At 42.0% G+C, this 72,089-nt stretch overlaps 2 protein-coding genes across 2 annotated transcripts; one reads left to right on the forward strand and one right to left on the reverse strand.

Annotated features, from left to right (window-relative positions):
• The first annotated feature begins 26,823 nt into the window (after window positions 1-26,823).
• On the forward strand, window positions 26,824-38,235 carry PROK2 (prokineticin 2). Its single transcript, XM_044451699.1, has 3 exons — window positions 26,824-26,895; window positions 34,888-35,013; window positions 38,101-38,235. The coding sequence occupies exons 1-3, from the start codon at window positions 26,824-26,826 to the stop codon at window positions 38,233-38,235; spliced, it is 333 nt and encodes a 110-aa protein (XP_044307634.1).
• An 18,074-nt stretch (window positions 38,236-56,309) lies between these two features.
• On the reverse strand, window positions 56,310-57,512 carry GPR27 (G protein-coupled receptor 27). The gene has a single exon (XM_044451700.1). The coding sequence runs from the start codon at window positions 57,510-57,512 to the stop codon at window positions 56,361-56,363; it is 1,152 nt and encodes a 383-aa protein (XP_044307635.1). The 3' UTR covers window positions 56,310-56,360.
• Window positions 57,513-72,089: the final 14,577 nt, after the last annotated feature.

A 72,089-nucleotide genomic window follows, 5' to 3' on the forward strand; every position in this document is an offset into this window, starting at 1 on the left:
CAAGTTAAAGAAATAATGATAACATGGGCACAAAACTTTGGGTATAACATTGAATTGCAGAGGTGGCAAAAGTTGTGGGAAAGAAATGTTAAGATAACTTTGGCAACTTCCTATAAAGAAAACTTGTATAAAATGTTTCATAGATGGTATTTATCATCCAACAGATTATCTAAAATGTTTCCAAATATGTCAAATAAGTGTTGGAAATGTACACAAAATCATGGTACCTTTTATCACATGTGGTGAACCTGTGATAAAGCAAAAAAAAAAAAATTGGGTTAAAATACATAGATGGCTGGGGGAAATGTTACAAAGATCTGTAATGTTTAAGCCAGAAATATTTTTGTTAGGCATTCTCCCCGATGATCTTGATAAACAAAGTATATATTTGACTTTGCATGTAATAACAGCAGCAAGGATCACATATGCGCAATGTTGGAGAAATGAAGAGTTACTGGCTGAAGATTTGATCTTGAACAAGATATTGGACTGTGCAGAAACGGATAGACTGACTTTATCTCTCAAGAAAAAAGAAGATATAGTTTACTACCAAACATGGGACTTTTTCTATCAATGGCTACAGAATTGAAACTCTAATATGGGTAAAATACATAGCATTTGTAGAGAGAAATAAGACTTTGTACACAGTATGTTTGAAGTCTTCAGAATAATTATTTGTTTAGTGAGTAGAAAACAATAGAACATTAGAACTTGAGAATGACACGAAAAAGAAGCTACAGGGAAGTGGTTCCTGAAGAAAGAGAACTCTGAAGTCCAGTTGATACCATCTGACTCCATGGGGGTCTCTTCTCCCTGATTTCTGTCATTCCTGTAACCACTGGATCTTAGAACCACGTGATCTGAATCCTACTCTTCACAGGAAAACAGGTCTCTACTCACCTCTGTGTGACACCCCCTCACATACCTATATGTCACCGACAGATCCCCTCAGAGTCGCCTCTTCTCCAGGCTGAAAAGGCCCAGTTCCTTCAGTCTCGTCTCATATGGCTTTCCCTGAAATCTGGCCACCATCCTTGTGACCCTATGCTACACTGATTCCAACCTGGCTATATCCTTCCTGTAACATGGGGCCCAGAAATGAACACAATACTTCAGTTGCAGGTGCACCAGAGTTGTATAGAGTGGCAGCAATACCTCTCTCAGTCTAGAAGCCACACTTCTCACTATACATCCAAGCATGGCATTCGCCCTCTTGACCACCATGTCACACTGCTGATTCATGTTTAGCCTGCAGTCGACCAGTACCCCGAGATCCCTTTCACAAGTTCTGCTTTTCAGCCACTTGTCTTCTAACCTGTGCTTATGGCACCCATTCCTACGCCCCAAGTGCAAGACCTTGCAGTTATTCGCATTGAATGCCATTCTGTTGTGCCCTGCCCACTTGCATAGTCTGTCCAGATCTTTCTGAATACAGAGTACTGGCTCCTCAGTTGTGGCCACTGCCCCCATTTTAGTATTGTCTGCAAATTTGATCAGCAGACTGGTCACCCCCTGATTAAAAGACCAAACAGGATCGGTCCCAGGACAGAGTCCTGTGTGAAATAAATTGTTATTTGATTTTCACACAAGTGCCTCTTGTTTTGGAACAGCTTGCACCAGTCTTTTGGTCCCTGATTTGGCAAGATAAGTTTGGGGATGACATTAACATGTGTTTCTGTTCTTTTCCTATTTTATCACCAAGTTATTACCACAGACTAGATACTAGAAAGGGAGATTATACTGCAGAACAATTGGTACCAAATTATATTCTCCATAATGTAAGGAATGTGGTGTGTGTGATTCTCATAAAACAGATTCATTCTGAAATAAAGAGTGCAGCAAATGTATGTTTTCTGCTGATAAATTGAACAGACCTGACAGGAAAGTCAGAACAGTGTATATATACTTTGTGCATTCCTGGTCTACATTTTTTTCTGCAACTATATGTAGTCCTCAAAAGGTGTAAAGCATGAACAGAAAGTCCTTAGAGTTATTTTCCCTTCCAGGAGCTAAAATGTTTCAGAGGCTGCAACTAGGTATAGTTGCCTTCGCATAATAGAGCAATGAAGATGGTGTGCTGTTTTCTTTGTAGTGCTTGCTTTATTTACAAATCTATAAGCAGAACCTACAGGGAACAACAGACTCCTAAAATAGGGAGCCAATTTCCAGAGAGCAACTTGTGCAATCCCTCACCCCAGAGCTGCCCTCCCAGCACTTAGCTAATCTGTCTTTTCAGGGGAGTCCAGATTTGTCCCCTCACACACTGAAATAACTCAGTTATGATAAAGGTTATTGGAGTTTATGGTTTTACATTTGTCTTGTAAACCTCCCAGAATGCTTCAGATAATGGGCAATATAGAAACATCATTAATCAATATAACAGGTAAATAAATCTTCTGCATATATTGATAGTGGAGAATGTAACCATTGGGTGCAGCAGATGGGGGTATAGGTTCCATGCTTTCCCCACACATTCTTTCAAAGCATGGGGGGGGGCAGTCATCTGGGGCCCCTCCCTCTTGCTCACTCAGCTCTAAATGGCCAATTGCTTTTTCTGTCTCTGCTTCACAGGGTCACCTTTTCCAAGCTCTGATAGGTACCTCATTCCAGACACTAGAGAGAGATCCTCAGCTGTGAAAAGAACATTGCCTAACTATTAGCTCCCACAGATGAAACAGCGCGCAAACAACTTTGTTAAATTCGCTTAACAAAACCGATCAGCTAGTAACTATAATATTACTATACAAGACAAAAAACGAAGGAAAATGAGTAACACTGATAGTTTATGCCATTATGAGTAAGATGCATAATGGCACTGCATGCATTTAATTATGAAATTATATGATCGGTGTGGTTAAGGGTAAAATGGAAATGTTCAATATAATTTACACTGATTTCATTTTGCATCAAAGATCAGTTTACGGAACCATTGTTTTAATGTTATATTTTACATTTTAGAGTTTATCTAAATATTGACTTAAGGAACTACAGTATAAGAATGACATCAGAGAGAATTATAACAAGATCTATATGCTGCAAACCTGCCCAAGTGTCCATACACTTCATTCCCAGGGGGGCTATACCTGTGATTTCACATGGAATCTAGCTGGAATTGGCCAAAATACATTGGTCCAAAATGAAATCCTTCCAAAATACATTCATGGAAGCTTCCACCTTTCCTAGGTTTTCACCTGTCCTCTATTCCCAACTGCCAAAGAAAAAAGGAAGGGGAAATAGTAGGTGGGGTCCCAATCAGACATCCCCACACACTCTCTCAAAAAATGTTTGGCATTTTGAGCATTTGTTGTATTGCTATGGTCAAGCACAACTGGGTATGTTACACTGGCCATGGTAACAGATCTTTTGCCTTCTGTAAAGAAGCTTCCACTCCGAGGTGCTCCAAGGAAGGCAGTGTACACGGTTCTCTCTTGTCTATTTGCTCCTCATAGGGTGAGGATAGTGCTTGAACACGTTTCACCCAAGGAGTTTCTTGGCTGAGTGAGGATTTGAACCTGCGTCTCCCCAGCCCTTCCCCAGTGTTCTAACCAGCATCCAGTGCTGCCTCTTCTCTTTTCCTGATTTGTATACATGCAGTTCTTATTCATTGGAGGTCCATGAATGAAGTTGTGTCTGTGTTCTACAAAAGCGGAGCCAGCCAGAACCAGAGGTCAGACTAGATGTATTCAGATCTCTTTATTGCATTCAGACAATGTGTAAGCAGAGGTACTTAATCTGAAATGCTATATAATCATAGAGGTTACTAATATCTGGACCAGCTAGATGGGAAAGAAGTGGTTTCCTCCTACATTAACTGGAGAGCCAGTGCAGCACGATGGCTCAAGTGCCAGAAGAGGACTTGAGAGACTCTGCTTCTAGTTCCTACTTAGGCCATGAGGTTCACTGCGTGATTTTGGGTCAGTCATTGACTCAGCCTAACGTACTTCACAGGACTGTTGTGCAAATAACATGTAGAGGAGGAAAGGGATTATGAACACTACCTTGGGTTTCTCTCAGATGGAAACAAGTTAGGACAAATGGAAAAAAGATAGACAGATTAAAGAGAGAGAGAGAGGAATTGTAGTAAACTTCATAGGACAGCAGCTGTATCTTGAGAGCAGGCATATTGCAAATCGTGGACTATTTCCAAGAAATAATTAAATCATTTTACTGTCATATGTGAAACTAAGAACATGTTTTGCCATTCTGTTTTTAGTCATTTCAGTGGAAGTTTTTTTAAATGTTTCTAGTTCTCTTGAAAAGTTTTTTACCCACAGCATGATTTGAAGGATGGTCCCTCTCAATACACATTAGCAGAATGTGTCAACTATGCATCTTGATCCCTTGAACAGAATCCTGGATACATGTGGCATCTCACATATTCCCACCTAATTTAACCAATCCAGCTTTAGATTCTTGGATTCTTCGTACCTTTCTTCTAGGAACTAAGAGAAGAGAGAATACAAAAAATGGATACATTTGATTGGGGTTATTTCTCTGTTGCATCCTCTCTTAAGGTTACTTCTTGTTTTTAAATAAGCTATCTGGAACCTGGCCTGGAAAATCACAGAATGCTGCGGGGAATGACACAGAAGATAGCAATGGACTCAAGGCCAAGTCACAGCAAGTCAGCAAGACAGGGAGTTCCTGACCTTGAAATTGCCCACACTCTCAGGTACCTCACAACAGGCTTAACCAAATAGAACTCATTGTGTAGAACAAAACAACTGCTTTGAAAGCTTTGTTTCAGTTTTAATTCACTGAGACAGATCAAAAGCCACTTCTGGAAAAATTTTAAAGATCATGATAGAACTCTTTAAAATAAAATAAATACAGCTTCCCCTCATCATGAATCTTCTAATAGAACTCTTTTGTGAATTAAAGGAGTCCTTCTTTCAGAGGAAGCCTATTTTATTTCACAGAAAGGAACCTGTCAACCTATTTACGGATCATGTAAACATATAAGATCCCTGGTAGATCTGATAAAAGAATAAATGGCAAATTTTCCCAATTGATTGATATGAACAGTGGGATCCCACAGAAGTCTGTATTGGAACCTGTGCTTTTCAACACTTCCATAAATGATCTACATACATTTAAGAATGAGCAGTAAAGTGCCAAGTTTGCTGATGGCAGCAAATTATTTAGGATGGTTAAAACAAAAAGGAACTGTAAAATGTTCTGAAAAGGTCTCTGCACATTGGAAGAACGAGTACCAATATGACAAATAAAGTTCAACATAAGACAACAAAAAATGTGTGAAGCAAAAAATTCTAACTTCATGTATATATATACTGATGGGATCCAAACTGCATGTGACTTAGCCAGAAAAAATCTTGGGGTTGTGGTGGACAGCATGGTGAAAATGCTGATTCAGTATATACTTGCTGTGTCAGGATCAGCTGAGGAACATGGCTATGGAATGTGCTCCCCAGAGAGGTCTGCCTGGCACCGTCGTTATTTGTTTTTTGGCGCCAGGCCAAGACCTTTTTATTTAAACAATATTTGAATTGTTAATTGGTTGTTTTATTTAGTGGTTTTAAATTATGGCCGAGATCCTCCAAATTTTTAATGTTATTCTGTTCTTTGTTTATTCTCTTTGTAAGCCGCCCCGAGGCTTCTGCGATGGGTGCAGTATAAAAATGTTATAAATAAATAAATAGCTCTCCCGGTGGCTTCTTAGAGCAGGGGGCCTGCTTTACCTTGAAGTGCGCAGGACTGGTATTATGCTTGTAGGGATTATTGCTGCGTAAATCATGGAACCAACTGGAAATCACAGGAGATGCTATCAAAGGCCTCTCAGCCCTTTTTGTCACAGCAAAACATGAGACTTCGGGGTGGTTCCTTTGTGTTCCTGATCTAGAGTCTGCCTTCAGTCTTAAGATGTTTTCATCCATACCTTGACTTCTGCCTGTTCCTTGTCTCTGGTCCTGCCAAACGTTTTTCAGGTATCTGCTTTTTACCTGCTCCTGACCTTGCCTTCTCCTCTGGTCCTGCCATGCCTTGTTGGTATCTGATGCTTTCCTTCGCCCCAGTGCCTGCCATTCCTTGCTGAATATTGAGCCACTGTCTGTCCCTGACTCTCTCATTGTTTCTGTTCTGATCACAATTTTCTAGGAACTGTTCCTTGCTTGCACCTGACCTTGTCTTTGACTCTGGCCCTACTGCATCTTGCCAAAACTTCCATCAACCACCATCTTCTGTGGTCCTGGAATCCACTCATAGACACCAGCTACTTACATCCTGCAGCTGACATGCTCTAAAATATAAATTCCATGTTAAATTAGAAAAAATGAAAATAAAAGAGCCTATAACATGTTGCCCTTATACAAATCCATGGTACAACTACATGTGGAATACTGTCTGCAGTCCTGGAGAATGTTGATTGTGTCAACATTGTGCTTCTTCTCCAGACTAAAGACACCCAGCTCCTTCAAACTTTCCTAATATCTAGTGCCTCACCATCTTCATCATCCTCTTTTACTACAGTTTGCCATGACTTACTTAGCCATGATGGGCTGCAGAGTGTGCCAGCCACCTTTGAAATTTTCAGCACCCATTGTGCCATGCCAACCCAGGGAGCAGGAGTTGTGTAAACATTAAATAATCCCCATCACCCAGACTGGCACAACCTGACAAGATACAGCCAGGCAATAAATATTAAAATCCTGCTCTACGCACATTGGCAACACTACAGCCCTTGAAATAAGCCATGGTTAGTTTTTAATCCTTTTAGCTATGTTAGCCATTTTAATCCTGTTAGCCATGTTGATATGGCAGCCTTCTTCAGATATTACAATGGCAATCAGATAGATGATGGCGCAAACTTGTTTTCTATGGTTTCAGAGAGCAACACCTGAATCAAGTTCAAATTACAGGAAAAGGGGGAGGAAGTCACTAAATATTGGAAAGAGCTTCCTGATGCTAGAGGCTGTTCAACAACAGAACTGGCCACTGCCTCAGAAAGTGAACCACAGTCCTTTGTGGGAAGTTTTTAAAGCAAGGGTGTGTGGCAACCTCTGATGGATTTCCTATATTGGCAAACAGTGGGAGTAATGGACTTCTGAGCTCCCTTCCAACTTAGTGATTTTGAGATTTGGCTAGAATCATAAATTCTGCTGCACAGTTCCTTAAAACGTAGTTGAGCTTGAGTTGAAGGATAAATGAAACTGTATTTTTTGGAACCTGTCCTGAAATCCAATAAGGTAGAAGCAAACACAAACTAACTTCCGATCCTTTAATCTGTTTGTTCATGGTAAAGGCAGACTAATTGCTATCATAATAAAAAGGTTCCATTTTAATGACCTCACTTCAAAACAGCTCCCACCAAGCCCTGTTATGACTTGAAAGCATCACCATGCATGAAACTGAAGTTGGCTTAGAAATATAATTCAAGGACCTTCAATGATTCCCTCACTGTTGGATTACAGCTGTCACTCAGAGGGAACATGGTACATTGGCTGGGCATTCCTTCCTCCTGAGGCAAAAACCCTATGGCAGGCCGCCAGCAACAGAAAGAGAGAAAGATGAAGATGCAGTTATTATTAGCAGAAGGTTGCAGACTTCACTGGTTATCTAGGCCAAGCTCATGGCTTAGAAACAACGAGGCTAAAGCAAAGGGCAATAGTTAGCTTCTATAACAGCCTTCCTTTACATACTGCTCAACTGACTTCTTCAGAGTCACAAAGTTCTCTTCTTGCTAGGATTGCTACCTTGGTTGTATTCCCATGTATTAGCAATAGGGAAAGAGCAACTGGAGGCTGGCATGCTGATTTTCATTTGGAAAATGACAAGAGGAAGAGTTTAAAATCCCTCTGTTCAACCAATGTGCTCCCGATTTGGTGAGAAAGAGCTCCACGGTTCCTATTTTTTAAAAGATTAAGAGGTGCAATCCAACTGGTGTTTGATGACATAAGATGGAGCTTGACCCTTACTGACCCACAGCCCATCTGAGTAATCATTCTCTACTTGCTTCCTCATTTATATTTCTCACTCCTCATAGAAGAAAACTGAAATAGCAGAAGAAGCTCCTGGTATATTTTATGATGCAGAATAAATTATTAATTATAAGGCATGGAGCTCAGAGGAGTGCTGCTCTAGTTCCCACTGAAGATGTTACAATTTTCACCCAGAGGATCATTTCTGTGGGTGATTCTCCATGCCCAAACATGAAAGTATTCCACTCAGCTTGATTCTCTTCAGGTTCTGCATTTGGTTGTAAACCACATATTGTTGTGGGGCGGAGGGAGGGTTACATTTTCAGTATTTTCCTTCTCAAACTGCCTTTCCTATACACTACACTTGTCAATCCATTTCTCATATTAATAAGCAAAAAATGATTAACTCACACCCATCCAATGTCACTATGCAGTTAACTTTAAATAATTGTTCTTGCATATAATGCACAGTTCAGCTTCTTCTGTATATATTGCACACTGTTCGGCAGTGAATAAGCTAACTATTCCATGCAAACTTACAATAAAACCCTGAATGCATGCATCTGGCTGTCTTTTTTACAGTTGCATGCAATTATTTGTCGGTCTCATATATGTCATTCTGAACCCTAATCAGCGGGAGAAGAGTACTGGGGTAGTTTCAGCTAATCAGCATCAATTCATGCTGTAAGTAACACAGCCCCAGGCATACAGATTAGACCACTAAACTCATCCCTATATCCACATCTGGGTAATTATCCTAATTATATAGACAAGCTCTTTTTCAGAATGCTGATTAGATGGACATGCTAAGCTTCATTAACTATCAGAGGTAACAGTCACTTGACATTAGGTTAGCAAAATGCCAACCACATTGTTTAAAATTTTGTCACCAGCAAGTGGCTCAAGCTTTAAAACAGTGCAAACTTTATCACTGCTGGGTTGTGATGAATAATGGATGCCAAAGAATTGATGCAGTATCCAACTATAGGCTGAAAAAAATTGAATGACATTTTTATGTGTCTTCTATCTATGAGACATAACTTCCCAACCTCTAACCCATCCTCCAATTATTTCTGTTAATACTATATGTTAAGTTGCACCCTGAATGTTGTGTTCATATGAAGGAAAAATATCACCTGCTTTTACATGCACATACAGGTATTTTAAAAGAACATGGGAAGGTTATTGGACTTATATTTAACAATTCATAATTTTGGAAAAACATTTCCACAGTAAAATGTAAGGAATAAATCAAGAACAACTTGTACTTGAGGCATGAATGGGCCAGAATGACATGCAATTGTATTTAATTTTCAAAAGGAAAGAGTTCATCAGAAAAGCTTAATTTAATGAACTGAAAGGTGCATTTAGGAAGACCAGATCTCTGTATAAAAAACAAGCAGATTACTTTTGGTAGGTGTCTTATTCAAATAAAGGACATACATAGGTACAATGACTACTCTGGCAAACCAAATCTAAATTTATAACATGGCAAGCCAAGCAGAATTGAAGGGAAGATTGTAAAGATGATAGTGATAATCTACCTCATAGGATGGTTGTGAGGATAAAATGGAGAGGAGGAGGACCATATATATCACCTGGGATTCTTTTCTAGAGAAAAGGGGGTGGGATAGAAATAAATGTTTTAAGTACACCATGTTGGTCTATTAGACAACTCAGAATAAAACAGCAGGGCACCATGATCACAGGATCTTAGAATAGTACGGTTGAAAGGGGCCGGCTCAGTGCAAGACTCCAAGTTGAAGTATGTGTAACAGATGGCTCTCCAACTGCCACTGTGGGAGAGCCCACAACCTCCCTAGGTAGTTAGTTCCATTGTCATGGAATCCTCCAACAGTCAGGATTTTTTTTCTGATGTCCAGCCAGAATCTGGCTTCCTGTAACTTGAGTCCATTATTCTGTGCCCTGCACTCTGGGATGACTGAGAAGAGATCCTCGCCCTCCTCTGTGTGACAGCCTTTCAAATATTTGAAAAGTGACAAGGATGATCAGAGTCTGGAAAAAGTCCCTTTGAGAACAGATTGAAAGCACTGGGCATGTTTAGCCTGTAGAAGAGAAGATTGAGGGGAGATAGGATAGCCAGTCGTCCCCCAAATTGTTGCCCACTTAGCTCCAGTACAGCAATTCAGCCCACATTGCCTTCATACAGTGCTTTTTTTGTAAAAAAAAAATGGTTCCGGAACTCATGTCTTGGAGTCACACTTTTACACTAAAATAGATTTTCAATTCACCAACTTTTTTGAAATAAAGAACTTATTTATCTTTTGCATGTAGCCAGTCACTCTACACACACATAAACATAATGGTCGCCGCCAGCAGTAAGCACTCAGCGCGCGACCACACGACCGATCCCAAGACGAGCAGCATCCCAAGCTGAGCAGTGCCCTCACAATCAGCACAGACACACAAGCAGCCCGCAGGCAATTCAAAATCACTCCATTGGAAAAATCCGTCAAAAAACGGTGCCGGAACGCCATTCTGGTGCATTCTATGACAAAAAAAGCCCTGCCTTTATATATTGTGATAGTATTGGGATAAAGGGGTTAGTCTGATTCCCCCCAACCCTATGAGATTCTTGTTGTGAAAAGAATGGATCAAATCAGCTTTGATATATTAGTCTCCCTACTGTTAGAGAAGAGATGGATGGCTTTGCTCAGAGACTGCCACAGACCAGGTATTCTGCACAGGGGCTTACCTTCCTTATCCCCACCCAAGGAGCATTCTCCACAATGACAATGACATACATTTTCTTTCTCATCAGATCTAGCTGAGGCAGCAGAAGTGCTTCACCGGTACGTGGCTCAGGCAATAGCTTGGATGAAGGCAAGCAAGCTGGAGCTCCATCCAGGCAAGGTGGAAGTAGTGCTGCTGGATGGGTTGGCCATCCAGGTGAATGGGGTCCATGTTCTGGCAAAGGCTACATTCCCCCCACCCCCGCAAAAGCATGGGGTTCCAACACTGCCACTGGAAGTACAAGTGTCTTCTGAGGCTTGAAATGTCTTTTACCAGGTTAGCTATTAGCCTACCTGAATAGTGAAAATCTGGGTTCAATCTGATGTGTGCCCTGGAAGTCTCCTGCTTGGGTAATTACATGCACTGCATGTGGGGCAGCCCCTGAAGACAATCCAGAAACATCCACTGGTATAAAATATAGCATCTTATATAGTGACTGCAACTGGGTGTTACAACCATATTATGCCAGTATTGTACCATCATCAGTGGTTCCCAGTTCATTTCCAGGGCAAACTTAAGGTGCTAGTGTAATCTCCAAAGCTTGGAGACACATTATCTGAAGAATCATATCTTTCCATATGTTCCTGCCCAAACCTTAAAATAAACATTTGAGGTACTAATCTCCAAATGCCTCACACACTGAGATTTGATGGATGACTACTCATGAGCAGACCCCAGAGATGGTCCCCAAATTGTGGCATGACTTCCACAAAGAGGTGAATTTGGCACTTCATTGTTGATTTTTCAGCATCGTTGGACATGCCCAGCTGGCCAGCGTTAGGAAGATGGCTAGTCCCATCCCAAGCATAAACACAACAACAGAGGACCTACAGAGCAGCCACACAACAGAGAATCACCAACAGCCAGAAACTGAGCAATCTCCCGCCAAAAGCCTTCGCCACAGCCTTAAGGAAGACCAGCCTCTTAGGGGTGTGTGGAGATCACATGGATTCAGATGTACCAACCAGGAATCCTGGTGGAAATTTCAACTCATTGAGCAACTGTGCTTGCTACCTGGTCATACAGGATATAAAAAGGGGCTCCACCATGCTTCCGGGGTTGATTGCCATTTTGCTGTGATCAAACTTATCCTCAGGAATAAAGATACTTTTCAATCTTTGAAACAATTGAAACAATCACCCTTGTTGTGCTTAATTGGGCCAAGCATGGCAAAGTCCGGACCCCTTGAGTCCAGCAGCCCCAAGCAAATGCCATTTTATTCTTCCAACCCTTTTAACCTGCTGCCTGCTTTATTTTTCACACATACATTTTTTTTAAATCTCTGTTTTTAGTTCTATTTTAAATATGGTTTTTGTTGCTGCTTGTCAAATAAAATTTGTTAATATGTTTTATTTATCAGACTGTCATGTGATGGAAGGGGGCAAATTCACCCTGGAAAGAGTTTTCCCTGACCATAATATTTCAGAGAAATTTTTGTTCAAGTAGGGCTTATTCCCTAAATGCAAATGAGTAGTTTGCAGATTTGTCTGAGGACGCATGTTGTCACTATCTTCATACTTCTGAGTCTTAAAAAGAAGTGTTTCTAAATGGCCTTCTGTGTTTCTTTCCCTCATGTACATGCAAAAATATGCAAACTTTGGAAGTCAGGTAAATGTAAAAACAGTGTGTTGGCCACAATCTTCAAACACACGCACACAGTTTTGTTCCCCACCTGTTTATGAACAGTAAAACACATTTTGTCACACACAAAAGTCCTTCAGGTGGATTCAAGGACAAGGTTGCATAGAAAAAAACTGTGTAAACAATTTTGTGCATTGTGAGTAAATGTCCCTCATATCATACTGCAACATTACAGGTTTGGGCCACTGCTTTGCAACTTAACTTGCACTGCAACACTGACTGGAACGTTTATCTTCCCTACCCTAGCCTTGATCAGCTTGAACCTACAAAGAAAAAGCCATGTCATGGTCAAAGTGATTTTCAGGAGGAAAAAAAAAATGTGTATTTTCTTTTATTGTTTTATAATAAACACATGTTGATGGGGAAAGCTCATGGCCATTTACAAAACAAAGGAAAGCTACATTAAATAAACTGAAACCAGGACAGCCAAGCCACACATGATGTGGTTTTGGGATTTCAAGGGTAGAACCAGATGAGAGGCATGAGGCAAGTGCCCGTCCAGACAAGTAGCTGGACCTAATTCCATATTGTCTTTGCCCCCCACCCCCATTTAACATGAGGGGCAAAGCTTCTCTGTCCCCAGGAATGAACTTTGCCTCTTTTACCCCTGTCCCAACATAATATTGGTGCCACAAATGTGGGGTTCCAAGTTTTGATTGAGGCATCAAGACAGTGCATCACAGACACACCCAGGTCGCCCAGCAACCTGTTTTTTAATCCACTGAGTTGGTTCGGATGATAATTTAAGCCCAGAGTGGCAATATATAAGCACACTGGAAGAACTGAGGGAAGTAGGGATGACAGATGTCCAAAGGGGGTACTTTGGCAACTGTCATCTGCTTCCCCACCCCACACTCCTGCCGAAAACAGGAGATTGGGGTTGCTCACCAGAAGCAGAAGCCAAGCAACCCACAGCAGGCAGGGGCAGGACTGTGCAACTGGATGGGAAACCTAGCAGGCATGAGCCACCTTGTGCTGGGCTCGGAAGCCTGGCAGGAGGTGGCCCATCCTGCTGCTCAGCAGTGGTACTGTGAGCTGAACAGCCCCACAGCTGAGCAGTCCCCCCCCCCCCCGCCCACATGCACTAAACCAGCAGGTGGGTAAGCTGCTATCTGCTGAGCACCCCTCAAGTCCTGAGTGGGGCAGGCAGTAATAGGCTAGTGCCAAGGTGAAGTAGGCAGGTGAGGCAGGGCAGAATGCCAAGGAGGAGGCACACAGGCCAGCAGCCATGGGAATGAGGCACTTGCTCCCCAGACAAGGGAGAGCACGGTCCATGTGGGCAGCCAAGGCCAGAGCTGGGCAGCTGAGTGTGTTATGCAGCTCCTGTCATTATGGGCCAATAGCAACTTTGAAGGACAATTTAGAATTTGAAAATGCTGCTGGCAACCACCTTCTCTCCAGTATCATTGCTCCAACTAAAATCAGAGTTCACTCCTTTCCATTGACTAAGTTAAAGTTTAATAAAAGCTAGAAGATCCCAAATGTCACATCACATTTGGTTTGTATATCAATAGAAGACAAAACATGTGCAAGATGTTGCACAACACATCTGTAGGCCCAAGTTGCAGAAGGCGGTGCTATGCTCTGGCAGCATTTACTATTGTTCTTCAACTTTCAGTTAGTGTTTTGAGTCATTCTATTTCCTACTGTATTTATGGATGGATAAAGAAATCTTTGGAGCCACATTCAGACAGTGATCCAGCCAGCCACCTCTGTTCATCAACAAGTCATAGACCCTTTTCTCGTGTTACACTGCTGGCTAGTGCACTTCCTGCTGAGAATGCCAACTGTGCCTCAAGTGGCTTTCTTGTGGTTCAAGCTGATTTTATTAGTGCCAAGAAATTCTTTTAATACCATTCATGGTATAGTAGTTAAAATCTTTACTATCTCCCATTTTTCTATCCACTAGACCAAATCCCTATCTGAGCTGACAGAGACCGACTCGGATCTGGTGTTGAGGACCCCCAGGATGTTGGTCCTGGGGGACTTCAATCTCCATGCCGAGTCTGGACTGACCGGGGCGGCTCAGGACTTCATGGCCTCTATGACGGCCATGGGCCTGTCTCAACACGTCACTGGCCCTACCCATGAACGTGGACACACTCTGGACCTGGTATTCACGACGGGGCAGGTAGAGGATGACCTGAGGGTGAAGAACTTATGTTTGACTCCCCTGTCATGGTCAGATCACCTCCTGGTGAGGTTTGTGCTCGAGAGCGGCCTCTCCCTCTATAAGAGTGCGGACCCGATTGTATGGGCCCGCCCCCGGAGCCGGATGGATCCGGATGGATTCCTGGGGGCCCTGGGGGAGTTTCCGGCTGACAAGACTGGTGCTCCTGTCGAGGCTCTGGTCGAACTGTGGAACGGAGAGATGACCAGGGCTGTGGACACGATCACTCCTAAGCGTCCTCTCCCACCGGGCAGAGTCCGCTCTTCCCCTTGGTATACACCTGAATTACGGGCGATGAAGCGAGCTGGGAGACGGCTAGAGCGTAGGTGGAGGAAATCACGGGATGAATCTGACCGAACACACTTGAGAGCCCACTATCGGGCCTATGCTGTGGCGGTGAAGGCGGCGAAAAAGAAGTTTTTTTCCGTTTCCATTGCCTCCTCACAATGCCGTCCAGCGGAGCTTTTTTGAGTGGTGCAAGGCCTGGTTCGCCTGGGTCCTAAGGAAGATCCGATGCCACCCTCAAAGGCCCGCTGTGACGACTTTGCCAGGCATTTCAGGGAGAAAATCGCTCAGATTCGTCACGAGCTGGACTCCACTAATGAATCAGAGGTCTCTGAGGAGTCGCCAATGCCACCGTCTGGTCCAAAATTACTGGAGGAATTTCAATTATTGCGGCCCAATGATGTGGACAAGGTGCTTGGAAGAGTACGTCCCACCACTTGCCTATTGGATCCTTGCCCGTCTTGGTTAATAAATAACTCCAAGCACGGGATTGGGACCTGGATCTTGGAAGTGGTTAACGCTTCTCTGAGGGAGGGTCGAGTGCCTGCCCCTTTAAAGGAGGCGGTAATACGACCGGTCCTGAAGAAAGCGTCACTGGATCCAGAGATGGCCACTAACTATAGACCTGTGGCCAACATCCCGTTTCTGGGCAAGGTGTTGGAGCGAGTGGTGGCGGGACAACTCCAAGCACTCTTGGATGAAACTGATTATCTGGATCCTTTTCAGTCTGGCTTCAGACCCAGGTTCAGTACTGAATCTGCCTTGGTCGCCCTGTACGACGACCTGTGCAGGGAGAAGGACAGGGGGAGTGCATCCCTGTTGGTTCTTCTGGACCTCTCGGCGGCTTTCGATACCATCGACCATGGTATCCTTCTGGATAGGCTAGCGGGATTGGGGGTTGGAGGCACTGCTTTGCAATGGTTCCGCTCCTATCTCAACGGTCGATTCCAGAAGGAAATGCTGGGGGACCATGTCTCTGCATCATGGCAGCTATGCCATGGAGTACCACAGGGCTCCATTCTATCCCCTCTGCTATTTAACATCTATATGAAACCGCTGGGAGAGGTCATCAGGAGGTGTGGGCTGCGGAATCATCAATACGCTGATGATACCCAGCTTTACCTCTCATTCTCCACTAATCCAGGTGAGGCAGTGGCTGTGCTGAACCGGTGCTTGGCCGAGGTAAGGGAATGGATGAGGGCCAATAAACTGAAACTCAACCCAGACAAGACGGAGGTCCTGTTGGTTGGCGGATCGGGTTTCGGAGAGGGTGGATTGGACCTGGTCCTGAATGGTGCAACACTCCCTCTTAGGGATAAGGTCCGCAGCTTAGGAGTACTCCTCGACCCGGAGCTCTCTTTGGAAGCTCAGGTGACAGCGGTAGCGAGGAGCGCCTTCCTTCAGCTTCGGCTGATTAATCAGCTGCGCCCCTACCTGGAGTACGACTGCCTGGCGACGGTGACACACGCGCTGGTGACTTCCCGCCTAGACTTCTGCTACGCGCTTTACGTGGGGCTTCCCCTGAAGACAGTTCGAACACTTCAATTGGTGCAAAATAGAGCTGCCAGGTTGCTGACGGGGACGGGGCGTTATGCTCACATGACTCCAGCCCTCCATCAGCTTCACTGGCTTCCCATTGAAGCCCGGGCCCAATTCAAGGTGTTGATTATGACCTACAAAGCCCTAAACGGCTTGGGTCCTGGCTACCTGAACGAGCGCTTACGTCCGTATATGCCCGACCGCCCTTTGAGATCTGCGGGAGAGTCCCTTCTCCGGGAACCCTCCATGAAAGAAATTAGGAGAGTAAGTACCCGGAGGAGGGCTTTCTCTGTGGTGGCGCCCAACCTATGGAATTCACTCCCCAAAGAGGTCCGCCTGGCACCGTCGTTACTGGTTTTTCGGCGCCAGGTAAAGACCTTTTTATTTAAACATCATTTCAATTGTTAAAACATATGATCTGGCCTGGGCAACTTCTTCTTCCTTCTCTTTCTCCTCCTATATTTTTATTTTATACTGATAATTTTAATTTTGTATTTGTAAATCAATGTATTTTTTTGTATTTTTATATTTAATGGTAATTTATTATGTACTATTGTATTTCAATGTATTTTATCATGTTGTAAGCCGCCCCGAGGTTTCGGCAAGGGGCGGCATAGAAATGTTATAATAATAATAATAATAATAATAATAATAATAATAATAATAATATCCTCTCATTTCTGCAAAGTATTTTCTATAGCATACACACTCGCATATTTCACATTGTCTGCTACAATTTTTCATCCCGGCTACTTTATCAACTTTATCAGCATTGGTTCTTTTACTTAATTCTGCCCTGTGGATGCTAACTTCTCACAGAACAAACTAGATACAGTCTCTCTAGCCTGGTGTATCTTGCAGAGCATCTACTATGCCAAGACCACCCTGATTAAGCCAGAAGTAGTTCTCCAGCCATATCTTGCTGTCTGCCAGCTGCTTAAACCTTATTTTTAGGCAGCAGGAAGAAACAGGTTTCCAGAGACCTCATAGGCTACCATGCATAGCCCATGAACTGACAGGTTCACATATTATGACAAGCAACCCTTTGGGAAGACCATGGTTCTGTTTTTAACCTCGGTTTGCCTGACAAATGATCAGGCTTATTGTAGTAACATAGAAACATAGAAACAGAGTGAGTCAGAAGGGGCCTCCTGGGTGATCTAGTCTGACCTCTGGCACCAGCCGGCTCCGCTCACGACATGCCCACCATGTGCATGTCCAGCCTATCTTTGAACATCCGCACCGATGGGGCCTCAACGACCTCTCGTGGAAGCCCATTCCACACCCTCGGGGTCCTAACTGTTGGGAAGTGCTTCCTGGCATCTAAATGGAGCCTTGGTTCCCTGAACTTTGCTTTGTTGGAGCGCGTCCTGCCTTCCTCTGCAGGGGAGAACAGGTCTCTACCCATCTCCATGTGACATCCCCTCACATACCTGTATGTCGCCAACATATCCCCTCTGAGTCTCTTCTCCAAGCTGAAGAGACCCAGTTCCCTCAGTCTCGCCTCATATACCCCATCCCCTGCAAACCTGCCACCAACCTTGTGGCCCTACGCTGTACTGACTCCAACCTGGCTATATCCTTTCTGTAATGAGGGGCCCAAAACTGAGCACGATACTCCAGTTGCAGGCGCACTAGAGTCGTGTACAGTGGTAGTAATACCTCTCTTGATCTAGAAGCCACACTTCTGGCTATGCAACCAAGGGTGGCATTTGCGCTCTTGACCACCGCATCACACTGCTGACTCATGTTTAGCCTGCAGTCAACCAGTACCCTGAAGTCCCTTTCACGAGTGCTGCTCTCCAGCCACTTGTCCTCTAACCTGTACTTATGACAGCCATTCCTATGCCCCAAGTGCAAGACCTTGCACTTATCCACATTGAACACCATCCTGTTGTCTCCTGCCCACTTTCATTGTCTGTCCAGATCCTTTTGGATCTGGAGTACCTGCTCCTCAGTTGTGGTCACTGCTCCAGTTTTAGTGTCATCTGCGAATTTGATCAGCAGACTGTTCCCCTCTTCTTCCATGTCATTTATGAAAAGATTGAACAGGATTGGCCCCAGGACAGAGCCCTGAGGGACCCCGCTTGTCACTGGCCGCCATCCCGATGATTCCCCACTAATGGTTACCCTCTGCTTTTGGTCAGTCAACCATACCCTAATCCACCGGGCAGTGCTTTGGTGTATTCCAAAACTCCTCAGTTTCTCCACCAGGATATCATGGGGCACTTTGTCAAAGGCCCCCTCCCTCTTGCCACCTCCTTTCCTCTCAGTCCTCCAAGTGGTATCCTGGAAGACACCACTGGGAGGAATGAGGCTCCTCACTTTGAGATGCAATTGCAAACTGAGTTCAACTCACTGCAGCTGCCAAGCAGTCTCTGCTGCACGAACAGGGCTCATGCCTTGAAGCGCTGCATAGAGGATGAGGTACCCTCTCCTTTTCTCTGAAGGGACTGCTGGCACAAAAGGGGAAGGAGTGTCAGATTCACGCTCAGGTGAAAGAGGAGAAAATCAGTGCCACTCAGCTAATTCCTCTGCTGCTCTCACCCTGCATGCATACTTGAGTTAAGCCTCCAGTACATGAGCTGGAAGAATAAGAATCAATTGGATTGAGGTGCCTGGGCTGCTCACCCGATTTCCCCTGGGCACACACCAGCCTCCCAACTGAGGCTGCCTCATTCACCCGATTCCCTCACAAAGTGGGCACTGGGTTGAGAATGCCTCCCTGGCAAACAGGAGAGAGAAGGGGGTGGATGCTTCCTCCTACCCATCTCTGCCACTTCTCAGAAAGGTTCTCAGGTGGGTGCCAGGCTGGGAAAGCCTCTCTCAAAAGAAGGTTCTAGAAAGGGGGATGAGCAGGGAATCAACTGAGCAGTGCAGCACCAAACCAGGCACCATCACCCAGATTCTCACCCATCCCACTCACATGAGAGCAGCTTCCCTCACATAGGGGTCTCTGCCTAGCAGGCTCCCGCTATTTTAGCACTTCAGCCAGAAATCTATGTGATTTATATGTGAGGTAAGTTAATCTTTCCATCACAAATATAAATATTAGAAGCTGAAGTGCTATTCTAAATAACTGTACCTTATATGTAACAAAATAAGGTACTGATGGTTTTTAAAACCTCAGGCTCTTTTATATACCCGTGTGCTTCCTATTTTTAGCTTTTCAATGCAGTTCCTTTATATATATATAATGTTAACCTTCAATTTTACTGAAAGTTAATTGTGTGTGAGTAGGCTTTTAAAAATTAATTGGCCTGTCTAAGTGATGGTGCACAACAAAGGGTATAGATTATTGAGGAATACTTACGTGAGTACATTAGTTCTCAGGAAGGAGAACCCTAATTTCTTATAAAAGGATTGACTAAATGCAACTGCTAAATGCATGAATGTTTTGTTCAGAATTTCTGTTTATTAACCAATCATTAAATTTGTTCTTTTTTGTTAGAATTAAAGGAAAGGTTTTAAGTGCAATCCACTTCTGGCTGGAGAATGCTGGGAGCTGTAGGCCTTTCTTCCATCTAAACATGCACACTTAAATTTGCTGAGGATTAATATATTTTGGCTTGCAGAAAGTAGGAAGATTACTATTCTAATTCAGCTGCCTGTATAAGTTAGAATTAGATTGGTAGGGCCTGATACCTAATCTTGTCTGGTATTCTATGTGCTTGTAAAATGAAACATCAATTGAATATTGAAATAGCAGGAAAAAAAATTGTACATGTGCTGAGGGCAAACCTTGACATTTCATCCTCAGATCTTATCACCTTGTCCTTTGAAATCATTTTTAAAGGATATCTTCTGTCTTGAAGACTGAAATGTTCGAAAGAACATGGATGAGTAGTTTTCCAGACAGACGTCTTTCCGTGGGTTTCCAGTATGACAGCCTCATAACCAAAGAGATAAAATATACTCTAACTCGTATCTCAGTTTACTGCTGATATATCAAAATGATTTGCAATAGAAAAGGAGATACCCAAAATTAATTGTGCTGTGATTTACAAAATTATGCCTCATGCTTTGCATACTTGAGCACCGATTATACCAAACAGCCCTAAACATGTTACACACTAGGTCTGAAGACAGTTGGTGACTTTGCTTGACCATTTTTGGTCCATCCTGTTTTCTGAACCCCATTGTGGTATTTCGGCTTGGTGTAGTAAAGTAATTCTGTGCAGTGTGGCCTCCTTTGGGGTATCTGTAGGACAGTCCATTTTGTCTGTAGCTGAATCTCAGCCCAGGACTGTGTGGCCAGGGGCAGGTCTAAGAAACCAATCACCTACTTGTGGATCATTGAATTATTGGACTTTATCCCCTGTAACTTGAACTGTACATCATTCTAAGCTCCATTCTCCTAAGCTGCAGAACTGTCCACCCTCTTTTTCCCCATCAACAGGATAGATGGATGGATGGATAGATAAATAAATAAATAAATCATATATCTTGTTTTTCTTATGAACTAATTATTTCCTTTACCCTGAGGTTGGGAGCTGGGATCCCAGCACTGTCATTTGAGGTTCCTTCCCTATCACCCGAACTGTTTGAGCCCAGGTTTCCTTCACAACAAGGAATTGCTGAGATGCAAACCAGAGTTACAGTACACTGATGGTTCCAGAAAATTAAGAAATCAATGCTGAACATATTCATATGAGAAATATTGCCATCATTAGAAGAGATTGCAATCTCTGGCTGAACTTCCAGTGCTGGTTATAGCCTGAAAATTAAGGAAGTAGGATAAACTGTTATTATACCTTCCTGGACATGTGCTGTTGTCTTTGCATCAGGTGTTCTTTACATTGTGCCTAAGGCTTAATTTGTGCCCAGGGTTCTGTCCAAGTGTAAAATGCTTTGTTTGTTTTTGTCACTGATGAGTAATTAATGGAGGGAAAAGCCCCTCTGGTTACACACATTCTTGTTGGAGTTGGCCAGCAAGAATACACTGAAGGGGAGGACGCAGATATTGGCTAGTGGCCTATAGTACTTATCATCATCTTTGTCCAAGCTAGGCTTGTTTAGAAGTGACTTAACTGCCATCTCCTTTAAAGATATTGACACAACTCCCTCTCTCAATTAGAAGTTTAGGACCTCTTGAACCCAGCCTGATATTCCCTCCTTATTCAAGTGATAAGCCATGAAGAAAAAGGGTCCAGTTCTCTGGTGGTCAACTGGACTTAGCCAAGTAAGTTATCCTCACCAATGGACCTCAGTAACTGAAATCCCTCCAATAAAACTGGACCAGATAGTGCTTTGGACAGCTCTACTAACAGAACTGCATTAATTGTGCTGTCCAATGTGTGATGGATCTGAGTAACCTTACCTTCCAAATGCCACACAAACTTGCCACAACATAATATCAAGGATTTCAGTTTTTCTCCCTTATTTGTGTCAACAATACAGAATTACTACAGAAACATGAATTATTTATTTCAGTGTAGCAAGCAATTGTATATGCTCAATGGAGACTTACAGTCTTCAAGTGGTGCTGTCTTCAACAGCAAAACAAACATGGAAACCTCTGTTTTTGCAGGATCTGCCCTTTCTCTTCAGAACCCCACAGTCAGGTGATATAAGCTAAGTCAGAAAATTAAGAAATCAGTGCTGAACATATTCATATGAGTAGTATTGCCATGGTAAGAAGAGATTGCAATCTCTCACGGAATATCCAGTGCTGGTTATAGCCTGAAAATTAAGGAAGTAGGATAAACTGTTATATCTTCCTGCACATGTGCTGTTGTCTTTGCATCAGTTTTTCTTTACCTCATGCCTAAGACTTACCATATTTTTCGCTCTATAAGACGCACTTTTTTCCCCCTCAAAAGGAAAGGGAAATGTCTGTGCATCTTATAGAGCGAATGTGTGTGTGCCCGATGCCCGGGACGCTGCCGGCCGCCTGCACCACGTGGCACCACCTGGCCGGCATGCACTCGGTGCGCCCTGCTCCGCCCTCCTCCTCCGGCGCAGGTGAGAGCTGTTAATCACAGGTCGGTGTGTGTTTTCAAATGGCAGCCCGTCTTTTAATGAAGCCCATGGGGAAGTGATGGGGAATGTGCCTGTGATTATCAGAAAGCTTTCCATGGATCAGTTATCTGTTAGTTGATCAGACACATTTTTTTTAGGATCAGTGGATATTTGAACAGCATTACCTTCGTGTATGAAGTTTATTCTTCAAAGGCTACTTAGTCCGCTGTGTGTTTGATTTACCGCACAATATCTCATTTTTTGTCAGAAGTTTTTTTCTATTATTTACTAGTAGGGCAGTGTGGACATTACTGGCTTTTTTAGATTTGTTATTGAATTGTCTGCAGCAGCTCTTGTATAACTGGTGTAGATTGTGGTTTCCTTCAATAATTCCACTACTGACTAAGAAAGTGTCAGTGATTGTGAGCAACAGAGCTTCATAAATTCTGACTCTAGTGATGATGAGTTCTATGGGTTCAACGAAAACTAGAAGAGTACTCGAACTTTAAAGTCTCTCTTTTGTTAATGACAGTGATGATGGTTCTTAATGCCACTGTTGACTGCTGTTCACTTTACAAGGTTGAAATACAGTATTACTGTATTCTGTTATAGTTTATTAAATAGTTTAGTAAACCATTTGATTCAGAATATTTTTTTTCTTGTTTTCCTCCTCTAAAAACTAGGTGCGTCTTATGGTCAGGTGCATCTTATAGAGCGAAAAATACGGTAATTAGTAAGCTAGTAAGTTCTTCTGTTATGATAGTCCTCACTGAGATTAATTTCATTGAATAGCAAGAGTTCCACCTATTAAAGATTAAATGTCTGTAACAGCAGAAGGTACACTCATCAAATAACTTCTCATACCATCTTGGAAGTGAAATGCCACTTACAAAGATGAATGCTTCAGAATTTGGCCCAATATGAAAAACTAAAAATATAACCAAATGAAATATTGCATATTCTTAGTGAAACACAGAATTATTAATCAGGATTTAGACCTATGTAAACATTACATGCAACATGTGGCTGAACCTGTACTCTCAGTGAAGGAAATAAAATATTTTATTGGTGTATTGTTACTCTGAGGGAGTATCGTTTCCTCTAATCATATTTTTTTAAAAACAGATACCACTCATATCATTATTTTCCAAAATTACATTGGGCAGATGGTCTAGCTTTGAGTCCAAACCTGAAGTTTTTAAAAATTATTTTAATGGAAGAGTATGCCAGATGCAAGAGATACCAGAAATCCACTTGAGAGAGAAATATTATGTTGCATCAACACAATTTCAAAGAGCTTTGCTTGTCTTAGTTTTTATCTCTTTAGTTATTCCTATTATTTAGGGTGATCCACACAAAAATTCCTAACTGGAAGATGCACATAAATGACTTCTCCTCCATCTAGTTTGGTATCACAAAGAAGGAAATATACTTACAGCTGTGGCCCATAGAAGCAGGTAGGATGAGAGAGGCAGTATGAGCCAATGGGCCAATGGGCCTTCAGATGAGAGAGGAAACTGCCATTATATATAAAAGCTGAAAGCATAACTGCTTTAAGTATTGTCTTCATTCTTCATTTTCAAAAGCATACAGACTTCCTATGTGCTTATTTTAAAAAGAAAGAGAAAGAAATTTAAATTTGCATGCTCAGGCAAGATCTGCTACAGGGGATTTACAATAAGCAACTAATTCTGTGACACTAGTTCAAATCTATCTCAAGTGGACAGGGACTGAACTTCCAAGTCACATAATTGTCCTTTTGCTCTAGTTTTCTTCAGGGGTTCATGTCTTTATTCAAAGATGTCATTTTTACCACTTTCAGCCATTATCAGCTTGAAGGCCAAACAATGGTTTAGTATAAACTCTAGAACCTGGTTGAAAAAAAATTGCAAAAGCAGAAATACTTGAATTATGATTCCACACTTGTTTTGACAGATAATATTATCTCTTTAGCCTTGGCTGTCTTGAACAGTTTAGGTTTAAAAACTACAAACCAATTATTAGTGAGACCCAGTGTGGTGTAGTGAGACTGTGTCTCAGACGATTGGAGTTCTAGTCCCCGCTCACAGCCATGGAGCCAACTGCGTGACTTTGGGCCAGTCACAGACTCTCAGCCCAGCCTACCTCACAGGGTTGTTGTGGGGATAAGATGGAGGAGGAGAATGATGTAAGCTGCCTTGAGCCCTTTGTAGGAAAAAGGCAGGATATAAATCGGAAAATAAATATATATATATATTACAAATATTTTTAAAGGATTGAATTATATTATATAGGACAATTGTGTATTTATCCTATTTTTTGAGACTAGTTTTTTCTTTCCCCACTAAGTATATTTTGCCTTCAAATAAGCTAATTTGAATGAAAATTAAGCTATTTTTGATTCCTAAGGAATGAAAAACCACTTTAAAAAAATATAATGGACACATGGAGGTGCCTATGCAGTTGTGAAAAACTGATAATAAACAATTTAGGACCACTACATCTCTTTTTAAGAGCAACCTTCATGCACTGCAGGTGAGTTGGACTGCAAATCTGATAGCTGGCACACAGCATGGCCATGGCCATTCCCTTTTCTGGAATTAGGATAGTTATTCACCAGGGAACTCCAAAAAAGGTGTAACTGTTAAAATAGATTATTTTAAACCAAATGAGAAAACAACTAATGGATCTTGAATTCCTAATCAAGGCATTTCTAAGACTGTTTATTTTCTATACTGCCCAACAGCCAAAGTTCTCAACAGTTCACAACAACACATTAAAATACAATATAAAATACACCTTATTAAACATATTTTTGTTGTTAGTTGCGAAGTTGCATCTGACCCATCGCGACCCCATGAACAACATTCCTCCAGGCCTTCCTGTCCTCCACCATCCCCTGGAGTCCACTTAAGCTCACACCGCCTGCTTCAGTGACTCCATCAAGCCACCTCATCCTCTGCTGCCCCTTCTTCTTTTGCCATCTATTGTTCCCAGCATTAGGCTCTTCTCCAGGGAGTCCTTTCTTCTCATTAGGTGGCCAAAGTATTTGAGTTTCATCTTCAGTATCTGGCCTTCTAAAGAGCAGTCAGGGTTGATCTCCTCCAAGACTGATTAGTTTGATCGCCTTGCTGTCCAAGGGACTCGCAGGAGTCTCCACCAGCACCACAATTCAAAGGCCTCAATCCTTTGGCGCTCAGCCTTCCTTATGGTCCAGCTTTCACAGCCATACATTGCAACTGGGAAAACCATAGCCTTGACTATATGCACTTTTGTCAGCAGGGTGATGGCTCTGCTTTTTAGTATGCTGTCTAGATTTGCCATAGCTTTCCTCCCAGGGAGCAAGCGTCTTTTAATTTTTTGGCTGCAGTCCCCATCTGTGGTGATCTTGGAGCCCAGGAAAATAAAATCTGTCGGTACCTCCATTTCTTCCCCTTCTATTTGACAGGAATTAAACATATTTAAACATTATAACATTACAGTACAAATTTAAAATCAAATTATAACATTAAAAAATTATAATTAGAAAAAATCTTAGCATCTATTCAGTCAATTAGAAGTTGACTAATTGAATAACCTGCAATAGAGAAGTTTTTACCTGGTGCCAAAAAGATAGCAAAGTGGGCACCAGGCAGTGAGGAGTCAGCCTCAGTGAGTTAATTCCATAACTGAGGAACCACCACTAAAAAGTCCCCTCTCCTTGTTGCCACCATCCAAGCCTCCTTCAGAAGTAGGCCCTAGAACTTGATCATAGTGTCCAGGTAGATGAAGGTTAGGAGACATGTCCCATCAGGTATCATGGTCCCAAACCATGTGGGGCTTTATAGGCTAAGACCAGTATCCTGAATTTGGCTTGGGACCATATAGGCAGCCAGTACAAGTGGGTCAGATTGGTGTTATATGTTCAGACCATTTAATCCCTGTTATTACTCTGGCTACTGCATTTTGCACAAGCTGAAACACTGAACAGTCTTCAAGGGCTGCCCAACACACACTGCATTGCAGTAGTCTTTCTTAGAGATTACTAGAGCATAGATCACTGATAGCAGGCAATTTCTGTCCAGATAGGAGCGTAGCTGAGCCACCAGCTAAGCCGATAGAAGGCACTCCAAGCCACTGAAGCCACCTCAGCCTCAAGTGACAAAGACAGCTCAAGGAGTACCCCCAAGGTACAAACCTGCTCCTTCAAAAGGAATGCAACCTCATCTAGAACATGTTGAATCCTTTCCTTCTCCACTAATAGCATCACAGTCTTGTCTGAATTGAGTTTCAGTCTGTTAGCCCTCATCCAGTTGTTAGCCTTCATTGTCATGGCCAGGCACAGTTCCACAACGAGGAGGGGTGTGTGCGCGTGTGCCTGCCCCTCTCCCACGACGGCCGCGTTGCCGGGGTAGCTGGGTGGGTGACTCATCTTGCCTCTGAATGGCAGCCCGGAGCTTTAAAACGGCTGGAGCAGCCCCGGCTCCTCCTCGCCGTCGCTGCTGCCCTGAGGGAAACCCCAACCGAGGCTTGCAGCTCAGCGAACTGCCGTCGCAGCCCGGGGGAGAAAAAGCGGTCGCCATGCGGAGCCTGCTCTGTGTCCCCCTCCTCCTCCTGCTGCTCTCCGCGGGAGAGTCCGCGGTCATCACCGGGGTGAGCGAGGCAGCCTCTCGAGGCAGGGCAGCACTTGCAAATATGCTTGCATTGCATATTGCAATGGCGGGATGCTAGTAATTTCCGACGGTGCCAGCGGGTGGGACGCGTGCGTAGTGCGTGCGTGTGTATGTCTCTCCTCGGAGGCTGCGGCTCTTTTGGCGGGAAACTCGTGAGCAGGCAAAGCACCCGCGGCTTGCCCAGGACAGGGTTCAAAGCGGGGCGGTGTATAGCTTGCAAAGCCTCAATGACCACACGCATCGCGGGTATCGGTAGGGAAAGTCACTGAGGAGAGGTTGTCTGGTGGAGGGTCGTGTGAATGTGTCAATGTGAGAGCGCGCGTTGTGAGTCGAAAGTGGGGAGCTAGGACATGTTGTTGGTTTTCTCCTGTAAAAAGAAACGCCGTCAGCGTCCAGGAGTTGTTCCTTCGATTCTCTGTTGGACGTGGTCTGCCGTTGGCGAGTTTCCCTTCGGAACCCGCCAAATAGGACATTTATGCATGGCTAGATCTAGCTGTGTCGGAGTCGACCGCCTTCCTTGCGGACGGGGATGGGATGGTAGGGACGTGCTGAGTTGTCAAGGCGGGCTTAGAGGGCGGGGATGCGAGAGGAGTGGCGGGCGTTTTGACCTGCGGGAGAGGGCGGGCGACGCAGGCAATGGCGGGCCAGGCGCGGGGGTGGAGGTATGAGTTTGCCCGGCTCCGATTTGCAGAAGTTTATGGTGGCAAAGCAGTTGTCTGATCTTGTGAGACTACACCCTCTCCGTGTGTCTGCCCGGAACTGTCCTGGAAGGAAGAATTTGTCCCCAGGATTGTGTTATCAGGCGCCAACGCTCTGGTGAGGTGCGCTCACGGTGCGGTAACGTGCAGTGCTGTCCTGTCTACTCAGAAGTACCTTCCACTGCGCTCCGTAGACCTTACTCCCAGGTAAACAGGCATAGGACTGTAGCCTTGGGAATCGCTGCGGCAGTTTACACCCTTGCTGGGAAGGACGCCTGCTCATCCTAGCTTGGCAGCAGCACAGCTATTATATTTAGACGACTAGAATAGCATACTGTCTCCAAGGGCTTCGGTGAGTAGGGGGGGTGGAGTTCGGGAGAAGTTGCCCCCTATACTGGCCTTACCTGGAACTGAGGTTCATTTGCACCCAGTTGTACTCTGTGCGCGAGGATGGGTGAATGATCCGAGCTGGGAGCTTCAGGCTGGAACAGACTGTAAAGACTTAATAGGGTAATAGATAAGTCCCAATGATCATAATCAAACGTCTGAGCTTCGACAAGACTGGACTTAATTTCTTGACACCCCCCCCCCCCGTGTATGAAGGAATTCCTTTCTGAGATAAAATCCCTCTTGGATTTGATTTTACTTCCTTGGTTTCCCACATCTACCTTCTATGCCAGATTTAATTCCTGAGACAGGCTGGGGAACGGTTCACCGAGCTTTGGGAGAGTTTCTAATACTGCACTATTTCTCTGCTTCCTTCTCTACTCCAGCTTTTCAAACAACCGTTTAAAAGGATTTTCACCTGTTTTGTCCATACTTTATGCAATCGATTCAGTGCAATATTGGGGAACAACAAGGAAAGCCTTCTGAAAGTTTCCTTTTTCTTTTCAAAGTTCTAAGCATGTATTTATCTGGGTACACAGAAACTGGAAATCAAACTGTGATTGTATAAATAAATCATAGTTTTCTGCAGATAGATAAATAGGCGACAATACTTTAACTTTTAAACATGGCCCTACTCCTTCTTCTAAAGACTTAGTCTCAAAAAAGAAAGAAGAATAGGAACAGCTCAAAGTCTCCCTGAACTTATGTTAAAACTACTTCATTAAATAATTATCTTGGTTATATTTAGCACTTTTTCTAGATCGGCTGGCTGTTCTACTGTGCCTTTGATCTTTAATCTTAAGCCTTTTTGGAATTTCACCATACTTTCTCCCTTGCAATGTGCTTTTATTGTTTAGTTTGGTGTTCATTTTCAAGGTCAAGCTGGTGGCAGGAAAATGGGGAGAAGAAAGAAAATGAAAACTAACCATTTGGACAATGTACACTGCAGCCAGTGTCTCTGATGGGCAAGTGCATGATGGGAAGGGAAGTAATGGAATGAATGAAGGGAAGTAAGTAGCACAACCTATATCACATGGTTTCTGTCTCACTATCATACTGCCTTTTGACATGTCTCTTCAAAAGTACTTAATAGAACATCAACTCTCTCTACTGCCTGGCAGTTGGCTGGCACTGGTGGTCAGTCTCAGTAAACACAAAGGATTGCACTGACAATCACAGACCTGGCTCTGCCGACCAACATTATATTGTTGAGGTCATCTCAAGAAAATTTGTTAAATTTGCACCTCTATATTTATTTGGGGAGGACACAACCCAGTCCAAGTTCTCCTGCCCAAGAGGGGATCCAGGTTGTCAGGTGTTGACAGGAGAAATGCTGCACATGAAAGTAGCATGTGCACAAGGCAGGAATTTGATAGGAACTTAGATTGTGTCCTAGAGTGGTGTTTTCCTTCCTCCCCCCATCCATGCATATTAATGAAAGAATAGAAGAAATGCCAGTAACTAATATAGTGTTCAGAGTAAATTGCCTTTACTCCCTAGTGTCACCTGTAGAAATGTTAACTCTTTAAATAGCCATAGTCCAATAGCAACAGATGTTGAACATTTAATCAAGCAAGACAGCAGTGCTAATTTCTATGTGTAGTATTCCTGATTATTTGATTAATCTGTGGCCTAAGCAGGGAAAATTATTGGTGATCCTACTATATTTTCTGGTAAAATACTGATATTAAATATTTTAATTGATAAAATTGTTTTTTGAAGCCCACAAGTGTATAATCCCAGTTTTGAGATTGCCTTGCATGGGGACAGGAGGGCTAACCCAGCCCTGCCACAAACCTGATAAAATTGCCTCGCCTACTATAATCCTCAAAAGAAAAACAAAGTCCACACTGGTACCAGTGGGAGCATTTTTTCTTTTGTCTTCCAGAAAAAGAAGAGACCACTTTAGGAAGTCAAAAGAGTAAGATGAAGAAATGGGTAGCATCAAGAGAAGGGCTTTTGATCCACTGCTTTTGATCTTCTCAAAGTAACTTAGCTGGCCACTATTTCAAAGCAAAAATAAAAATAAAAAAAAAATAAAAAGCCGCACCAATCCATTGAGCCTGGGCTTTTGTTAACAAAAACAATGTACAGTGCAGTAATTCCTGTATGTACAGAACAGTATAGACTGTGCTGCAACTTGAGTTAATAAGTAAATTGAAATTTCTGCACAAGTAAGATGAAATCTAAAATGGAGAAATAGTAAGTTAAACTTAAACACAATTAATAGTCTATTATCCAGCAATTTATTTATTTATTTATTTATTTATTTATTTATTTATTTGTGGCACTGTTCTGAGGAATTAGTGTTGCCTTTCCTTGTTATATAAACCAAAGTAAACTTACACTTTATCTATCTGAATTTAATAGAAAGTTATATTACTGAGTATTGGTATTACTGTATAGCCTATTTTGAAAAGGTTTCCCCCCTCAAGCTACAGATATTTGGTACTATTAGCTTGTTATTCAAATTATATAATTACACAGTCGAGTATAGTACCTTTTTTCTTCTAAACTGAACATTTGTTTCAGTGGACAGTAATGCTCCCATGACAGCTCATAAATTCATCCCTGTGAATCTGCCTATTTTTAAATTATTATTATATTACGTAATTCCATTTTATCCTCACAACAACAACCCTATGAGATAGGTTGGGCTGGGAGTGAGTAACTGGCCAAAGTCATCCAAGGATCTTCATGGCTAAGTAGGGACTAGAATGCAGATCTCTCAGTTTGGAAGAATCTTTTGGTATTTAGTAATCTTTGAACATGAACTAAATCAGTGCCCAAAATATCCTGATCTCCTAGTAATCTGACAGTGCAATCCTCTGCAAGCTTACTCTGAATTAAGCCACACTGACTTCAGTAGAGCATACAGCCCAATAGGGGTATATATCAGGGGGTGGCCAAACTGTGGCTCTTTGAAATTATTTTGTGGCTTGAGGCGGCCGTGAGCACACCTGGGGACCTGCATATTGCCCCCTGCAGGCGCCTCCTTGCTGGCTGCACTTGCAGCTCTCACACTCCAGATGTTTACTGTAAGTGGCTCTTCCATTGAGCAAGTCTGGCCACCTCCGGTATATAGGATTGCCTCTTGACTCTATTTCTTGATTTCACTGAGGAATTGATATCCACAGGGATTGATATCCACGAAAGTTTATGCTGGTGCCATAAGACCTTTTGGTTTTGCGGCAACATATTTATTCCTCTGGGGTGGGGGAAAACCCGTACTTTGACATCCTAACTATTTAGTCACATTACTTCTGTTTTCATATGAAGTTTTCCCCTGCTTTAAAGTTTGGGTTTAGATATATTTTGAAGCTTCAGAGGTTCAGAGGACCAAGACATCCTAAATGGGCTCCTTCTTATCACCATTGTCACCAATGGTTTTTACTCCTCATCCTCTTTCTAATTATCAGTACTGCTTGTTTTGCTTGAAAGGAGGAACTAGTGAAGCAAGTAAGTAATGGCATCTACTGGTAGTCCTTCCCACTTCCCCTGGCCACAGAGCAAGAGACAGGTGAACAACAAGGTTACAGAGGTGAAGACAAGGAGCAATTCCAAGTACTTCTTGTTAGTGGGCCTCTGTGAGATGTGATAAATCACCAAGTACCTGGCCATGCCTACCCTTGATAGTGGTCTTATTTCACTTAGTATTTGGTATAGATACGTGCCATCAAGTTGTTTCCAACTTACGGTGACACTGTGCATGAATGCTCTCCAAAGTGTCCTTTCCTTGCCCACCCTGCTCAGGTCTTATTAACTCAAGATTGCTCCTTCCTTCCTGGAGTCAAAACATATCCTGTTTTTTCTCCTTCTGCTTCTGCCTTTGACTTTCCCTAGCATTATTGTATTTTATTCTCATTCTATGTCCAAAGTACAACAGTTTAATTTTTCTCTTTTTTGCTACAACTTTATCTTGGCAGTCTCTGGTTGAAGTGGGCCAAGGGATGTACAATCTTTCACAATTTTAGTTCCTTCATCATTAATAGTAAAGTTGTGTAATTCCTCTGTAAGTCATGATTTTTGTTTTCTTAATAGTCAGCTACAGTCCTGCTTTTGCACTTTCTTCTTTCACTTTCATCAGGAGTAATTTCTACTTATTACTGCTTTCTGCCAGGGGTATCATACTATCTATCTATCTATCTATCTATCTATCTATCTATTTATTTATTTAAAATATTTATACCCTAGCCTATATGCAAAAGCATCTCAGGATGGCTTACAGAATAACAATTAATTAAAATATACATAAAATCAACAATAACATATCATAAATAAAGACAAAATCAAAACAGAATCAAAAACAGGAACAAAATCAAAATGCAACTGTAAATAGTTAACACCAGATTAAAATTCCTAGCACTTAAAATGGTGGACAGATAAAAAGGTTTTCACCTGGCGCCAAAAAGAATATATAGTCAGCACCAGGCAAACCTCTCTGTGGAGCACATTCCATAGTCTGTATGCATATCTTAGAATATTGAAGTGTCTTCAATCCAACCATTTCAATCCAACTCCTTCTTCTGATTCTGTCCCAGCTTTTTGTATATGTTCTGTGTACAGATGTAACCGATGGCAAGATAAAATATACCCTTGTCTGACATATTTGCCTACAGGAAACCATACTGTTTTTCCATATTCAGTCCCAATGGTAGCTTCTTGTCCATGATACAGGTTACATATTAGGACAATCAAGTTCTTTCAGAGCCATCCATAATGGCTTCTGGTGATCCACAAAGTCAAAGGCTTTGCTTTCTAATAAAGCATACTGATTTTCTGAATTTCCTGATTCACTCTAGTAGCCAACATAGATTTGCAATATGATGTTAATAAAAAAGGCGAAAGATTTACACGATCTGAAAAGAAACCAGAGTATGATCTTGCGTGCCTCTTCCTTTTCAGAATCCAGGTTGAATGTCAAGCATCTCCTTTCATAGGGATTATTAAAGGATTATTAAAGGTCTTCAGTCTGTGGGCCATTGTTTTATGTTCCTTTTTTTTAGGATTTGGACTGATTCTCTGCAGCTTGGGATAGTTCTACTGGTACCCTATCTACTCTGGGTATGTTGCCCTTTCAGGGTGTTTTCAGAGTGTCTTTCATTTCACTTTTAATATTGCAGGTACCTCATCACAGGATTCCTCTTCAAAGGAGTCAGTCGTCTATCTCTTCTGTTTCATTCTTTCCTATATTGTTTCTACCTTCTCTTTAGTCTGATCATACATTCCCCTGTTGGTCTTTCAGCATTCTAATCTAGGTATGGTTTCTCTTTGATGTCTTGGATCTAGAAGAAGTCTCTTGTTTTTCCTCTTTGTTGTTCTCTTCTATTTCTTTGTGCTGGTCATTTGAATAGTTCTTTTTGTCTTTACATGATAATTGCTGAAAAGTTACATTCAGCATTTTGACCCTATTTATTACTTTTTGCTTTTGCTTCATGCCTGTCCTAAAGAATTGTTTCCTCTGTCATCCATACAGGCTTTTTCCTCTTTTTCAAAGGAATTATCTTTTGGCATTCTTCTCTGGTTTTAGTCCACAATTCTTCTAGTTCACCATCAATTGATTTCAGTAATGGAAATCTGACCTTAAATTCCTCAGAAATGTTATTTAATTGCATTTTGGCACTATGATGCTGTTAGTGATTTTTTTTAGTTTGATTCTGATTTTTGATATTAAGAATTGATATTCACTAACACAATCTGTTAATGGAGTGTAGGTTATGTTGCTAGGTTTTCCAGGAATTCTGACTGATAGTATTTGGTTTGACTTTTAATTATATCCCCTTACTGCCTGTGTTACATCTTGCTTCAGTATTAGTCACACTGTTTCCACTGAGTTTGTCATTTCCAGACAAACACTTGGTGAAAATGCCCCATTCCAGTCCATTTTAGTTTGCTTACATCAAGTACTGCAATGTTTAGTTGTTTCTTTTCTTGTTTTACAGTTTCCAGTGAACATTCCAGTCATTTAGTATACAGAGAAACAAAATCCAATAACTGGTTATATCCATACCTGCAGAAAGTAAAGGTTTATATAACAATATTATAATAATATTAAACATTTAAAGAGCTTTCTGTCTGTTAAAAAGAAGAGAGTATGCCTTTGGTTGGTAGGCCCAACTGAGTGAGTTTTTTCACAGGAATCTTATATCCATAAGTGATCAGAGGCCTTCTGGTAGCAGTATCTTACTTGTACCCTAACAAGGAGACCTTTTATAGGTTAAATACAAACAGCTGGCCGATTGTCACATACCATAATATTTTTTTCAATCTGCACTATTGGTTTAGATCAGCAGTGTTGTTTACTTAACACTAAACTTGTTTCATGAAAATGCCATCTGCTATGCCTTTTTTATGACATAAGGGCTCACTGACAACCTGTTACCATTACCATGGCTTTTTTTTTTTTTTTTGGAAAAGGAAAATAGTGACTGACCCATCATGTCATTCTACTGGGCCTTGATACTAATACAAAATAATAATGTTTCGTGGATCCATATGAAGGATTACTAAATAATCTCTGCTTGACTTGAGCTGGACTCAAGTCAGAGGTTAACTTTGCTTAAACTAAGAAAACAAGTATTTGAACTGACAGCATAAGACAATTGATATATCATTTGCACTTGTCAAAAAGAAGAATTAAAGAATTAAAAGATTGCGAAACTAGACTAGATCACTGTGTTTTAGGAACGTTATATGAATTACCCAAAGTATAATTTAAGATCCAGGCAGCTGCTCAGATTTTTTTCTCTAACATTGCTGTTTCCTTGTGTAAGCAAAGTCTTTTAAAAATACAAGCTTTTAGATATATGAGACAGTAATGGAACAACCTAGGATATTTTTAGAAATTTTGTTTATCTAATACTGTGTGTTGTTTTATTATATTTAAGGCTTGTGACAAAGATCTGCAGTGTGGTGAAGGCATGTGCTGTGCTGTTAGTCTCTGGATTCGAAGCATACGAATATGTACACCACTGGGCAGCTCGGGAGAAGATTGTCATCCTTTGAGTCATAAAGTTAGTATGCTATCCTGGTACTGTGTGTGATACTGTAACTGACAGGGTAGAAGGAAATAAGAATATATTTTGTTGTAAGTCAAACTGCATAAAATATTATCCATTGCAAAAGTGCAGGAAAATTATACATTACCCAGGAACTTGTCTTTTTATGGAAATAGCATCGTAAGAACTTACGTAAATAAATAAATTACTGTCAGTACTATTCTGTAAAATATCTATGAGTTCAAAAGGTGCAGTGTTGTTTTCTTGCATAATCAGTATTTTACATTTAAAGTATATTCTTGTATCCTTTAAATGACTTATGATAACTCAGGTTTATGCTATTGATTTCTAGAGCCATTACTCGTTTCAGTAGACAAACTTCAGATAATCAAACCTCTTCTTTTCTTTCTTCCAGACAGATGAGACAGTTTTTCTTATTTTTTATATATTAACTACATAAAATGAATTTGAACCACCACACTGCTTAGATACTGAAGTCATTCTAAGCTCAATGACCTTCCTATTCATCCTGCTCCTAATCACCACTGTTCTAAGTCATGTTTTCAAAATCTATCATTACTGTGTAACATAAACATGACAAAAGTTCCTCTTCTAGTACCAGAAGGTATAGATGGTTAGGTAAATGGCTGTTGCTTAGCTCTGAAACTGCTACAACCTGTTGAACAAGTCCCTTTTAATTTTTTTGTTAATTTCAAGAAATTCTATTAACATTTTAGGTTGTTAGTTGTATTTAATTGGACTGAAGCCACCTGCAACCTACACCATTGATTTCATTGAAACATATTGTCAGTTTAAGCCACAAAGCTAAGCAATTTAAATGAAAGCCTTGGACTTCGTAGGCCTTATATCTCTTTAAATTGACATAGGACTGTGCCCTTACCTTGTATACAGGCACACTTCATACAAGCTTTTAAGGGTGCAATCTTGTGCTGGTTTAGAGAGAAAAAGTTCCCATTATATCCAGCATTTCCCCAGCCAGATATTTTAGGGTTGTATCTAAAATGTTATTTTTAACATTCATGGTGTAGTGACAACATTGTCTACAATGCGGCTTCTTTAAGAATACCATGAAACACCATTATTTAGTTCTTTGTTTAAATGTTTGCAATAGATAGATCTTTTGGGAATATCCATAGGACTATGAAGCACATCCTTTATTGTACTGAGCATATATACCATGGGAGACAAATCAGTCCAAAATATAGAATATGAAGTAGAAATATTTAACACACCACAACTGGAAAAGGAAGGTCCACAGATCTGATTGCCTTTCCGACAGTGTTCCTGCTACATACCAAATCAGTCTAGAAGAAAAAAAACATAATAAAGAATTTGTAATGTGCTGTAAATGACATTATCCCATTCTCTGGATTCACTTTGTCATATGCTAAGAAATGTGGTCACTGGGTTCAAATAATCAGGGAAGGAAAATAAGCCAGTGTAGCTTTTTTTCTACCCCATACATGCATTTTGTGTACCACAGAATTACTATAATTACTCTCTCCAGACAGTTTGTCATGTTATTAAAACTAAGTGAAGGTTGGGGCCAGGTGACATGATTAACTATGCATTATGGTAATTTGGTGGTGTGTAGCCAGCACACACAGGGCAGAAAAATAAGCTACAGTGGCTTATTTTCCTTCCCCAGTCTGAACTCTGTATTTTAAATACTAAACTCCTGATGTGTTTCATACAGAAAATGTTCTGAATGCTTGACAAAGTAATGTTGGAGATGATTTAAGTAAAATGAATTCTGCTTGGACAAGTAGGTTAGTGCCCAGTTCCCAAGGTGATCCTGTTGAATGTTTTCATTTTGTATAGCCAAATATTGAATACTGTATTCATTAAAGCAAAGGAAATTATTATTCTCCCAAAATATGACAAACACAGCTGCCCCTGTTAGAAGGTGCAATTTGAAGCAAGATGTCATCTGTAGGAAAACAACTGCCAACTACATTAGACCAGGGTGAATTTGATTTAAATCATTATTTAAATCTCAATTTAAATCACTAGTCAGCAAGACTATATTAAAATAATGGTTTTCTACATAATTTACACACATGCCTGTCTTACTTGTAAGAACTTCTTTAAAATGTTCACAAATTCGGGCTCTTTTACAGCCTGCTGCCATTATAGGTTATCTCCTCCAGGGGAAGAATAATATGGTAAACCTCAGGCTTCACACAAAAAGATCCAAAGACCTGTGGAGGGTTGCGCAAAAAGTTTCATTTTCATTTTTACTGCTTGCCCCTCCCTCCTCACACTTAGCTTCTTGTGCAGATCTATTCCATTCCCAACAATCTTCTTCTGTTCACTGAATTTTTTGAAATTTCACAGTTAAGAGGTAAGGGTTGATTCTGTGTGCACGAATTTGCAAAAGAAAATGGGATTAAGGTCTTTTTCCCAACTCTGTAGGTTTATTTTGTAACTTTTTTGCTGTGAAGAAGAGGCAGTGTTCTCTGCAGACACTAATTCACAGCTTTGAGAACGGTAAAATGAAGCATCAGTGATATCTTCTAGACAGAAAAATTGCCCAGTAATCCTACAGAAACCTCTGTAAGAGCATGTAATTCTGAATGGATTAATGGAATTCATTTGCCAAAAAATTAAAATGTTGCATCAATATACAGCCTCATGCTACATCATTAAAAACTAATCCTTATTTCATGATGAATAACCTTTGGACTATAATGTATCTTAAATAGCAAACTATCTTTAGACATTTTTTCTTCAAAATGCATTTTATTTTAAAATCCAATTTAAATCAAAACATCTGATTTAAATTTTTAAAATCTGATTTTTTATTTAAAAATCATTGAATTTTATCCACCCTGATTAGAACTTTTTAAAAAGTGGAGCCTCCTTAATCAACTATTTTGTGGTGGAAATTTAGTGCAGAGAAGATCAGTATGCAGTATGCAGTTAACAATTTTAATATGGAAAATAGTGCAGGATGTTGTTTTGCCTCCCCATGTGCCATTTGATATTAGTGTAGAAATTTTAGCATTAACAATTGGTGCTGAAACTACTTATTGCTCAGTGTTCTCCTTAGTTTCTTTAACTTTAAATATTTTTTTCTAGGTTCCATTTGACGGACAAAGAAAACATCACACCTGTCCATGCCTACCCAACTTGGCTTGTGTTCAGACTTCTCCTGGCAAATACAAATGTTCACCTGAGTTCAAAAATGTGTTTTTTTTAGCAAGACCATGGTGAAAGGATCTGCTATCATTGCTTATTTCACATGCGAAGTCCCTTATTTGTTATTGTGATGAAGTTGTTTGTCAGAGCAAATTTTCTACTACTGTATTTCCCCAAAAATAAGACCAGGTCTTATATTAATTTTTGCTCCAAAAGACACATTAGGGCTTATTTTCAGTTGATGTCTTATTTTTTCATGTACAGAAGTCTACATTTATTCATGTACAAAAATCTACATTTATTCAAATACAGTCATGTCATCTTCTGGAACATCGTCATGCCTCTCCAAACCGCAAATTGTGTTGCAACGGACGTACTAAATGCATCCGTCTGGCTGACGATCTTAACTGGGGCTTATTTTTGGGGTAGAGCTTATATTACGAGCATCCTGAAAAATCATGCTATGGCTTATTTTCTGGTTAGGTCTTATTTTTGCGGAAATGGTATACCTTTTTATTTGCCCATCATTTTAATTGTTAGGAATTTTAATCAGGTTTTAACTTCACAGTGGCTTTTTGGTTTTGTTTTGTTTTGTTTTTTGATCTTGATTTTGTTTTGATTTTCTTTCATTTGTGAATTGTTATTGGTTTTGTGTGTATATTTAATTATTGCTACTTGTTAAATTATCTGTTTCTGATTTTTGTAAGCCGCCCTGAGATGCTTTTGCGTGTAGGGCGGGGTATAAATATTTTAAAATAAATAAATAAGTACCATCATTAATAGCAACCAAGATATTTCCAGCTACACCATTCTGGAGAATTCTGTGTCTTTTTTCCCCAAGAGTACAAGAGAAAATGAGCAGAAGTTAAGCTGGCCAGGCATCCTATTTTATAGATACCAGTCTTGGAAATCTGGAAGAGGATAGTAGTCTGTTTGAAACTGTCCTCTGTTTAGTTGGCCATTCAGTCCAAGTCAGATTTAAAGAATCACCAGGAAAGAGGAAAGTTGAAGTTGCCCTTCAACAGTAGGTTCCTGGGCAGAAGACTGAGCAAACACACAAGTCAGCTTGTCAGTCTTCTCTGTTATAGCAAGATGTATCATATTTGCATTTGAATGATACATCTCTAAATTTTAACCTATGTATGTAAATATGCATATACATATATGCATATTTGTATTCATTTGTATCCATTTGTATTCTCTTTTCCTGTTGCAGTTTCTCTCTTTTTAAAACACCCTTCCTGCAACAGGTAGCATTTATCCTATAAGCCTTGTGGCTGACCACTAGAAAGCCAATAAATCTCCTGGTTTCCATGCCTGCAAACACAGGTATTATCAAGAAACGGGAGAGCCTCAGTGCGTGATGGGTGGACTGTATTTAACTGGATGGGTCATAAATTGTTCAGCTTGGTGCCTCATTAATATTATGGTTAACTCCTCTCTTACCGAGTCCGGTCTTAAATTTCCTCAGCTCTAGGCATTTTGATCATTAAGTATGTAGAACTATCAAGTCAGTTTACATAAACTATTTTCTACATCTACTAAGCTTGATTAGAAGTATTTGTACAGCAGAACATAATATTGTTACTAGTATTATATTTCAATCACACATTTGTTTTAACAGTTATGCTACCATTGTCGTTATGTGCCGTCAAGTCATCTCTGACTTATGACAACCCTATGAATTAATCCGCTCCAACATGTGCTGTCCTTGACAGCTGTGCCCAGCTCTTGTAAATTAGATTAGACAAAATACTTAGTTTAAAGGTTTGATCAATGCAGTACCTTCTTTGATGCAGACAGATCTGCACCATAGCACTTAAAGTTTTTAAAGACTATTATCAAATTATTTTCAAAAAAATTACTTAAGTATGGGAAAAGAAATAATCATTTGAATTTTATCTGGCATAAATTAGCAATTTGTCTGAAACTGTATGTTTGAAAGGATTTTGAAATACCTAACTTCTTGTTATGTAAATATATTGATATTGCTATGCAACAATTCTGAATCAGAATAATGACAGTATGACATTCTATTTATTTATAATTTTATTTATTTATTTTATTTAAAACATTTGTATGCCATTCTTTACGAGAATGTCTCAGGCTGGCTTACAACATTAAAACCAATAACCAATAAAAACAATAAAACGATACAATAAGTAGTAAATAATAAATAATTATTTATTTTTGCACAGTAATCTTTCGTTTTTATTCCATGAAAGGTATTGTTACCTGCCAACACTAAATTAATAAAATATATTAATAATTGTATACAAAATAGGCACTACTGAAGATTTCTAAGGAGCGCATTAGAAAGTTGACCCAAGAATCTACTTAGAAAAGGCAGTCTTTTAAAGTTGACCAAAGTTTCCTAGGCATATGCCTTTGAAAATGAACATTTCATGAAAAATGGTTAACCTTTGTGGAGGTGTTTTAATTCTATTCTACATTTTTCTTTTTATTTATGCTCAGACAAAAAACATACATGATAATCCAATACATGTTTATTTAGAAATATATGGCATGGAATGGGGATGACTCTAAACCAAGTGTGTACAGTAAAGCAGCTTTTCCCATGTTGGTACCTTCCAGGTGTTTGGGTCTATAGTTAATGTCATTTCTAGCTGGCATGGCCACTGGTCTAGGACAAATGGGTTTCCAAAACATCTGGAAAGCACTGGGTTGGATAAGAAAAGTGAATGCTGTGTATACTGTATTGGATTTCTCCCAGTTAAATTTTCCTTTCTTCATCTTTGCTTAGTGATTAGTGTAATGTTAAAGCATACATGCATCTATATGATAAAAGAATATCATAGACTGAATTAGCTTCTCAGTGCATGTGTAACTTGGTCAAAGAACTATCAAAGTTGTATGGCTAATCAAATGTGATAAATTTCCTATGTCAATAAAATTTCATGCGAGGGGGAAATTATTGCATGTAGGCTATCACACTAACATTTATGTAGCTTGGCGCAATGACAACAAATGTTACGATACCCCATTTAGTGGAGCTTAGTAAGTGTTTGCTTATACAAGTAGCATAATCAAATGGAAGAGCTTTGGACTATACCATTTTAGTTTGCTGATTAAAGGTTACATGCTTAAACTTTTAGTAATAAGCCCTGAGTTTAATCCAGAGTCTGCTTTCTCTGGACAGAAGAACTTTGTTCATAGTTGTCTCTGCTTGATTTGGGGGAGTCTCCCCATGCACCACAATCCACCCTCTTCAGCTCTCTATATAGCATGTTGTGGGACCAGGAGTGTGGGAACTCTTCCACCAACTCAGTTACACACAGCTAGTTCTGATTCCAGGCCTCTTACATATGAAAACAACCAAGTCAGGAAAAAAGTGAAGAAAAAGCTTTACAAAGTAGTTATGTGCTGGGGTGAATTTGTCATGGAGCAATCCAGCTTAGAACTAAATTGTGCTGATTATATAAACTAACCAAAATGGAAGATCTGTTATAAGCTGGCTCTGATTTGTCATGACAATATATTTGAAGGCAAGGAAAGCATGCCGTCATCCATCTTTACTGGCACAAAGTTCACTCAAACTAAAGCAGAATTTCTTCTGGAAATCTCTTGAGTACTAGAAGTCAAGTTCAGACCACATATTGAAGGAATGAAGAAGATGCCAGAACCTGTCCTAGACAACCAGTAATAGTACTGTCAAACGGGGGCTTCTAGGAAACTAGCACTATTGCAATTTTCCCATCAGTTTTAAAATACTCCCCAAATAATTTCATTATAGAACGCCAAAATTTACTATTTATCTTCCCTTGAAGTGTCTATATTAGTTATCTCAATTATTGAAAAAAAAAGTGTCTTTGAAATAAAACTGATTATTAAATTCTTGTTTGATAGTTCTTTAACTTTTTTTCAAAATCTATGGACATATGAAATAATGCAGTGCAGCATAAGGTTTGTCTTCAGCTTCTGAGCTGTATTTTGTTTTCAATATTATATAAAGAAACTCAGAAGCAGCAGCTTATAATAAGCCTTATAATATGGAATAGCAATAAATTTGTTTTGAATTCATGGAGCTATGAAATAAATTTAGCTATGTGCATTATTTCATATAAGTCATATTTTGTCAAGACTAAAATTTATCAGGCCTTTCATTAACTGGCAAGCTATTTTTCACAGTCTGTACTATGAAGTCCTCACTGACCCAGACAGCACATGCATTGAAAATAGCAAGAACAAAGATAAAACTGCTAAAACTATCACAAAATAAGGACATTTTGCATGTTACTCTCCAACATTGAAAAAGTTGCAAATTTTCCATTGCTAGGGAACCTCAACTCAATCCTGCATTCTTTGGCTGTAGACTGCTACAGTTGTAGGACTTTTAATGTCTAAATATGCACTGGACTCCATCCTAAGGTGTCTTGAACTCGGGACATTTCTGGCATAGTCAGAAATATAACGAATGCTGCCTCCCCTCCACCTGGCCGCCTCCCAACCCTCCCCCCCCAAAAAAAAAAAAAAATTTCTAGAAAACTGATTTCAATGTTTTTTTTTTAATAAAAAAAAAAAAAAGGAATATTTGTTGCTGTTATATACAACAACTATAATGATGTGGGTGCATAGCCATTAAATTGCAAGTCTAGAAATAAAAAGAGCAAGAAAGGTTTTCCAGTTTTCAGGCCATTAATGTTTCCGTTCATACCACGTTCCATTTTGAAATATTTCCCTTTTGTCCTTACACCTAAATATTTATCAGATATGAAATAAGTGGAGCCTGTTTTAAAAATTCACCTTGCAAATTTTACAGCTGAAGAACCTACTTTCTTTGTCAATGTTCCTTGTTTGTTTGCTATCACATTTATTATCTTGAAATAGGACTCAAATTGGGTGAAGTTGTAGGTAAGAAGCTGCCCCATTCTTTTAAATGTTGTGCGCACAGTAATTAATAGCCAGCTGACATCTTTCTAGCTTAGTAATGTTTCTATTTGAGAGTGTCCTCACTGAACCAGCAGGTATGTAACGATCAGGCTTAGATATTTAATCATCTGCTCAGCTTGGTCTGAAACATGTAAATGTTCATTAAATGATATGTCCCCAGTGTGTGTCATTGTGGGACACTTAAGTAATTAGCTTTCTAAACATAATTAGTCATAACAATATACATATTGTGCCAAGTATGTCCACATTTTAATGCCTATTGCTTGCATGAATGCATAAACACTTTCAAAATGTGTGTACAATGCACAGATGGGTGCTTCAAAGAAACAGAAGGTGCCAAGAAGCTCTTGCTTTAAACAAGATGTCTCAAGAATGTCCATCTTGACAATTATGGAACATGTTTTCCAGCAGAATATTCTTTTATCACAAGAACTGAAAAAGAACAGAAGATAATTTTATCCCTGTTAACGTTATGAATTACAGAGGAACAAAGGTAATTCCTCTGTCTTAAGAAAATTACTTGATTGATGACACTAACAAATTAACAAGAAAATGGGTTTCGTATTCACCTTGGTAAGCACATACAAAGATCTGAAAATGAAAGATCTGTTGGTATAGATGAATTCTGTGGAATCATTCAGGAAGAAGATCCTTTGGAGGAACCATGTAGTTTGCCTGGCAGAAACATTTATTTGACTGGAACTAAGTATTTCATTATTCTGCACTTTCTTTTAGTTTCTCCAGTTTAGCAATGCCCCTTCTTTCATGAGCTCAAAGGAAATAAGCAGAATGGAAAACACAAAAGGGCTACTCTGGGGGTCAGCGACTGGAGGCTGTTGGCCAACCTGTCTTCCTACAAAGTGCTATAATGTGGAAGGTGATGGAGATTTTCTCTGTCAGAGCCCTTGGATCGGCACAGCCAGTAAATGTAGACAATACTGAGCTAGATGAATGAATAGTCTGGCACAATGTCAGGCATGGGTCTTCCAGTTGTAACCTGTAGGCAAAAGGGGGGTAGAAAAGTAGCATTGGAAGGACAGACAACCTAAATAGCCTCATAGATTGCTTTTACAAAGTACAGGTCTACTACGCCCCACTCCCATTCAAAGGTGATCCTCCAGGAAAACTACCTGGCGATGAGGGGGCTACATTATCAACCAGTAGGAAGCCGCTGCAATCACCAAACTCAACTTCAGAAACTACCACACCCAATTACTAAATCCAATGACAACATCTTCCTTTGATTTGCCAGTGAAGCTGATCAACTGCTTCCTTTCCATCATTCCATCCTTCTTCTAGAGTCTAGTTGACAGACAGACATAGACAGAGCGCTTTGAAACATTGTCACAAAACAACACGATTTCAAGTCTTAAATTCTTTTTGCTTAAGGAAGGTGATTTTTTAAATAAATGACAATTTGTTCAAGTAGCGATTATTCAAATGACAGAGAAGTAAGGGTAATATTTATCCTGTACGATCTGTAAATCTTAGTTTAAAAAAAAAATAAGCTTGCACACGTGTATGCGCGCACACACACCTTTTTAACAAAAAAGGGTGTGTACTCATGGATAAGATGCATAAGCTTGTGCTATCTAAAGTACAATCTGAAGGGTGATGAAACTAAATGAAGGAATCCACCAGTTGGGCAGGCTCTGATCTTTCAAAAGCTATGCTGGATTCTTAATGATATGGCAACTTTTTTGGTGTTTTTTTCCCCTTCGTGTTTATATCAAGAAAAAATATATATTGTTAGGAGTGGGGGGATGATTTCTTTAGACCACTTGTTACAGATACGGTGCAAATTTTCTCCATGTCAATGTGGAACTGCTAAGAGCAACATGTATCCTTTGGAAACATGTCAGTTTCCTCCCTACCCACCACATTCCTTACGTGCCTCTTCTCCTCCTCTGAGGTTGGAGTTTCAACTTTGATGAGTAGATCCAATGGAAAAAAAATAGAGGTAGGAAGAAGAAAACTGAGATCAGATCACAGTGTCTGAGGTCACAGAACTGTTTTTGACCTCAGAAAGCAATTTCCAATCAATTGTGTGGCCCATGGGATGCCATCCCAAGAACCCTAGGATTCTCTCCTAGTAATGTTAGGTTATGTGATTCTTCATGCTTAATCCATTTTCTAGTAGACACTTGCCCACTCTGCATCATATGCAAATACAAGGTGCATTTGGAAAAGGAAATAGGCATTTCATGACCAAACTATGTTAGAGCAATGTAAGTAAAGTATGCACTGACACAGTTTCTCAGACCTGTTCTCCCCTGCAGAGGAAGGCAGGATGCGCTCCAATGGAGCAAAGCTCAGGGAGCCAAGGTTTCGTTTGGATGCCAGGAAGCACTTCCTGACAGTCAGGACCCCGAGGGTGTGGAATGGGCTTCCACGAGAGGTCGTTGAGGCCCCATCGGTGTGGGTGTTCAAGGATAGGCTGGACATGCACATGGTGGGCATGTCGTGAGCGGAGCCGGCTGGTGCCGGAGGTCAGACTAGATGGCCCGGGAGACCCCTTCTGACTCACTCTGTTTCTATGTTTCTATGTTATGCAAAAACAACACACAATGCAAAACAGAAACGAGCCAGTTCCCTTTGCTACATAAACAAATAAGATTAATTATATTATCATTATAAGAGGCATTTGTACCAGCAGGCAGTAAAAGTTAAACAAATAAGTTTAAACAAATTAAAGGTTAAAACACAAACATGAATATTAAAAAAGCAAAAACCACATTTATCTGTAATAACAATATTAGGTTATGCAAACACTTCATGAACAGAATGAAAAAGCAAGCACCAGTTGTTGTTGTGTGCCATCAAGTTGTCTCTGAATTATGGTGATCCTCTGAATGGAAACCCTCCAAAATGTCCTGTCCATGACAGACTGCTCAACTCTCAAAAATTCCAGACTGTCTTTTATGGAGTCAAGCTATCTCATATTTGGATTTTCTTTTCTCCTTCTACCTTCAACATTCCCTAGCAATATTGGCTTTTCCAGGGAGTTTTGCCTTATCATGATGTGTCCAAAGTATGACAGCCTCAGTTTTGTCATTTTTGCTTCTAGAGAAAGTTCTGGTTTGGTTTGATCTAAGACTGAAATTGTCTTTATGTCAGACCAAGGCATTCACAAAGCTTTCCTCCAGCACCATGTTTCAAATTCATCAATTTCGTCCTGTCAATGTTCTTCACCCTTGAAGCTTTCACATTCATACATAGTGGATAATCTTGGCCATGGTCTCCAGAGAAACATCCTTGCAATTGATGATTTTTTCTAGTTCCTTCATGCCCTTCCAAAGCTATTCACTGCTAACAGTAAAGCTGTGTAATTCCTCTGTAGCCATAATTTTTGTTGTCTTAACATTCAGTTGCAGTTCTGCTTTCTCACTTTCTTCGTTCACTTTCATCAGGAATAATTTCAATAAATTGCTGCTTTCTGCCAGCAGTATCATGTCATATGAATACCTTAAATTATTGAAGTGTCTTCTACCAATTTTCACTCCTTCCTCTGATTCTAATCCAGCTTTCTTTAGGATATGTTCTCTGTATGGTAAAACATTGTGCTTGTCTGACTGAAAATGTCCCATTCTAGTCCACTTTAGTTCATTCAAATATTGCAATGTGTAGCCTTTCAATTTCCTGCTTTATGGGTTCCAATTTGCCTTGATTCATACTTCTCACATTCCATGTTTGACTTTCCTTTGACCTTTAATGCATGTCAACCACTAGACTTCTTTCAGCTTTGATCTAGTGGTGTCATTTGCAACAGCACTATTTATATTTATCCTTTGCTCTTCCCCGATAACTCATGTGCTTTCCAACCTGGAGTTGCACCTTCTGGCACCATCACTTGTTTCATTTCGGATCATAGGGTTTTTTAAGGTAGGAAGGTAAGAAGATTCAGAAGTGGTTCACCATTGCCATCTTCAGCACAGAACTAACCAGAGTTAGCTTGAGCATCACTGCTGTTGCGCATGAAACATCTTCAACCAGTGTTGCCTTCAGCTACTCCTGCTGCCCATAGCTGCCCTTCAGAAGTTTCTCTGTCCACATCATCATTGCAGATATCCATTATCTTCTGCTGATGTGACAGTTCCACCTGAAGAATGACTCTGTTGTCTTCTGTTTGACCATTCCATTTTGGGTGACCCTGCTAGGAGACCAACCTAATGAGACAGTCTGGCCTCCTGGAGACATTGTTCTGAGCTTCTCTGACACTCTGAAACCTCTTCACCATGTTGAGGTGTAGATCCAGGAGGAGGAAGTTACCAAGCCATCATCAAAATAGTACTTCATGACTTGCTATGAAGAGCGAAGCCTTATTAACAACAAAGTGACCTGCTACAGATCTCATAACAGGGCCACTGTACTATCCAGTCATAGTGAATTCAGAACAATCAGAGGGGGTTTGCCCCATAATGTAAAATTAATTGTGCAAGCCATTTGTGTTAGATAAATGCTACATTTAAATACCTTGGCCCCATGGCTTAACGAGTCAATTTATTCAACTGCTTCCTGTTTACAAGCAGAGTGGCATTCAGCCAGAAAGCACCCTACACTTTTTCAGAGGCTGAGAAGCAATTGTATGAGACAGTTTAAACAGATGCACAAGATGAAGACAGACATATGTAGGCCTTTTCTCCAGAGAGATACATTCTTTAACATTCATTCATTTTTTAACATTTATCTCTATGGTTGGGTTATTGAGACCGCAAAGCTATTCACATCTACCTGGCAGCATAGAATGGCTACTGCATATACAGAAAGGAGGATCAGGGAGGCTTGTAAACAGCAATGCCTGTCCTACTGTACTTTCTCCAGGAATGTATGACTCTAATCTGGCTACAAATAATAGCAATTTCCCTAAGTTACTACTTTCTAGAAGTGTTGGACTTGAACTCCCACCATCCTTGCCAGCTTCCTGATCCTTTTTTTAAATGTAAGATGCCAGGTATTGAACTTGGGCCCTTTCATATGCAAGCATGCACTCTGTCACATAGAAGATGGCCATAAACCTGGTGAGACCCTCTAGGCTCTCTTCCACAGAATGACACAAATAGCCTGGATGAATCCTGAGATCCGCCGCCCAAGGCACTGTAGTTGCCCAGTGAATATGGGCCTTCTTTGTTTCACCATCAGCATCATGCAGTGCATCAAATGTACAATATAAGCATTCTCCCACGTGGCTTCATGTGCATGATCATTTTTAAACCAGTTCTCTCACACACATACACGCCACACTTTTAGCTAACGTGGTGCATCAGACAGCTTTTCCAAAGCCAATATGCTCACTAACATGAGTGGTAAGGAAGTTCGCATCTTTTGTCATGTCAATTATGAGTGAGTGATACTTTACCCAACCAGAAGTATGAATTTTGAAATGCGTCTGTACCTACCTAAATATTTACACATATTTGCTATATAATAAATTATCATTTTTGCATCTTTTGATGATTGTTTACAAGTCAAAGGAAATAAAATGTAAGGGTACAATAAGGGGGATATAGGAGGCTGCCATCTACCAATTTGGCCTTTTGGTCCACTTAACTCAGTATTGTCTGCACTGTCCTCTACAAGCTGCCAGACAGGGGTCTTCCCAGTCTTATCTGGAAGTATCAGGAATTCACCCTGCATGCAAAGCTAAACCCCAGTAGCAATGGAAGACACACCCATTGCATTGTTACCTCCAATAAACAAGCCTTGCAGAGTTTCTAAAGTTTAGAACCCTGCAATACCTTTTTGATTAGAGGTGACACTGGAACAAAAGAAACGTGTATACCATGCAAATGGATGCTTTTCATTCTCTTTTAAAATTAATAACTTACCATTAAAACCATTGTTTTTGTTCTGAGCTGCCTGTAACCCCTTCCCCCTTTCTAAAAGATGCTTTCATTTTTACTCTACATGATACACCAGTTATGAAGTTTGTAATCCTTTTAAAATCTAACCCAGAGAACTTGAGCCAGGCTGAACTAAGTGGAACTAAAATGGTTATTTACTATTAGAGGATTAAGCTGACCCTCTCAATAATCATGATGTCTAAACTGACTCCAGATTGCCTAAAATGTCTTTGGCAAAATAACTAAATATTCTTATAAGTTTTAATAAGTTTTGTTGTGCCCTGGAAGCACTGTTTCCAAACATTGTTCTAGTTGAGGATGAATATCCTTTCCACAATACTCATGTGATACAAGAGCCACTTTCCCATAACTAATTCCTTCCTATGTGGTTGGAACTGTTCAACAACCCAACAGTAGAAGCTGACTGCATGGACATTTTCCTCAAAATCCTCTCCACCCCCAGGTTCTGATGGGGTGCAGGTTCAGCAGCTGGAAGCTGCACAATCAGCTGTCCCCCACATGAGGTTGGGTCGTTTAAATGGGAACCGCCTGTAAGAAAGTAACATGCTAAGTGCTCTGTCCCATACACCAGGAAGAGTCACCATAAACTGTTTCGAGGCAGTAATTCTCCCTTAAGTTCACAGCTCCCTCAGAAGTAATCAAAATCAGGCTGTCAAGGAGCCTCTGGCTCTCTGTGGATATAAGACTATGTTCAGTCCTCCCAGAGCTCCCAATGACTTTAGGAGGCTAGCTTTCCAGGGTTGTTTTCTACAAGAGTTATGAGAAACCCCCAGGTTTATACACAGGGAAGTGGCCTCCATGAAACCTTGCTCATCTCAGGAAAATCTGCCCCTTAGTGTGTGGTTAAGCCTGCTGGGCAATTCTGCTCTGCCCTCTTGTTGACGATGGCCCCTTCCTATTGCTGTCCTGTTGCCAGAGACAATGTCCCTGGCCGTCAAGCGAGTGCCTCCATCACAGCCAGTCAAGCTGAGGGGGACTGGTTGCATCAGTCTTCAATGGCTCCCTCCCTCCCTCCATTCACCAGGCTGTGGGAGGCCAGGCTGACCTGAATGGTCACAACTTCAGTTCTTGCAGCTGGGCTGGATGCTGCTGCACCTCTTCTGAGAATGAATCCATCTGAGGCAGAAGCTTTACCTGGACTGGGACAAAATCCCTCCTACATTAAGGAGCATCAGGCCAAGCCCTTTCCCACCTAAGGGAGTCTGCCATGCCCCATCTTTGCAGACTTTCAGAAGGGCCTGAAAATGTACTACTTTATCCTGGCCTTCCTCTGATTATGTGCTAAAACACTTTGTTCTAGCTCAAATTGTCTTTTTGAAGTTTTATTTTATGCTGGTGTTTGATATTTTTAGAATACTTATCCTTGTTTTTATTGTGTGTTTACCTAGCAGGGGAGTTTTATTGTTGCATCCATTTTTATTATGTTTTTTATTGTCATATGTCAGCTTGGGAGGACTACTGCCCTGAAAGGCAGCCAAGAAATATTTTAAACAAATTGAATAAATAAGAATTTTGGAACAAGAGTATTCCTTGTGGGGAAGCCAGCCAATTTCACTTCCATAGATTGTTTCACTCTGAACACTAAAAAGCAGCTGTACAAATGCTAAGTATCATTACTTGGAATGAGTTCCATTTACAACCTTGCAGATTACTTCCAAGCAAGTAAACTAGTAGCTGCAGCTTTTCAGTTCTGTACTGTACTAGGTCAATTAAACCTACCACTCAAGTGCTAATAGAGAGGGGGGCACCTTTTAGAATACAGAGTAGTCTCTTCAGTAGCAGATTACGGGTACAATCCTACACATATTTAGACTTCCAGAATAAGTTGTAGGACTTTTATTCCGTCAAATCATGCATAGGATTGCACCCATATCCAAAGTGGCTGTCTCAAATCACCCTCCTCCAAAACTCAACTAATTTTGGCAGTGCCCACTCCTCTCCACCTACCAATGTGGGCTCTGAGGTTGGTTTTCCAAAGCTATTACAGAAAGAACTATGCAAGGGCTAAAGGTGGGCACTCCAAGTTTGGAGTCCCAGCTCTTACTTGGGAACTTCTCTGAATTATCCTATGGCCATCTAGCTGGCATCTATCAGCCACACAATTATACCTTAAGTCTATTAAAATATACAGAGTGAAGGTTCTACAGCACCTGGATGTTTCCCAATTTTGATTACATCTGATAGAAATGTTTTTGTAGTATTTGCTTGGGGGACTTTAGGACTGGAAACTTAATGGTCTCAGTCACTACTATGCCTGCTCTACAGCAGGTTATGAACGTCCCTTCTCAAACTCTGATTTAGAAACAAAATTCAGACCCTCACCACTGATGGGGTCTGTTTCATTGGAAGTCTGCTGAGGTAAATCATGAGTCAGACCCCCCCCCCCAAACCGTTAAAAGAACAGGGATGCTCCTTAGAAGGTCACCACATTTATTGAGCAGGACCAAGCTGTGAAAGCAACAAGTACTAGGGAGACTTCCTGCCACACCTTTCACTTAGAAAAATACAGCTGCCTATGGATGAAAAAGGCTTCAACTTCCCTGATCTGAATGTGTATCACAAATTATACTTTCTGCTGTGGAATAGTCTGTAACAGAACAGTCTGTTACCTCTTTGCCACAACCCCCTTGAATAGGCCTATAATCTGCATATCTGACACCAATGACCCAGTGGGTGTCACTGGGCTCCACTGATTTAAACAGAGAGGACCCTACTGCACCCAACAGTCAGACAGTCAGAAAGACGTGGGAGGTGATAGCTCATCAAATTTGCTTTCATCCTCTCTTACATGCCAAACCAACCATCTCTTGTAATCAAAATCTAAGAGTGACAAAAAAATGTCCCTCTGCAGGCAGTGGACTGAGAAAGGTATCCTCACTTTAGATCAGTTAATGTGTAAATATGGTGAACTTCTGTTCTTTGTGGAATTAGCAAGGACGTGTCATCTGCCCCAAAACACAAACTGGCAACTTCTTCAAATAAAGCATATGTTCCATTCCCTATATGGTTTCACAGCTTTCACTGCTTCAGAATCCCCACTGTTATAGGAAGACTGGGTTAGTCCTACAAAGACAACCAATCCAACAACATATATTTACAAAAATACATACCACCAGCTTGACATCCAGACACCCAGAGAGGAGGGGGAATTAGAATGCCAGATCCAGCCACACCATTGCTAGACCTTCTATACAATCCATATGGTGTCCTTACACAGCAAAAGCTGCTCTTTTGGACATACTGAATTTCACAGGAAAAAAATCAGGTTTCAGGAAAAAATTATCACCCTCTAAGACATGTTGGTGATGTGGGATGGCAGAAGCATAATTAGTGCCCATAATGTGGACATGCTCTGTGGTGGACAACTAGTTTTTAGTTTGCCCTGAATACGTCATTCTTGCTTAAAGACGTCACTGTACTGCTGAATTAGATTCTCACACCCTGGAAGCTCTCCTTGGCCATCACCAGTGCACTGTACAAGCCCTCATGCTGACTATACAATGAACTGTAGCCTCACAATATTGGCATCCGTTGAGAGATTATACTACCAATGGCAACTTCATCTTAAAGCCCATTCTGACCTTTGGTCAATCTACTACAACCCCTATTAGTGATGTGGAACAGGAACTTTGGATATATGTGTGCATGTGTCTGCGTGTACACACACACACATATATTAGTAATACTTTCAAGATCACTTTAATGCATCTTGGGTCCTATGTGGCTATAATGCATCTCTGATCCTTCCTGTGTAATGACTCCTATGATTTTGTTTTTGTTTAGCTCACGTTTGGTTTTGTTGAAAGATTGTAAAAATCAAAAATATATAATATTGTAAAAATGGACTCACAAACCTTCTGTTCTTTCAGGATGTTTGTGGTTTTGGTGAGGGCAAATTAGGATGCTGTGATTCCTGTGAAGCTTGTCTGCTGCTCTGAGACACTTCTAAAAGCACTTGCTGCTTTCTGGGCAGGCCACCTTGCTTCTCCCCAGGGAGAATGTGCCCTGGGCCATAAGCTCAATGTGACAGCAGGAGTGCTTGCTGGCCCTCCTCCTGTCCTGTCCTGTCCAAGGGGTGAGGTTGTGGTGAGAACACATCTAGGTTAGCTACAGATGTCAACTGAAGCTTGTGGACACTGCCCAAGCCTGACTAAATATGCCAGAGGAACATTATTATTTTCAAAGATGTTTTATTTACTGGGACAGGTTGTGATTATCATCTAATAAACAAGTTATTTAATATATCATATAACTACTTTTGCCCTTTTATAATTTCTACATACCCTGCAGCGCGTAGTAATGAAGAAATACCATTGAATTCATCTACATTATGCTATCATTACTTGGAGCCAAAGTACAAGTAGCCACGGCCTGTGGGGGATGGTTTTGCAAAAATGAGCATTCAGAAGGTAGTAAGTGATCAGGGCCAATCACAAACAGGCCGTGTATCCGAGCCAACCTTGGACTCGTATCTGAACCAACAACCTCATATCCGAACCAACAACCAACTGATGCGGCTTGCTGAGCAACCCTACCCCTTTTAAAAAAAAACTTATAGTCCAGGGGTTGTTAAACAGGTATACACAGGCAGATGTTCTTTTTTTTTTTTTTACTTACATGTTCAGATATATTATCCTTTTCTATGACAAAATGGTGTTTACTCTCAAGTATATTTGTGTTTCACAATTGAAGTAATACATGACTGTCGAAGGATACCTCAAAAAGACAGGGTCCAAAATTGCACCACTGATAAATTGTAATTCAATATCCAAACATGTTGTGCCTGAATTTCAATATAGGGATATTTATTTCCTGTTTTTTTCCTTCAAATATGCATAATATTGAGGTCTATAAAGAGTTTCTAAGCCCAGATCATAACAACTTACTTTTTGTTTTCTGCAATGATATTTCTTAACACACACACACACACTTCAGCAATGAGGAGGAAAGATATGAATCATGTAAAAATCAAACAAACAACATGTTCTCAAGTGCTGGAAAAAGTTTTAATAAGCCAAATGTGTTTCATAAATCAATTTTCTTCCTCAGGGACCACTCATCTTTCTGCCCATATTTTTGGAAAAGATACCTGATACCTTCTCTTTTAAACTGTTTATCTTTTGCATTTTATTTTCTCCCAATTTTCCAAACTAACCAATCCTCACTATACCTAGACTACAATCTTAGGCGTAAGTACCTGGAGCATAAGTACCACTGGACATGTTGGACTAACTTCCAGTAAACCCACATAGAAACAGACTGCATAGTAGCTATTATGCATGAAACCACTTACAGCTTCATCCCTGTCCCTGGGTATATTTGAAACCGTTGTTGTCATAAAACAAAGATCATGTATACTTGCCCAGACATCACAAATTTCTACAGCCTTGCACAGGCTTACAGAAAATGTAATAGGATGTAAATTTCCTCTGAACAAACTCAGCTCTTTGGATATTCCAGCTGGCAAAAGGGCAAAGATTATTTTCATCAGTTTTGCTTTCCCACTGTGGCCTCTTAAATCTGTACTGGAGTTTATCCTCCAGAGCAGCATAGAAGGGAGTACTAAATGCTGGAAAAGGAAATGAGCCAAAGTTGGCTCCCCTCCCTCTGTTGCTGATGCGCACTTCTGCTGGATTGAAGTCCCTTACCTGAGCTGAATGAATAGTTCTGTGAATGGGAGAATATATATTTATGTTCTTTAAAAAGTTAGTTTTCAGTTTGAGAAGCAAGTAAATAGTGCATTTACTTCAATGTCATCCCCATGACTAATTTTATTAACTAATGCATTCATTCATTCCACAGTTACAGAAATTTTTACATCTCTATTCTTCGAGAGATTGGGATGGCAGAAGTTTTGGTCACCTTGTTGTTAATGTTTTTGCTGGTGGTCACTGTACTATTATCTAGTATTTCCCTCCTTGTTGCTTTTTAAAACCAAATCTGAAAGATGAACAGGACTTCTGCATTTCCAAAAGTGAACTCAGCAAAAGTAGTTTTAAGTAGCAAATGTTAGCTCAGTTATATTTTTAGAAACTTTTTACTGCAAAATCTGCAATTTAAAAAAAAATCAGGATATTAATATTTTAAAATGATCTCTGATATAACAGGGCAAGACAGATAAGCAGCTATGCAATTATGAGCAGGAACTGCTTTGTCTACTAAAATTAGTGATCCGAAATTATCTAGAGACTCTTCTGACATTAACAGATGAAAAGCCATGTTCAAATAGAAATTAATTTCAGCAGATGTGTGTGGTTAGTTGTTCTATTTATGCATTCAGATATACCATGAGCTGAAAATATAGCTTTTAGAAACATGCAGCCCTTTTAATGATATGTAACAGCCCAATCCTGCATGTGCTTACTCAGATGCAAGTTCTATTGTGTGCACTGGGACCTACTCCCAAATAAGAATACATCCTCTGGACTGCAGCCAGAGTATGAGAGCAAATTAAAAATTCTGTTGTTCTGCCCATACTTTAGGCAAGCAACACCTTGACAGAGACAACAGTGGAAAACAAAGCATAACCCAGCCATTCTAAAGCCATTTCATGTACGAAAATTGAAGTGTTTTATTAAAACAGTCAAAATGTACAAGTATTATCCAGTTTGTAGGTACCATTTTATAAAGCTACATACTTAGTAAAGTATGAAATTCAGTGTTAGTTAAAAACCTGATACTGACAGTTTTTGAAGTTGATATGTGATCATTTTGCTTTTAAAATTATTGATTTTCAAAGGGGACCAACATACTATAAAGGAGCAGTGCAAGAAGAAAATGTTACTTGGCTCTACATCACAGAAAGTGAACCTAATTTCTTCAGGTCAACAGGAAATGACCTAGTACCTTGAGTACAATTAGAATATAATTTAGGATTACATCCTATGTTTCTAAGTCAGGCAAAGTTAGAACATTGTTGTTTTAAGCATTGAAATAAAATTAACCCCAAAGATCCCCAGCAAGAACTGGCTTTGAAACACAGTACAGTTTCTCTTTGTTGATTACCCTTTAAAAACAAACACTGTAATACAATATTTTGAGGTCATCAAAAATAACTTCAGTATAAAATTTCATCTTGGCCTTTTATCAAATCTTGTAACACGAATAAAATCACTTAGCTTTTATCAAAACAGGTAGGGCTTAAAAAAACAAAATCTAACACAAAAGTATGGCCTTTTTATCCATATCAGAACTGTTTGTAGAAATGCTAGAAGCAGCCAAGAAATGCGGAGCCATGTGTTATTACCCTTCCACCCACCCACCCACCACACACAAAAAATGTTCCTCTCATATACACAGATAAATAAATAAATACCCTCATAGAACCTAAGGAGGAGAGAGATATCAAGGTGTCTCCTTCAGGTGCATATGCCAACAACAAAAAAACATAGAGCTGATTAATTTGTTTGTGTGAATAAGAAGATAAAATTACATCCCAAAATTCTTCAGATCACACACAATGGTGCCTTGGGTATTCTGGATGCTTTGGCAGCAGAGAAAACGAGCTCTGAAACAGACTCGGAGCTCCTTGTTGAAAATGAAGCACAGGATGGGGTTGACACCTGCCTGGGCAAAGGTCATCCAGACAGAGGTGGTCAGGTAGACCTGGGGGATAGTGCTGGCCTTGATGAAGACACGCAGGTAACAGGCCACAATGTAGGGGGACCAGAGCAGCAGGAAGAGCAGGGTAATCATGTAGAACATCTTGCAGATCCGCTTCTCTGTCTTGAACTCCTCCAGGACCAGCAGCCTCTTAATCTGGCTGTGGGTAGCATTCTGCCTGATGCCCACCAGGGTGGGTGGGGTGGGGCCCCGACCAAAGCCAGCAGTCCAGTTAGCAGCAGCCTGGCCGGTGGCCCCAGGGCCATGGAAGGTCCAGTTCTGGCTAATGGCAGGCACCAACTGTGCTGGCTTCATCTTGCGGTGGCTGTGGATGAAAAAGAGGAGCTTGATGTAAACCAAATGGGTGGCTGCAATGACAGTGGCTAGCATGAGCATGAAGCCCAGAGTATCGTTGGCCTTGACGTAACGGTGCTCAAAGATGCACTGCTCTTCCTCCCGGATGAACTTGTACGTGCCCACATCAAAGACGGGTGGGAAGGCCATGGCCATGGAGAGGGTCCACACCATGCACACCACGGCCAGGCAAGTCCAGCCCGTCATGCGCTTGGCGTAGAAGCGGTGATGGGCAATGGCCATGTAGCGTGTCACGCCCACGCAGAAGAGCAGGAAAGCGGCGTGGAAGCAGAAGAGCACGGCCAGGAAGGCCAGCACCTTGCAGCTGAGCGGGCTGTGTGGCCAGGCGCCAGACCCGCTGTGCACGGACAGCATGACGAAGGGGAAGCAGGCCAGGGAGCGCAGGCCGTCGGCCAGGCACAGGTCCAGCAGCAGGTAGTAGGGGGCCCGGTGCAGGTGACGGTCCTTGAGGATGAGCCAGGCGAAGAGCACGTTGCCGGCCAGGCTCAGGCAGAGGATGAAGCCCAGCGTGGTGAGCTTGAGGCCAGAGGCACTGAGGAGGCCACCGGGGCTGGGCAGGTGCGGGCTGCTGCTGCTACTTGCCAGCTCGCTGGCGTTCGCCATTGAGCGAGGCTGAGGAGGGCTGCCCACCTGCTCCCCGACACCCGTGCACGAACGCCGCGGAGGGAAAGGGGCAGGGCTGGAGCGGGCGGCTGCTCCCTCAGTGGCTACCACCGCCTCCTCGCCCGGCCTGCCTCGGCCACATGGTGCTCTCGCCCAGAAGACAGGCTAGCGCCGCCGCCACGGCCGCCGCCGAAGCGCGCTGCCCCGCCATCCACGCCACCCGCCAGAGCCCGCTCGCTTCTCCGCGCGATGGAAGGCACGATCCGTCGCCCCGCCCGGCTGGCGCGCTCGCCCGCTCGCCCGCCTTCCCCGGCTGCCTCTCGCGTCCGGCCAGCGGCGCCTTCTTCCTCCCGCAGAGCAGCGGCGCGCTCAGGCTGTGCGTGCGCCGGGCGCCCCCATTCCGACATGCTGCGCTCCGCCGAGCAAAGCCGCCTTCGCCGCCGCCTCAGCACGGCGCGCGCTCCCTCCCGCGCGCAACGCTCCGGGGGAGACTGGTCAGGGCGCGGCCATCATGAAACTTTAAAAGGCTCCCAGGGGGGATGCACGAGAGCGGGGGACGCTGCGGGGCGGGGAGAAGCGCCCGAGCCCCTCGCTTTCCCGCTCAGGGGTGCGCCGCCGCCGCCGCCGCCGCCGCCGCTCCTCCAGCATCGCCGAAGCCTTTCCTCGCCCGCCGCCCCCTTCCTATTGTCTGTTACCTTCTGCTCGCTCTCTACCGTCTCCTAGAGCACGATTTTCGCAGGGAATGCCGGGCTTCCCTCCTCCACTTCCTCCTCCTCCTCCTCCCCGTCGCCATCGCCGTGGGTCTTTCCAGTGCCAGCCGGGGAAGGACGAGGGTCCCGCGACAGCGCGTGTAGAGGCCCAAGGTGCAGGATTTCGTGAAAGAAATACCTGGTATTATCGGCTACAGATGCACTTCCCGAGGGGATGCTTCTCCAGAGAGGAGTTTGGGGTGGGGGGAGGCTGAGCCTGCGCAAAACAGGGAGGGAGGGAGGGCGAGAGAGACGATCTGCAAGCAACGGCAGCTGCTGCGCCGCTTCCCCTCCGTGGATTTCCCTCTCTAGTAAGGACAGATAAGCACGTTCGTGGGCTTTGAGCCTGAGTTCTGCTCAGCGTCATCGCTCTTTGCAAAAATAGTCAATCAATCAACAAAAAATCACAGCGGGAGGGGAACGATGGCCATTCGTCAGTCTAGTGGTTCAGCTCACTGCACCCACCCACCGACCTCCTGGCAGATCGGACCATGGAGAATACAGGTGCTCTGCGGAAATATTCCTGCCGAGCGAATTGTTCCAAGGGATTCGTGTGGCCAGCTCCAGGGCTTTGAGGGCCCCCCGGCAAGGCATCCTGAAGGGCCACTTCCTCAGCGGGTCGCCCTCCTCGCTGCCATTGGCACCAGGTGCTCTTGCCTCTTTCCCGTCGCTTGCCAACATTTGCTTGCTGGACAGGCGGACAGCCAGGGAGCAAGCAGAGCATGGCATCTCCTCCTGCTGCTGCCAATCACTTCCTCTGTCTGGGCCAGCATGAGTTGCCGGGGAACGAGCAGGTTGCGATGGTGAAGAGGAGGAATTCCAGGGGACGCAGGGCACAGCCAAGCCACACTACAGGCACATATACATGCCTAAAATAAAAATCCAGCTGCACTAGCCATTATATATCAGGGCTGGACCACTGGATCGCATGTTCTTACTACATTTGCATTACTTCCCTCAGAGCTCTTGGCAGAGATGCTGCTGAGAAGGCCAATGCTGATCTGTAATCAGTGGCATTGTATTGAGCTGCTTCTGCAGACCTCTCGCCTTCTTTTGACTCTGTTCACCTTATTTCATCAACTGCCAGTTGCTGAGCCCATGTGACTCAGAATCTATAAAACACTCTGTATACGTTCTAAAAGTTTGTAGTTGGTGGTGAGAACCAAAACCCAGTAGCATGCTGTCGTAAGTAACTGCAGGGGTCCTGAGTGATCTTCAAGGCAAAAGGGTCTTTCCTGACTGAACCCAGTTTTCCCGTCTCCTGGCTGTTACTGAAGCACCCCAACAAAGGTTTGCCAGTACTGTAATGTGTGGGCAATTTGTGGCCCTCCAAATATTTGGGCATACACTTGTCAGAACTCTTTATGCTGACTAGAGCAGTCTTTGAAGAAAGGCAAGATCTCAGTTATGTATCACCTTAGAATTGTGCCTGAGCTCTCTGGTATATGAAGTATGTGGAATCACACCATCATGTGTTGCTGGGGTAGTGAGTGTTCCAGAATGCTAAGGTGAAGAAAGGGCTGGAGCTCAGTGGTCAACCATATGCTCTGCACGCTTCCAGGTGCAAATCCACAGTACCTCTCAGTAGGATTAGGAAGGACTCCTGCTGGAAACCCTGGAGAGTTCTTCTCAGTTAGTAGGCTGAACTAGTTGGTCTGATAGCTGGAACATCCAGTGTCTTCAGGACAGAGAACATCGGTCACTGAATTTCAGTTGAATCAATCTCAAAGTTTATGAAAATAAAATAGAAGGCAGAGACTTTTCTTGGGTTCCTTGCAGGAAAAGAGGTCAGATATAATGTAATTAAATAAATAAACAAACAAACTGAAATTTGCTCTGTGGTCCATCCCTCTCTGTTCAATGCAAGTTTCCTATTGAAGTTTATAATCAACTGGAGTTGGAGCTGCTGTACTGAAAGAAGAATCCCCTTCCAAAGCAAGTTGTTTTGTTCTTTATGGTGCCAAGCTCCACTCAATTCTGATCAGATGAGAAGGACAGAGGACATTTCCTCCTGAATGAGGCTTTGTCTGAACAGCACAACAAAGCAGACTTCTTAATGGTTAGGTCAACTACAAGATGCACTCCTACTGAGCAGCCCAAAGGCCCACTAAATGTCATTCTCTCTCCCCACTCCTCCATTTCTTGGAATGTTTAGGAAAGTCCCACTTCCTGACCTCCTTTCCTTTCTGCTTTCCTGGGTCATACCATATGCTTGCCCTACCAACTCCCATCATCCCTGATCATTAGCCATGCTGGCTGGTCTTGATGGAAGTAGTCAAATGAAACATCTAGATGCTGCACTCAGGTTGGGAAAATCATCCTGGTCACAGGCACCTTTAATTCAACAGAGGCCAGTGTGGTTTAGTGGTTAGAGTGCTGGACTGGCTCAGGAGATCCAGGTTCTAGTCCCCATTTGCCCATGCAGCCCAGTGAGTGACTTTGGGCCACTAACTTTCACCCAAATCCTCCTTGAAGGGTTGTTGTGAGGATAAAATGGAGAGGAAGAGGCTATGTAAACCACATTATTATGATTATTGCATTACATTTATACCCTGATTCTCTTCCCTTTGCAAGGAATCCAACACAGCACACAAGGTTCTAGTCCACTCCATCTTATCCCCAGAACAGCAACCCTGTGAGGCAGGCTAGGCAGAGAGTCTATGACTGAGTAGGGACTCAAACCCAGACCTCCTAAGTCCCAGGCCAGCCATTCCAGATTGACCTTTGTTTTCCTGCAGGAAAAAAGCAGGACATAAACTAAACAAGAACTTTGGCTACAGGTGGTATAGAAATGAAATAATAAATGAATAAATAGGCCCCATATTCTTCCTAGCAAAATATTTTGTCTTCGTAAAATGTTATACCAGTTTTTGTTTAAAAATTAATATTCCCAATAAAATGATAATGAAATAAATGCAAGAAAACAGTAGTAGTAAAACAATAACATATCACATTAGAACAACCAATGATAGCTAGCAATGTCAATGCTGAGGATAATGATACAGATACTTTATTTTTTGCAGAAACGATCCACACTAGGAGCCTGCCTAATCTCAGTGGGAAGAACATTCCACATTGCAGACACCACGCAAGGTAGAGAAAAGACCCTACTGTGTGCTGTGGCCATGTGAGCATCAGTGGGCTGTGATACAGTCGGCGAGCCCTCTCCTCAACAGGTGTCTCTCAGATCATCCTCTCCAGAATCGTTTGAGGCCATGCAGTGCAACAGCTGCACCTTGCACGTGGCTCAGGAGCTGAGCTCCTAGACAGGCAGAAGCTCCACTGAGCAATCCAATCACTGCATTCTAAACTAGCTGCAGCTTCAGAGCCAACCTCAAGTCCCCCCTCCCCTGTTAAACCACACTTGATCTTGAGTTACCAATTCACAGCTCATTGAGGCTGGTTACTGCTATCATTCTAGCTATGCTGAGAACAAGAACTCTGATTGCTCAAGAAGCCAACACAAGAAAGTTTGTTAGAACAGGTTTGTTTTTAGAAGTACCTCAGAGCACAATGTTTGCACACAAAAGGTCCAGATTCCATTCCTCATATCTCCAAAAATGGCTGGGAAAGACTCCTGTATGAAGCCCTGGTGCTTGTCAGCCTGGATTATTTTGAGTTGGATGGGCCAAGTGCAATTTGCTTCCTGTACTCCAAAAATGTTCTGTTACTATGATACATAAAGGGAAATCTAGCCATGTATGAACCTGCCTAGTTCTGAGTTCCTCACTGGGCACACTTGGCATTAAAATGGCATGAACATCTTTTGAAATAGATGCATATGCCTGGAAACTGTTTTCAGAATTAGACTATGCTATTATTCCAAAGGAGCTACTGAAAATGGGACTTTAAAAATTAAATGAACACTTAGTTCATCTTTACTGGCCTGAAGATAAAACTATCAACAACAGATACAAATAATTCAATTATCATATGCAAATAATAAAGGAATTAAAGCTGTGCTCAGTCTCCCTGAGTAGATAATGCTACCTGTGCTTGTGCTCCTGGTTCAGACACTGAGATTTGGGCACCAATAGGCCAAGGTCTCCTCCACTTTTTATCACTGCAAATGTGATACAACTTCATGAAATGTGAAAACATGAATTTTGCATAACTGAGTCAGACTCGAGCCTGAAGCTGCATCCAGGGCAGTTTAGGCTAATTTGTCATATATCCTAAACAGATTTCATTGACCTGTGGCTTTGTTCCATTCACAATTTGAACTACTGCTAGCATTAAGGAAAACCCCTGGTGGCAAAAAAAGAGATAATTGAATTTGCCTTTTTTTTCTTTTGGCTTTTGCTTACTGCTAGTACATCCAAGCTGGTTTTACTTGCTGAATTACTCATCTGCACGCAGGTTTCATTTTGACAGTGCATTGCCAATGGGTTGGTTAGCGTTCATGCAGCTTTTGAGGCATTTCACACATTTTATATGATTAATCACATACAGAGACATCGTTTCTCTAGGCTGAATAATTCTTTGTCTAAAGGCACTGGTAGGAAGTAACAATACTTTTCAGGAGGCAGCCATGGCCAGTGATGCAAACAGCAGGTGGGAAACACTGATGTGATCCTATACAGTAGTATTTTGAGGCCCAGGTTCAATCAGTGTACAGCCAGGACACCCCTGGCTGGCCTTTGGTAAGGCAACAGTTCTTGCGGTGCAACCTTGCTATCTGTGCCTTCAGCATCTGTGAGCCTTAAGACCTTCCAGTGCAGAGCAGAAGTGATGGAAGCGATCCCTCCTTCCACCCACTCTGCCAGTCAGCTAGACAGGCAATTTCAGCCATCTAGCTAAGGCACTTCCTGTGGCACCTTTACTTCACAGAAACTTCTGCCAGAATGAATGTCACCTGGGTCCTTGTTGATAATGAACTGTGATGATAAAACAAGGTTGCAAAGTATTTGCCTAGTAAAAGCTTTACAGTCCAGGAGTGAGCATACTTGTGGCCCTCCAAACATTTTGACCTCCCACCTGCCCTATCCGACATAGCCACTCATGAGGGCTGATGGGAATTGCAATCAGAACATCAGGAGAGCCACAAGTTGCCCAGCCCTGCAACAATGTCATTCTTATTGACGCTTGCAAAATGGGGACGCTTCACAGAAGGAGGCCACACTTGGTCCAGAAAGTTCAAATAGGCATATATTGCATTAACGCAGGTCAGTGTGGAATTCCCAGCCCATTGACATCAGGCAGGGCTCTTAGTTCCTATTTCCAGTGTCTGCTAAAGGCAGTTTTATTACCACAAGCCTTTCCTGAGTAAATGATCAGCATAATTTTGATAAAATTTCTTTTTGAATAGTTTTACTGTTTTGTTTTGATGATATTTTTTTCTCACTGTTTACCCAACAAGACTCTTTTAAACATAGGGCAATGCAGTTTAAACATTCTTTAATGATGATAGTAATAATAATAGGAAGTAGAAATGCTCCACTCTGAACTTGGTATTTTGTGTATCATTTTGAATGTTTTTATAAGTGGATGTGACAAGTTCCATGTAAAGGAAATACAAGTAAATATGGAATTTTAGGGATAGGAAAATCTACATGGAGACTACAAAGAAGGGAATAGTAGAGAGGCCAAGAAGTGTACTAGGATTTCCTGAAGCTACAGAGCAGAGGAAAAACAGGGTTCTACTGCTGCCTTGAGCCCGACGTGACTCCCATTCTCAGTAGTTCATTCCTTTCTCATGATCTGACCCAGATGGGGATATATCTGAAGCTACCTATGCCAAGTCAGACAAAAGCACCATTTATCCCAACACTGCCTCCTTTGACTTGAACCAACTCTCTAGGGTTTTGGGTAGAGAAAGCTTTCTCCCATCCTCTGCTACCTGATCTTTTTGGTTGGACCATATGATTTCCAGGAGGAATAACCAAATTATAACCTCATGGCAGTTGCTGAAATAACGTCCCCCACCACTCCGCCTGCCGCCACCTGCAAGCCTTCTTCGTGGCTAGATCATCTGGTATTTTCTCCATCTGTGAATCAGAGTTGACTCATCTATTCTTCTCCTTAATTGAGTGGGAGCTTATTTTGACTGGAAACAACCAGACGTCAGTATCATGAATACCAAAACCTCCATGCGTTCCACTTGCTGAAAGTTGTTACATCCCTTTATAGCACAAAGCCTCTCTCCCTGCCCCCCCAAAAGGCTTGCTCAGTAGAGGAGCAGAAGAAAGGCAAGATGCAAGGAGAATAAACCTACATTCAGCATCGCTGCTGCCGTTTGTGGGCTGCAAGCTTTTGCTCCATCGGCAACACGCCAGTCTTCTGAGACGCCTCTCTTGTGCAGCAGCTCTCCTGCAACAACGGGACACAGCAAAGGCAGCAGCAGAGCAGGGTGTGTCGTCCAACGAGCAGCAACACCATGCAGCGGGAGCCCTTGACTGCTGTGGCCCCCAGGGCTGCCAGGCCAACAGATGCCAAGCGCGGCTTTTGCTTTCTAGGCATTTGGTGTAATTCTTTTAAGTGTGTGTTGTTCTCACTGCTTCGCAAAACCAATAAATAAAACTCGCAGTAACCCACAACGTACCAATTCATTATAACAAGCGCATCAAACATCAAGCAAGCAAACAGAAACCAAAATTCCTGAAATCCATGGCAAATCATAAAACTGAGAGCAGGAAAAACCAATTCAAGCACAATCAAGGGATGCTTTTATGTTTCCAAAATGCAATGATTATATCAATTTGGCATTCATCCAATATAGCTGCAGAAAATATGTAGTGCGAATGTAGCCTGGCCCATTGTTACCTCCCTTTCCCTCGGCTTGTCCACTGGCACTGAAATGACCGCCGTTAACAGTATTGTGGTTTCCTAACTAACGATAATGGTATGCATCATCTCCATCCCCCTGAAGCACGGATGCTTGGCAAGTAGCTACTTTGACACCGAAAAGCAGCTCGGTGTCATGTTTTGTGAGATGGTGTTTGCAGCTCTGCTAGCCACAGTGGACACTCCTGTCATCACACGGTGGGTGTCCTGACAACGTGAGCGAGGGCAATAGTTTTACAAGTACAACTCATTCATACATTTATTAAAGGTAGTAAACGGTGTCAGGTGTGCATCTGGGAAAGTCAACAAGTTCCTAGAGGTATGCAAGGACATGAAACATGAAGCAAACAACTGTCAACTAAGCCATCCTCATGAGGGATCCTCAACTCTTCTCTGCAACGGGGAGTGGGTTGTATGTACAGCTACCATTTTCCTGTGTCGATCCTGCTCCACTCCTTACTGCCACACAATAGTGCACCACTAGAGTCTTTGTCCTTTATGATGCCCTCTCAATAAGAAAATTAGTGGTATACAATTGTCTTTCACAGCCTGGTGCACCTCAGCTGCATGGTACTATAATTCCTATCACTCTTTTTCAGTGGCTTTGCTGGCTGAACTTGATGGGAGCTGTTCCAGACCTGGTTCTGTTTTTTTCTACCCACACAGACTTTTCCCATATAATTTTTCTCCTTCCTCAAGCTCTACCCCCCCTCTCTCCCACCCTCCCTCTCCTCTGTCCCTTTGTATTGCTGTTTCCTTCAGTAGCTCTTTCTCTCCCTGTACCTTTTTACCTTACCTAACCTAACCCAGTTTAGCGTTCGCAGATTTCAGAATGCACAAGGATCTAAAGACAAGTAGTAGGCCTCAGTCCTTCAAGCAGATTATCTACATCCTCAGATTGCACAAGCCAAAAATGTATCCGTAACATCATACCTAAATTGAACTTTAGGCTGCATCCAAGTTGGCCAAAGTCTGGCTCTAGCAAATTGCTCACAATGAGATTTTGAGGATTTGAGTTGTATGCCTCTGATACCAGTAGCTGGGGAACAACAGGAGAGGTGATTCCCCATGCCCTTCTTGTGGTCTTCCCAGAGGCAGCTGGTTGTTCAACTGTGGGGGAAAGCATTGTGAGATAGACAGGTCTTCAGCATGGCCCAGCCCAACTCCTCTTCTTATTTATTCTTCTGATTCCACCAAGAAACAAGTTAGCAAGGCTCAATCTTCTATTACTGGAAGGGAGATAGAGTAATTGGACAGCCTTATACCATGATAAAGGCAGGTTCCTTATCTGTAACTGTTGTTCTTGAAGTGATCATCTGTTCATTCACACATATGGGCTCTGCACCTGCATGGAGCCTGTTGTCAGGAAGTTTGCACAGCTGAAAGAGTTTTGGCAGGAACCCCTCATCCACCCTTGGCATTTGGTATATTAGAAGGAGTTTCATCAGTTCACCTGAGACCAACATGATGACCTCAGGATAGAGGGAGATCTGGTAGACTGACCTCGCTCTTACTCATAACCAATCTCTACATAATAAACCTGTTAGTAGACTGAAGAGTGGACACTGGGTAGTTTGTGTGAATGCAGTTGAAGAACAACAGTTACAGGTAAAGAACTTGTCTTTATCATGGTATAAGAACTTCCTGGTCTCTGTGCAGCACACACATGGGCAAGTTTACCTTTCCAGAAGTGGGTCAGTGTCGTTACTGAAGAATTGAAGAGACAACTGCTTTTCCAAAGCGACAATTTGCTCTGGCACAGACATTGAACCTGTAGTGCTTCACAAAGATTGATGGGATAGACCAGGTGGCTGTTCTGTGGAGGTTTGGCAGAGGAACTCCAGCATGTACAGCAGTGGAAGTGGCCACTGCCTGTGTAGAGTGAACCTCCAGCAGTCCTAAGATTTGTAGACCAACAAGCTCATAAACTAGGGAGACTGTCCACACCACCCAGGCTGCTAGTCTTTGGAAAGACAGAGGGAACCTTTTGTTCTTGCCACCATAAGAAATAAACATTTATTAGAGTGGAGACAGTCCTAGAACAATAAAATGCCAGTACTCTATGAACATCCAGCATATGTAATGTTGATTCTACCAGATTTCAGGGGGAAAAGCAAGTCCCGAATGATGTGAAAATTGAAGATTATTTTTTGGAGGGAAAGAGTGGTCCAGATCTAGCACTACCTTGTCTCTATGGATGACTAGGGAGAATCCACCCTGAATGGCAAGCTGAAGTAAACACTATAAGAAAAGCAACCTTCCATGACAGTAGCTGTAAGTCAATTGCTGCCATGGGTTTAAATGATTTCTTTGTGATGCTTGCAGAATGATGGAACAGTTCCAATTAGGTGTTACAGAATAAATTGGGGGTGACATTTCTTGAAACTCCAGAGAAATCATCAAGACAAAACATGGGAGAAAACCAGTGACCCCTGGATCAGTATGTGGAAGGCTGAAATTGCTCCCAGGTTGTCATGGATAGATGATGTTTTCAGCCCATGTTGAAATGGAGAGTTGAGAACTTGCTCTATCTTGCATTGATATGGATCAACATCTTCTTGCGATACAAAGAAGAAGAAAGCCTTCCATTTTGCATCATAGAATCTCTTAGTATAAGGCTTCAATGTCACATCCAGTATTGAGTGTAGTCCTTTGAGAAGGCTGGTAGGTCTCAAATATAGGGAAGGCTCCTCCATGCCATGAGATGCAGAATGTGTGTGTCCAGCTGAAGTTCTCTCCCCTGATGTCAAGATATTAGCTCTGGTTTCGATAAGAGGCGGAGAAGGTTCAGCTGGGCATCCATAACAGTTGGGCAAACCATGGTTGTCTGAGCCACCACAGTGTTATGATGATACAGTCTGTTCCATCCCAACTAACCTTTGCTAGCACTCTCATGATCAGAGGAAGAGGAGGAAAGAAGCAAAACAATGTCCCCAACCAGTTCAGGAGGAAAATGTCTCCCAGAGAATTCCACCTAATAGCAGAACTAGGGGCATACCACACTGTCCCAAGTGAAGAAAAGATTTTGACCTGAGGCATTATAAGCACATCAGTGTTGAGCTGCACTTCTGGGATTCGACAGTCATGAAGTTCAGCATATCAACCAAAGCGCTGTCAACACCAGCGATATGGATCACAACAAGGGCAATGTTCCTGTTGACCACCAATCCCAGACTGGTGATGGCTAAACAGGGCAGAGGAAGGAGCCAGGTGTCTCTCTGTTTGCTTGAAGACCACAGTGGTGTTGTCTGTGACAACAGGACATGGAGACAAGGGAGTGCCCTTGGTAACGCTGTACCAGTGTGTCCACCACTTGTAATTTGTCTGGACCTATTTTGTTATCCAAAGCTGAGTTCTTCATTATTTGTAGTTTGGAATGTATATATGAACCATAGCAGCAGGGGATGCATTGGGAGCCTGGCTAAAAGCACTACCTCAACCATTGTTGCCATGAAGGTGAAAAACCATTGGATCTTGATCAGGACCAGCACTCTGCAGTCTGAGAGGTACTCCTTCCCTGAAATGCCACCAAGACAACCCCAGTGAAGAGAATTGACTGAGAGGGAAAGAAAAAGATAGAAATCTTTTTTATATGAAATATTTTATAAATCTTTTTTTCTATGTATGTAAAATAGAAAAAAAAACTAAGAAAAGTTTATACACAGCTACAACTCTTCGAAAAGTGCAATAAAGATGCTTGGAAGTCAGAATCAATGCCTTCCACAACTACTGAACTGTATGTAGTAGGGTGGGCAGAAATGTAATTATGACTGGTGTGGAATCCTCTGCACTGCATCAAAGACTTCACTCTGTCTGCTGCTGCATGCCCAATCTCAGATTCTGGGACATTCTGAGAATTTGGTTGAAGAAGTGGCCCAGATCTTCTGATGGTGAGGCCAGTCTTGGTTTCCCACAGTTGCATGTGGAGAGAAAATAGATGGGGCCAATAAGGAGCAGGAGGCTGAGTCAGAAGAGTAGGCTTCAATGTTGAATGGAGGAGATTGTGATCGTGTTCAGAGGCAGGAGGGGATGACTGATCCAGTGGCATGGCAGACGGGATGGTCCACAAGTCCCTGAAGCGTTGTAGGCTGAAGAAGTTGGTCTTTGTGCTCTTGGCAGAGAGGTGGAAGGTCACAGAAGGGGTACTTCCAACTCCTGAAGTGGGGTTCAGAATTAAATATGATCCTCAGTACTGAGAGAAGAAGGCATCTTGATCTTGAGGATATCCCCATCAGTTGTAGCATCCTTGGTATGGACGTGGGACAGATTATTCTAGACTGTGCCTCTCTCAGGCCAAGTAGGGGGAGCAGGAACAATCTCTATGTTAGTCAGTTCTGAGATGTGGAAATATGGTGCCCAAGTGGTTTGGGCTCCAGGGTAGGTGACTTGGACCTCGTCCTGAATGGTGTTGCATTCCCTCTAAAGGACAGGGTCTGCAGCTTGGGAGTGCTCCTCGACCCGGAGCTGTCTTTGGAAGCTCAAGTGACTGCAGTGGTGAGGAGCGCTTTCCTTCAGCTTCAGTTGATCCATCAGCTACGTCCCTACCTAGAGAACGATTGCCTGGCGACAGTGACACATGCATTGGTTACTTCCCGATTGGACTTCTGTAACGTGCTCTATGTGGGGCTGCCCTTGAAGACAGTCCGGATACTTCAGATGGTGCAAAATAGAGCAGCCAGGTTGCTGACAGGGACTGGGAGTTATTCTCATATAACTCCAGTCCTTCACCAGCTTCACTGGCTCCCCATCGAAGTCTGGGCTCAATTCAAGGTGCTGGTTATCACCTACAAAGCCCTTAATGGCTTGGGGCCTGGATATCTAAAGGAATGCCTGCTTCCTTATTTGCCCTCCCACCCCTTGAGATTGGCGGCAGAGGCCCTCCTCCAGGAACCCTCCGTGAAAGATATTAGGAGGGTGAGTACCCGGAGGAGGGCCTTCTCTGCGGTGGTGCCCCACCTATGGAATGCGCTCCCCAGAGAGGTCCACCTGGCGCCGTTGTTATTTGTTTTTCTGGTGCCAGGCCAAGGCTTTTTTATTTAAATGATATTTTAATAATTGTTAATATTATTTATTGGTTTTAAATTTTTAGCCAGGATGAATCCAGATTTTATATATACTTATCTGTATGATTGTTCATATATGATGTTGGAAGCTGTCCCAGGGCTTATGCGAATGGGACGGCACACAAAAATTCCAAATAAATAAGTGGCACAACACCAAGGCTTTGGAAGGAGGACTAGCCAGTGGTTGAGGCGACATGTCCCAGATCTCTCTTTCTGACAACAAAGTTGCTGAGATTGGTTGCAGCCTCAGCACCAAAGGGTTGGATACTGGAATGCTCAGCGTCAATGGTTCCTGTTGGATCAAATCAGAACAACTACCTTTTCTGGAATGTGCTTTATGGCCCTACATTTCACCAACTTCACTACATTAGCCTTCTTTGCCAATTTCATGTCCTTGAACATATTCAAAGAGCATCAAGGTGTTGGTGGTGTGGTCTGGCCTATGGTTAGAGCATTAACTGAGGCAGGCACAGATGGAGGTGAAACAGAAGCCTTTAAGGCAATGGGCACGCCTTCTTCATTGGCTTGGAGGAATCTACCACCTCAAGTAGCTTGCTGTATAACTCCACTCTGAGGTGGTCTGCACTGTTTGTTTGGGTCTGTCTGGTGAAGTCCTGCCAATGAGAACAGAAAGCAATGGTTTGAACCTCTCTTAGACGGACGATAAATGACCATTGGTCAGTAGGACATGCTTTCTAAAGGACGCCTTGAATGCTACTGTTTAGAAAGAAAGAATAGAAAAAAGAAATATGGCTTAGAAGTTCTGAGGGAAGATGAAAGATTTCTTTCTTTTTCTTTAAGAGAAGAAGTGTAAAGAGGGCTAGTGGATAGAATGAGGAAATAAGAAGTAGCTACCAGTCAGAAAGAAACACTTTTAGCCCCAAGAAGAGAAGACTGAGGATAGATATGATAGCATCTGACACGTTCCTGAAAGGCTGTCACAAAAAGAACGGGTCCCGTGGATTTGAACAATGTTTAACAATGCCCTTTCACTTCCAAGGAAATTTCCTCAGTGGAGTTCAAATTCACTGAAGCACATGGGAACTAACTGGCTTTCCAGTGTAGACCAAGATCTGTGAAGATTGATTTTTTAAACAGTGAATTACAAGCTATGTATTGATTGAACTTAAAGTCAGCTTTGCCTTTGGGTATATTCTGATAAAAGTCTGGCTTCATGTGGTTCTGATAGCTTTGCTTGAATTTAACACAATTTTATCCTTCTGATTTCTTAATGCCTGATGAGTAATCAAAGCTCTCTAGAATTCCCCTTTCCCCCCAATAGCACCTATTTGATTCCTCCAAATATTTCCTTAAATCTCTGAATAACAAATAAGTTTGCAATATCACCCTATCTTAACCACCTCAGATCACTGGCCTGTATACCTAATAACAACGGACTGCAGGTAATGGGCTTGTGGAGATACAAAGACACAGTAAGCTTTTAAATCCAGTTATAAGTAGCTTCCAGCAATCAAAAGCTCTAATGTTTCTTGCCTCTAAATATATTATTCCTATCAAGTTAAAGCAGGGAAAATCCCTTTACTTGAAAGAAGAGCATTTTATATGTTGCAATTAATTAGATGCACCACAACTTAGTCATACATACTTACAGCTCAGGGCTGAGAACTCCTTATGGATGAATGTAAAAACAGACTATGCATTCACTAATGTTGCACTAGGGAAGAGAATGCTGAAGACACTATACACATGGTATCAAGTTTGTAGACAGCAAAATAACTCACATTTAGAAGGGCCTAAACACAGTTTTGCATTTTTAATGGATAGGGACAGAATGCAGTTTAATGCTAATAAGCATGAACTGCCTGCAGAATTTTCCAAGCCAGGTTCATTCCTGAGCATGCCTGCTCCAACCTCGTGCCACCCTGGGGTGTTGGACCACTTCTTCTGTCTGGAGGACTTCGGATTCCAGGTACAGTCCTGTTCTAGCCCAGGAGGCCTGAAGGAAATCAAGTTGGGGAAGG

The sequence above is a fragment of the Varanus komodoensis genome, unplaced genomic scaffold (assembly GCF_004798865.1).
Source record: "Varanus komodoensis strain SLA01 unplaced genomic scaffold, ASM479886v1 scaffold6_4, whole genome shotgun sequence".
In the NCBI taxonomy this organism is placed as follows: Eukaryota; Metazoa; Chordata; class Lepidosauria; order Squamata; family Varanidae; genus Varanus; species Varanus komodoensis.

Coding starts and splice junctions, on each gene's coding strand:
- GPR27 (XM_044451700.1), bottom strand. CDS start 57,512: ATGGCGAACGCCAGCGAGCTGGCAAGTAGCAGCAGCAGCCCGCACCTG.
- PROK2 (XM_044451699.1), top strand. CDS start 26,824: ATGCGGAGCCTGCTCTGTGTCCCCCTCCTCCTCCTGCTGCTCTCCGCG. Junction 26,896..34,887: donor AGTCCGCGGTCATCACCGGG/GTGAGCGAGGCA, acceptor ATTATATTTAAG/GCTTGTGACAAAGATCTGCA. Junction 35,014..38,100: donor GTCATCCTTTGAGTCATAAA/GTTAGTATGCTA, acceptor ATTTTTTTCTAG/GTTCCATTTGACGGACAAAG.